Source organism: Lacerta agilis, chromosome 1 (assembly GCF_009819535.1).
Source record: "Lacerta agilis isolate rLacAgi1 chromosome 1, rLacAgi1.pri, whole genome shotgun sequence".
In the NCBI taxonomy this organism is placed as follows: domain Eukaryota; kingdom Metazoa; phylum Chordata; class Lepidosauria; order Squamata; family Lacertidae; genus Lacerta; species Lacerta agilis.
In genome coordinates this window covers 34,977,696-35,049,428 of record NC_046312.1, presented here as the reverse complement: position 1 = coordinate 35,049,428, position 71,733 = coordinate 34,977,696, and the positions used below count along the sequence as shown (strand labels likewise).

Sequence of the window (71,733 nt, the reverse complement as noted above, 5' to 3'; positions counted from 1 at the left end):
GAGAGGAGTCAGATGACAGCAGTGGCTGGGGCTCCCTGTACATGAGCAAGACCTCCTCTCGAGGAGGTTCCCTACCCTGATCCTCCCCACTAGCAAGATCACCTTCCCTGCTCTCCCCGCGAGGAGTACTCCCACCCGGGCTCTCCTCACAAGTGTGACCTCCCCCCGGGCTTTCCTTGCGAGGAGAAGGCAAATCCCTGACAATTCTTTTGGACACATTCCTACCAATGACAATAAGGGATTGGAAAGAGGGGCAGGCAGAAGGGAGTGCAGAACTCTCCATTACGAGTGTGTCAGGGCTTATGATGAACCCCAAATCCCAAGCCCAAAACAAGCTGCTTCTGGGGGATTCGGGGGTTGTCCAAAGTGAAGTGGAATCTGTAAAAGGAACTCCAAATGAAAGCACCTGGCGGCACCTCAATGAGTCAAGACACCAAATGTTGCCAAGGGCCACAAAAAAAGGCCTCAAGGGCCACATGAGGATCTCGAGCCTTGCGTTAGACCACCCTGATCTAAGACATTTTGGTAGCTGGTCACCTGGACCAGTGTGGTGGCAGCTACCATCAGACAGCTACCATATCCATTTTCTTTTCAGCACCTATTGAGGACCTTCCTTCACCAACAAGCCTTTTAAGTAGAGGAGCTGTTTCTCTCCCAGTCTGCGTTGAAATTGTCTTTAAATATGGTTTATTATTGATTATTTCATTGCTATATTGCCTTCAGATGTTTTAGGAGAAGCGATTCATCGTCAACGGAATTAGCACTGTTTCAAATGCCACATAATACCCATTCCACATTTGTAAGAAATCGCTCTTTTCGTGTCGCAGCAGCCACACTTTGAAACTCCCTGCCTATTGATATCAGGCAAATGCCTCGACTGTATTCTTTTCAGCACCCGCTAAGAACATTTTGGGTTTAGACAAACCTACCCAAATATTTAGAAAGTTGGTGTGAGTTTTGATCTGTTTTTAGTCTATTGTTATTTTAACTTTTTGAAAGTTTTAAAATATTGTTAATTTTTCTTCGTGATAATTTTATAGTTTTATCCCTTTTTTGCAAACCTCCTTAAGGTTTTTTACATTTAAGCTGTGAATAAATTACATGAAACGAAAAATAAACAAACAATCAAACAATTAAAAGTGCAGAAAATCTGAAGGGCACCTCACCTTTACACTAAATTAATACAGGGCATAATCTACTGGGGAGCTTTTCGAAATAAATGGGAATTTCTCTTCACAGCTCCCACTCATTCCAACAGAGTTTGTATTATTATTTAATAATATGACCTTTCATAGACATCTGAAGGCAGCCCTGTTTCAGGAGGCTTTTAATGTTTAATGTTTTGTTTTGTCCCTTTATGCTTTGTTGGAAGCCAACCAGAGTGGCTGAGGCAACAGTCAGACGCGGAGTACCGGTACAAGAAATATAGCATTATTGCTACTACTATTATTGCAGGAGAACATTGGGAGTCAACATCTCCCCAAAAAAAATCCCAAATCAGAGGGCCTCCCCCGACTTATGCAGCGGCCATGCACACACGCCATGGGCCATCCACACAATACGTCATGCATGCACACACACCATGGGGCACACTGACATCACGCAGTCCCGGGCCCCCTCAATCAAGGGAGCAAGGTGGCCTGCATGGCTCAGGCCCTTTGCTGCCCTTAATGGCTCCCTCAGGCTCAGGTAGTGGACGTTGAGTGCCATTTAGAGCAGCAGCAGCCACCTTACCTGGCCATACGTTAAGGGTGCCTCTGGCCATGCTTCCATCATATATGCTGGGATGGGGAATCTTTTCTAGCCCAAGAGCTGCATCCCCTTGTGGGCAAACATCTGAAGGCTGCATGCCAATGGTGGGCACGACCAGAGGCCAAAGGGTGGAGCAATGGATGTTACTCTTACCTTTGCTCAGTAGGCTACATTCCAGCCATGCAGAAATCAGAGGTTTCTACACACACACCCCAATGCCCTACACATCTCTCCATCCTGTTAAGCAAGAGACATTATCAGAAGCCAGAGTCACAACCCAGCCAGGAAACAGCACTTCAGGAGCCACTGAGAGGTGTGGCTTGGGGAGAGAGTGTGACCTCAACAGAGTCCCAGAGGCTGGATATAACAGTGGTGGAGCATTCTCTGCAGCAAAGTAATCCCTGCCTTGCGGGGGCAGCGCTGGGCTCTCAAGGAACGTGGGCTGCTCTGTCCTTCTCGAGCACCCTCCAGCTGGAGGACAGCTGAGAAGGACACAGCAGCTGATGACTACCTGCATGCCTCCTCCCAAAACTGTGCCTGGGGCAATGGTCCCCCTATCCCTCCCCCATACTATAGCTCTCCTCTGGATGTAGAAACCTCAAAGGCCTTAGTTGGCATCCAAGCTTGCGGTTCCCCACCTCTCAGAGACGGATTTAGGGGAGCATGACCTGTTTAGTTGTACTGGGCAGGGACCCTCGGGGGCACCATAGGGAGAATGGAAGGTGACAGGTGGGAGCACCTAATTTTGGCATTGCATAGGGTGCCACAGAAATTTTGGCATCGCCTAGGGTGCCAAGGGTGTCACTACATCTCTGATATAGATATTATTTCCTTCTGGAAATGGCTAGGTGTGTTTGCAAGTGCTCTGATCTCAATATGCACATAGACCCCAACCCCAACCCCCATGGCTACCTGTTGTGGAGGAGAAGACATTCAATGGCTTCTAGCCATGATTGCTATGCTCTGCCTCCATGGTTGGAGAATGCTGTTACGCTCAGGTTCTGGATTCAGGTAGGAAGCCGTGTTGGTCTGACGCAGTAGTAGCCCCTTAGAGACCAACCAAGTTTGTTCTTGGTATAAGCTTCTCAGGTTCTGCTTCACAATTGTTCACAGGCATCTGGCTTGCCACTGAGAACAGGATCTGGGACTAGATGGGCCATTCTCCTGATCCCACAGGCTCTCCTTACGATGTCAGGTGTGGGACAGGTAACTATGGTTTATGGATAGCCATAGCCTATGGAAAACCATAGTTTGACTTCACAGGCAAAACTGGGATCTTTGTGGGGCCAAAACTGGCCCCGGGGTTGGAGGTTCTGCAGCCCTTGAACTATGCCAGGGTTCTGTGCTCACAAGTGGCCAGTAAGATGCTTTGAGGAGAAGGCAAGCAGCACGTCTGAGAAACCACAGCTCTGTCCCAATATTTACTTCCAACAGAACTACACAGATTCTGCCCATGGAGGTTATTTAAGACCATAGGGACTTAAGAGATCAGACCAAGGAGACATCTAGGCCAGTATTCTTTTTCTGACTGTGGGCCATCCAGTGCTTTTTGAGAAGCTTGTAAGAGAAGATAAAGGCAACAGTCCTTCTCTGTTGCTCATTTCCAGCACAGAGATAGAGTGCTTCAGAACATGGAGGGTCCATTTAGCTATAAATGACTCCCTGTGGCAGATCCATCATCTGTATAACACCCCTTCTCCCCAGACTAAATGTTCCTAAGGAAAAGACAATGAATCTTTTCCCCCCCTTTGATTTCAGATCAACAACTCCCCCCTCCCCCAATCAAATAATAAAACAGAAGACCGATAGCTTCCATTTTAAGGATGTATTCTTGTGGGAGGGGTTGTTTTCCCTCTTGAGTTAGTTCCCCAGGCTTTACTGCTCTCTCTCTCTCTCTCTTTAAGGAAAAAAAAATAGTAGCAAGGATTTCCCCCCCAAAAAAAAAAATATGTAAAAATAAAAGAGCGGACCGTGCTTTGACTAAGCAAATCACTATTATTAAGGCGCTGGCCTCCAAATATTGTTCCTGATCCACTCATTGATCGAGTTCCTCCTTGTCATTAAGGGCAATGCCGGTTTCCCAGTCGATCCAGGCTCTTTTGGAATTGGAACCAAGAGCAGCAGCGGCAAAAGTCCTAAAACCGAAGGAATGAAAGCGAGTGGGGTTGGAAAGAGGCACTGGCAAGTGGCAGGGCATAATGGCTCCTTTGTGCGTCTCCCTGAGGGATTTGGGCTGGGGAAATGGGCCGACGTCAAATCTGATTGGAAAATTGATAGTCTCCGGAGAATATATTGCCTAAGTCCAAAGGAACCGCTGAGAATGGCTATTCAAGCCCCCTGCTTTGGGATTCCGGTTTTTGGGGGGGTTAATTGGGGGGGAACCTCATTGTTTGCATGTTTTCCTGGAACCTGGCGGGGGGGCGAGCGCCTCTGGAAAGGCAGGACACATTTTTTTAAATGAAGATCAAATGAAGAGACAAACTAGGAAGGTAAAATCTGAGTCAGGGCTCACTCGCGTAGTGGGGCGGGTTGAGGGACTGAAGGGACGAACGCCTCCCCTCCCCCCCCAAAAAAAATGTCCATAGCCACCAGCTCATTCACCCCCATTGATGGGAGCCTCTTTACTGGATGAAAGAGCATTTCTCACACCTTCGCGCCAACTCCAAAATGCATTGTGCTCTCCCCAATTTATAGAGAGAGAGAAAGCAAGACAGTAGTTAGATTCTTTGGGGAATCTCTTTTACAGAGCCGAGACTCAGAAGCCCTCATAAATGTGAAGGGGGAGAATGCCTCGCCACTGTGTAACCTCCACCATCCCCGAGGTGTCCAAGATTAACAGAAAGGGGTGTGTGAGTACTAGTTAGGGGGTGAGAGCCCCGAGGATGTCTCTGAGTCAGAAACCAAGCGCTGCCAAGTGGCTGATGATGGCGATGAACTTTCCTTGGCAGCAGCCAAATAGAGGACGATGGAGATGGAGATGGAGATGAAGATGGAGATGGAGATGGAGATGGAGATGGAGATGGAGATGGAGTTGGAGATGGAGATGATGGAGAGATAGAAGCTCACCGTGTGAAGATTCAGGTTGCAATTCTATACCCACTTACCTGGGAGTGAGTTGCCACTAGACTTAGAATTTAAGAAGAGCTTGTTGGGTCAGGCCCATCTTCTCCAGCACCCTGTACCCACAGTGGCCAACCAGATGCCTGTGGAAAATCCACAAGCAAGACCCAAGCACAAGAACTCTCTCCCCTATGGTGGTTTCCAGCAACTGGCATTCAGAAGCATTGCTGCCTCTTACTGTGGAGGCAGAGCAGAGCCATCATGCTTGGTAGCCACTGATAGCCCTCTCATCTGCGGGATGTGAAACACAAGAGCAGTCAAGTACAACATCCCTAGAGTGTATGTATGATCCAGCCAGTCATAACTTCCTGTTTCTCCTGGGCTAGGAAGACTTGCTCTGCATGGGACTGGAGGTGGGTGTGACCTCACCTGTACAGGTTAAACAAAAGCAAAATGGCCAGACGCCATCTCTCCCTTTTGACTATGCTCTTCAAGCATGCAACATCTGCTTAGTTAAAAGGACAAAAGGAGCTATCTCCCCTGTGGAATAGTCTCCAGCAAGCATGTAACTTTTACTAAGCTAAAATCTGCCTTCTGGGATCCTGTTGTGAACAGATGTGTAAGTAAACTTTTTATACTTTTATAGAAGACTGTGTCGTGTCTTATCTTTTAAGGGGGAATAGGGGGGAATTACCAGGACAGTATTATTATAGAGGTTTTAGCGAACCTGAGCTAGCATCCACTGTGTTTTTAAAAGGGGAATGTAAACTCTGCTGATATTGTTGAACTTGTAAACATAAGTTGGAATAGGATATCTTAAACAATATATCCTCTCCTGCATCCCTGAACATTCTATGAATCTGTCTAATCTTCTTTAAAAGCCATTTTGGTTGGTGGCCATCACTGCCTCCTGTGGACGGGAGTTCCACAGTATAACTATGTGCTGCATGAAAACATACTTCCTTTATCCATTGATTTATCGAATTTTGAGCAGACATATGTAGCGTTCCTCTAGCAATCTATTTCACGGACTGGGAATTAAATTATTCCCAACCTGGTTTGTCATGAAGGGAGAAGAAACAATATTACTGTCCCATAGATGGTCTCTTTGTGACTTAAACCTTCCCCTCTCTCTTAGCGTGGAATGGGCTTTTGCAAAAACACGTTTGTGCCTTACTTAGTGCGTGGCCAAGCAAATCCGACCAACTCAGAGGACCCCTTGCTCCGTCCATCTCAGTATTGTCTACACGGACTTGCAGTGTCTTCTCTCCAGGGTTACAGACAGGATGCTGACGGTCGAACCTGGCACTTGGTGCTCCACCACGGAGCTGGCAGCCTTCCCCAGTAAATCCATAAATTTATTCAGAAGGATGGAAAGAATGGAAGACGCGACTAGAAAGAGGCAGAACATCTACAAACAATTCCTTGGGGCGAGTCACACAATTGCACCCATTTCTGTGTCCATTTGTCTTATTCCGCCCGTGGTGCGCCTCCCTTACTTCCGCGCCAACGCATATGTGTCGCTTTTAATATCAGAGCTGTTGCTTGCCCTCCCGTTCCTATGCACGTCGGAATGTGCACTTGGGTCAGCAGCTCTCAGTGCGCTATTGAGCCTAGTCTGACCAGCTGTTCTGTAGATCAGGATCTGGTTTCTGAAGGCACACCTATGGATCAGGGCACATAAACTGCTCAGAGCAGTGCGACTGAAAAGGGAAATCGGAAATCTAAGGCTGGGTCCTAGTGCTCGCTTAAGGTAAAGGTAAAGGGACCCCTGACCATTAGGTCCAGTCGTGTCCGACTCTGGGGTTGCGGTGCTTATCTCACTTTACTGGCTGAGGGAGCCGGTGTACAGCTTCTGGGTCATGTGGCCAGCATGACAAAGCCGCATCTGGTGAACCAGAGCAGCGCACGGAAACGCCGTTTACCTTCCCGCCAGTGTGGTACCTATTTATCTACTTGCACTTTTGATGTGATTTCGAACGACTAGGTGGGCAGGAGCTGGGACCGAGCAACGGGAGCTCACCCCATCCAGTGGCATAGGAAGGGTGGGGCGTAGGGGGCGGGGTGCCCCGGGTTCCAGGGGAGGTTGTGTGACACTCAGCGGCTCCTCCCCAAACCCCGCCGCCTGGCACCTGTCCGTACTGCTTTACGGATGGACAGGGCAGCCCCATGGATTTCCAGGCATGCCCAGTCCATCCGGGCCGGCACTGCTGCTCCCGTGGTGACCAAACGAGCTGCCGCTACTTTACGTGCTGCTTTACAGACGGGGCAGCCCCACGACCCACCACTCGCTCACCCGCTCGCCCAGTCGTCGTGGGAACAGCAGCACCAGCCCAGATGGACTGGGCATGTGTGGAATTTCTGCACATGCGCAGTCCGTCCGACGTTGTGATGTCACGATGCCCGGGCCCCCAGGGGGGTGCCTCCCACGCTGCCGCCCTGGGCAGCCAAAAGGCTTCCTCCACCGCTGACCCCATCGCGGGGATTTGAACCGCCAACCTTCTGATCAGCAAGCCCTAGACTCTGTGGTTTAACCCACAGCACTACCCGCGTCCCAGAGCTCGCTTACTTGGGATTAAACTCCCTTAAACCCTGGTCTTTAACACAGGTGGGCTCCGGCTAGTGAAAGTCCTGCGGGTGTCTACCCACACACAGTCCGGGTTATTTTAAAGGGTGGAATTGGGCGACAGAATTAAGTGTTCTGTATTTGTTTTATGAGTCTATGGGGCAGACTTCCTGTCGGCGAAATCCTTATTCAACAGACCTCTAAGCAATTAGGACTCTTTGGATTGCTCCAATCAGCATAATGTGCTTTCTCTCTCTCTCTTTCTTTCTCTCGCTCGCTCTCGCTCTCTTTTTTAACAGAAAAAAAAACTGTGATCTAATCCCTATTGAACAAGCTTTGGCCTCGCATCCGATTCCTGATTAGAAACTGGACAGTCCTGATACACTCCTCCCAGCACTTCTCGCATCCAAGGGAAATCGCGCGCCGCTGGGACAAAGGCCGGACTTCGGTGAAACCCAGCCCAGGGTATTTCTTGACTGCCATCCACTTTCACTCCATGTGGAAAGGTGGAGAAGGGGCAAACTGGACCCCTCTCAAGTCTCCAGGGCTTGGGGAATATTCTGAAGTTTTCCAAACACACACACACAAAAGGTGGGCTTAAGAAAGATGCTTGGCATACCAGCTACCCACCTATACCAGCTGATGACAGTCTCTGTGTTTGGCAGCCATCCCTTGGGGATATTGGCTGGTGTCTCTATGAGAACGGCGAGAAAGAGCTGCCCTGTGCACGCGATTGTGTGCAGTCATCACAGTTAGGTAATCTTAGACTCCAGACTTAATGGTCTTAAAGTGGGGGGGGGGCATTCTCTACATGGTACAGTGGTACCTCAGGTTACATACGCTTCAGGTTACAGACTCCGCTAACCCAGAAATAACGCTTCAGGTTAAGAACTTTGCTTCAGGATAAGAACAGGAATCGTGCTCTGGCGGCGCAGCGGCAGCGGGAGGTCCCATTAGCTAAAGTGGTGCTTCAGGTTAAGAACAGTTTCAGGTTAAGAACGGACCACCAGAACGAATTAAGTTCTTAACCCTAGGTACCACTATAATGTGTATTACTTCACTGACTTCCAAGTGTGGTTTGGGGACTCTCCTGCTCATTCTGCCAAGTGAATCGGGCCTGACTGAAAGCCCTCCCCTAGCAGCACAACTTGAGAACCAAGGGCTTCTTGCATGTTTGTGTCTCGAACTTCTCATAAGAACTTTAAAAGATGCTGCTGGATCAGGCAAGCAGCCCACCCAGCACCCTGTGTCTTCACCGTGGCCAACCAGCTGTCTGTAGGAAACCCGCAAGCAGGATTCCTGACCTCTCGCCCTCTCGCAGCTTCCAGCAACTGGGATTCAGAAGCATCGCTGCAGACCAGCTGTGGAGGCAGAGCCCGGCCACCGTGGCTAGTAGCAGCCACCCTAGACTGGCCCGTGCCACTCCCTGAATTTCCTCTTGGATCCTGAGGAAGTTCCCTAGCAAGTCGCTCGTGCGACTGAACCAAGGAAAATCCCACCCAGGGGTGGGGCCAACTTGAATAAAATATGGGGAGGCACAGGCCAGGTAAGCCCCGCCCCCATAATCGACCACATGAGGTGGTGCACACACGCCATTTGAATGGCAAATATTTTATTGGGGGGGTGAAGACTCCTCGGCACCCAGGGGGGAAGCAAGGGGTGGGGCGGGGCGGGGCGGGTACCGCCCTGGGGGGGTGACACTTGGGGCGGCACCCCACCCCCGGGATCGGCGCCGCCGGCATGCAGCAACTTTTAAGGCTGCAGCGTGCGCGAATAGCAGCACACATCTTGGATGGTGGGAGCCAGCAGCCAGCCCCCCTCCTGACCGTGCGATGGCTATTCGCGCGCTGCAGCCTTAAAACTTGCTGAGCCGTCGCACGGTCAGGAGGGATGCCGGCCGCTCGCGCCCGCCATCTTGGGTGGACTAAGCATGTCCGCACATGCGCAGCCCACCCGGCATGCTGTGCACGCGCTGTGACGTCACAGCACATGTGCCATAACGTCAGGGTGAGCACTAGGGAGCAGCGCCCCACCCCCAGGGGGGTGCCCCAGCGTTTGCCGCCCCCCGGCAGCAAAGTGGCTCCCTATGCCCCTGCACCTAGGACTTGGCTCCTATGTCCTACCACCACCTCTGCTTGCAAAAGATGAAATAGGCGGTGGATCCTGGAAATGAGACCCCCAAGAACACTGGATCCCCTCCACCCTTCTCTAGAGGGACCCTGGGACGGCGCTGCCGGGCCATCATCAGCCAACCCTTCCCTCGCGCTGCCGCAGCGCATCTCTTCTGGGAATGAGGGAATGTTTTTGCTCTGCGTCTCTTGTCCCACCCGTCGCACCCGCTTCGCCCGCGTTTTAGCGAAGCCTCGTTAGGCAAGCGTCCATCAGGAGCCTCCTGCGAGACGGCAGCACGTCTGCCAGCGCTGGCCCAGCTCAAATACAGCTGCACGGGCTTTGTCTGGGGCTCGCTGCCTCCTCTCCACACACACCAGCTTTTGTGTGCGCGCGCGTTTCGCTCTCCACCCCTCCGGCCCTAGACAGGCAGCGAGTGAGCGCAGCATGATAATGAGCTCTGTCAATTGCCCAGCCTGGAAGCGGGAGGAGGAGGCGCTGCTCTCTCTCTCGGGCTCAGCGCTCGACTCTGGTTTGCGGTCGACGCGCCCGTCGCAGCTCGCCAACTTCTCTTTCTCTCTGCTGCAGCTCGCTCTCCCGCCGCCCCCCGACTACACACACCGACAAGCGACGGGAGGATAAAGGGGAGCGGGAGAAGATACGCCACCCCTTTAATTGAGAGTTCCCTCCGGGAGGTGGGGCAGCAGCATTGGAGAGGGGAAAGTGATGGTTGTGTTTGCTGCAAGGCACAATCAGGAGCCGGATTCGGATTGGGGGATCCGGACCGAGGCGTTTACACTGTCAGAGTCAACGGGTTGCCCTTACAGAGGAAGCGTTTACACTGCCAGTGGTGTTGGGACGCTCGCGCGCACACTGAATTTTCCTTGGGTTTGGGGAGAGTCCCCGTCTCCATTTCGGGGTGAAGCCCAACTTTCGAGGGCAGAAAGGCAACACTTCCACAGGCCCTTCTGTTTTAGAGCACATGTTGGGAACTGGGCTCATGTCATGACAGAGCCTTCGTCCAGCAATTTACTCCCCCTCCCCACAAAGCAAAGTTGGTAGATCGGTCCGTCAGCCTCGTAGAGTTGCATTTCGCAACGAAGCGGGTGGGAGTGTCTTTCTCTACGAAGTGTTTAAGTTGACCGGCCTAACGGTGCAGCTGCTTTGAGCTGGCCAAGTATAAACTCACCGCCTTAACTAAAAGAGCATTGGCTGAGCTCCGAGACTTTCTAAATGCATCTTGGAACGAAAAGAGAACAAGTTGTTCTGTTTCTAGGCTCCACCAGAAGCCAATCCCGCTCCACGGATGAGAACTGGGATGTGCACAGGAATGGGATGGAATTTCTTCACTGGTTTTCCCTGAGAGTGGGGGCGGGGGACCTGGGCTCTCCTGCAAACTTCTGCCTTCATGATACAATTCAAAACGCCTTTCTTCCACTGAGCCCTTCCCCAAATGCACTACATTTAGGCAGGCTCAAGCCCCTTCCGTTTCAAAATTAAAATTAAGCCTCAGACTACTGATCCTAGCCTGTTACTTCTCCAGCCCATGCATTCTAGCACTAACAAGGCACACACGAGAGACACATACGAAAGTTGTTGAAAATGGACTCGCCTAGGGTGATTCACCACAGCAGCTTCGTTTCCACCGTGTTCCGATGTAGTGAGTGGGTGATCAAGACTGGAGGTGTTCTCCTTTGGAGGTACATTTCGACTCCGGGGACTGGAGAGACAAACACATCAGCTTTCATTTTAGAAAAGACAAAAGACCACGACTTTAGGTCTTTTGATCTCAGGGAAATGATGGTAGCCATCCTTCCTACAGTCTCTTAGATCTACAAGGGGTTTCGCGCTCCTCCTATCATTCCTTCCCCGCCACAACTCTGTGCACCCACATTTCGCAGCCTTGAAACTTTCGCTAAAAACTTTACCCCAAAAAACAAACAAAACAGGAGATAAATGTTGCAGAAGAGTTATTGGGGGTTTTCCTTGTTTTGCCCTATGCGGTTTACTTTGCTGCTTTATTTCTTGCTACAGTACTTGGTTTCTACCTGTGATTCTCAATTAACTTGCTATTGTTCTCCATTCTTTTTTAAGGAATCAGTTGTAAGCCGCCTTGCGACTCGACTGGAGGAAAGGCGGCATATCAACTATCAATTTATTTATTTATTAAGATGAAAGAAATAACCTCCTTCAGCCCCCCACCATAGGCTCCTTCTCTCTTTTGTGTGCCTCCATTTGGAAATGTCTCTTGCCAGGGTGGCCTTTTTCTTCCATTACCTCAATTATTGAACCTGGTTTGGCAGCCACAATTGTAACTAAAGCCTTAGGCGGCCATCCAATCCACATTTAACTGGGATGAAGTCTTACTGAAGCCACTTGTGAGTAGGCACACCTAGCATTGCCCCGGGAGTAGAGTTAACTCGCTGCCTTTGCTCGGGTTCCTCGTTCGTTGGACTGGCGCCCAACCAAGGAAATCTTATTGGAATTATCCTGTGACTTTGAATCGAACGACGAGTTCGTTAATAGATTTAAATCGGATATAAGAGGACGAACAATCTGTCTAAAGACAAACATGTTATTCGTTTTTAGATGCTGTGGAGTTGTGGGGCAGAGGGTACTGTATTGGCTTAGGAGAGACATGCCCCCTGTTTAAGATAGAAGGTGCTCTTACCAATTACACATTTTTATAAGTACCTGAGATTTTCAAAAGTAGCTTTCGTTTGCTAATATCTGCTCAACAGTGCTTTGGCGACCAACATGTGTCGATTAATCTGGACTAAACTAAATCGACCAAACGTTGCAGCCGCGTACCTTAACCTTGCCTGTCCTTTTCCTCCCTCTGCCCTCTTATTCTAATTTGAATTAGAAGAGCTGTTTCTTGCTCCTTGCAGATAAGAAGCAATCAGAGTAAACTGGGAGGGAGGCGTCTTGCCAAATATCTGTACTACCACCACCCATGGGCGTAGCCAGTATTTTTTTGGGGGGCAGGCCTTTTGTTAGGGGGCAGAACCTCAGTTTGCTATATATTTTTTATTGATGGGGGGCAATTGCCCCTCCCCGCCTTGACCAAGCCCATGCCATCACCACCAATCTGATCTTTCCTGCTCCGATCCTCTGTGCTGGCTCTGGTCCCCGGAAGTTCCTGCCGGGCCTTCCATACAGCGCTTTACAAACCAATGTTTAGCGTGTTAGTCTTGGAACCCAACAGATGTGTATTATCTTTTGCTGCTGTTCAATTATTGCAATTGGTGTATTATCAGTTTGCCTTGTATTTCGCCTCAGGGGAAATCGGGGAAAGACAAACGCCTAAATATGAAGAAAATAAACTATAGCTAGTCTAAACTAAAAGTCTCATTCCACCCTATCGGGTTTACAACCCAGGGCCATAGGAGAATTCCAAGAGCGTCGCTGTTATTATCACCAAGGAGCTCAAGTCCGGTCTTTGTCGACCCTCCGGACAAATGAAGTTCCGTTTGGTTACGCGGCAGTCCTTTGTCCCTGTAACTTTTTAGTGGGGAGTGGGGCGTGGAGCGATGCATCCTTTAGGATGCGACAGAGGACAGGAAACCTAGTTTTGTGGGGGAAATTGAACATCTTTAGAAGATAGGGTTCGTTTACATTTCTCTGGGAGGCTAAGCAATATTGCACTGGATTTTGCCCTAAAGTAACCGCACTCCTTGATTGCTCAGCTTTGGGGCCAGGATTGTGTGTGTGTGTGTGTGTGTGTGTGTGAGAGAGAGAGAGAGAGAGAGAGAGAGAGAGAGAGAGACGCGCCCTCTTCAGGTGGTTATGTTAAGGCAGGGGTAGCCAATGTGGTGCCCTTAAGTACCGCCATCATTGACCATCAACCGTGCTTGTTGCAGATGATGGGAACTGTATATAGTCCAACGTCTGGAGAGCATCACCTTACCTACCCCTGAGTTAAGAAGAATATGCGAGCGAGTGTGCAGTGTGCTGTAGAGGTTAGAATGTTGGACACCTGAGGAACCGGAGTTCAAATCCCATCTCAGCCATTAAAGTCATTGGGTGATTTTGGGTCCGTCACTTACTCTCAGCCTAACCTACCTCACAGGGTTGTTGTGAGGATATAATAATAATAATTTCATTATTTATACCCCACCCATCTGTCTGGGTTGCCCCAGCCACTTTGGGGGACTTCCGACACATATAAAAAAATAATAAAACTTCAAACATTAAAAAACTTTCCGATACAGGACTGCCTTCAGGTGTCTTCTAAAAGTTGTGTGGTTATTTATCTCCTTGACATCTGATGGGAGGGCGTTTCACGGGGGGAAAGGAGAACTATGTAACCCACCTTGCGCGCCTTGGAGAAAAGGTGGGCGATATATGGAATTAATATGTAAATATTTCCCCTTGGCCTCAGTCTGGACAAAGCTCCTTGCAGGCGAGTTTTCCTTACTTGTGAGCATAATTCCACATAGAGAACCTTGGGGGGGGGGGGCAACAGCGTCAAGGGAACTAGTGCCGGCCCATCATCAGCGTTCAGATTTTCATGCCTTCCTTCCGACACAGACACGCAGCCATCACCACAAAGGCAATCCTTTTCAAGAAAGCCCATTCACACGTTCAGCCGCCAGTTGTCACGTGCCGAATGTGATCAAAGGACGACGAGGCAGCGGGTCGGCATGAAAATGCGCCAGTTCCTGATGACTTGGGAAAAGCCTCGAGTCTCTGAAGTGACAGAAAAGTTCCTTTCTGCGGGAGTTTGATTTGTGGCAGGTAGGTTCCTGGGCCACACACGCAGTTCCAGACGGGGTCCTTGCTCCCATGATGAATATGCATGTGTGAATGAGCCCACCCCGGGGTGTTGGGAGGGCAGCCTGTGGGAAAACATGCCGGATTTCCCTAATATGTGCACCTAATATCCGAACCGGGGGGGGGGGTGCATTGCCTTACAGGTAAATGGATATGAGCTTTGTCCTCGGTGAATCTCAGGTGGTGAGTCTGGGATGATCCCACGCAGTTGGTGGGTTGATCTTGACTTGACATCCCATTCAGTCTCTCCCATCCCTAGTCGAGCCAGTGGCGCTACTCTAGAGCAAGTGACATTGGGACAGTGAGAAGCTTTCCTTTCTGCTCTTGCGAGGGAGAAAACACGGACGGTCCTTTTTTCTTTCTGGAAAAGGAAGGGGGCGGAGAGCCAGAGCCGGGAGCAGCGAGGTTGACAGGGCCAGAAGCCCCCTGCCAATTTCCTAACCATCTAGGAAACGACATCGTAGGCGAAACAAGGAGCTCGGCGATGGAAAGGCAGAGGACCACTCGCCTCTCAGCCCACCCAATCGACAGGCCGCCACTTCGAACAAGCCAGAAATTAAAATGTCTGGCAAAGTGAATGGCCGCTGTTGCAGCGCGGAGGAACCCAAAGACAAAGTTTTCAGACAGCTGGGTCCTCGTACCTCCTCCTGAAAATTGCCTTAAAATTTCTGGTTGGTCCTGTGTGTTGAGATTGGGACGAGGGCGGTTGTGCCCCCTTTAGAGAGCTATGCGAGGGGCAAAAATAACCCTCCCTCTTTTTAAAAAATGGCAATAGTAGTAGTAGTAATTGTACCCCGTCCATCTGACTGGGTTGCCCCAGCCACTCTGGGGGGGCTTCCAGCAAATATAAAAACATAATAAAACATTAAACTTTTTAAAGAAAAAAACAACCCTTCCCTATACAGGGCTGCCTTCAGATGTGTTATGTCTTCTCATCAACAGAAACACACACACATCCAAGAAAACCCTGTTAGGCAATAATTTAGATTAGCCTCAGTGTCTTTTCCCAAACTTTTTGGCCTGTTTTATGAAATCATTTTGGACTGAGAGAAAGAGAGAGAGAGACGCTGAGGGGGCAACTCTCTAGGCTCTACTCGGAAGAAAGTGACACTAAGTCCAATGGGGCTACTCTCAAGTAAGCGTGCATAGGATCGAAGCCCTTGTTCAGTTTTTCTTGGCTTCGTTATACCAAAGAGCGGCAAGCTGACGGAAAGCTTTTCGGCCACTAGATGTCGCTGGTGCAGTTCAAATGAGCCATGCTTCACCTGCGCTAGCCTGTGTGTTGTTGGGGGGGGGGGAGTTTTTCCAAAGCTTTGCAGAACATAAACATTTGATTTGTAACAGATCGCATTATCGTTTCCTGAAAAGAAACTTTTTTATTTCAGGCTTGCGTGTGTGTGTGGAGGGATGCTTTTCGCGTGTTTTGAAAGAATTAGAATAGTTTCCTCTCTGCTTCTATGGAAGCTTTGGTTCTGGTTGGTATCCGGGGTCTGATCTCCAGCTTCGCTCTCTTACGGCGCAAACCAATACACGTCCAGCACAAGCCACAATGGCGCTTACCGCCAGATAAATGGGTACAGGATTGCAGCCACAAATGAGTAAAATTTAAAAAAACAAAAAAATACCAACCACCATTCGTGGTCTCTTGAAATATTCCCTACCCTGGTAGGCAGAAAAGAACTATACGTACATCCAGGTCCTTTCCAAAGAAACGCGTGCTACTGTGAACGTAAGAAGAAGGCAAAGACTCCAAAGCTATTGAAACATAACAGGCAAAACCTTCTGCATTTCTTCCCTATGTGAATAAATAACTGGGACCGTGGGGAGTGAAGCTGGAGACGGAGAGCTCAGCAAGCTCGATTCTTTGCCCAAATTTCCGAAGCTTGTGGGTGGGTGGGGACAGCGGGTAGGGGACCCGGGCTCCCTCTAGTCCTAGGAAATGAGGGTTGTGGGGAGGGGGGCGCCTGGGAGATCACATGGGCAGGATGGGAGTTCGAAGAGCCAGGGCTCCCTCCCCCGCCCTCCCAAAGTGTCCTCCCACCGCCACCCACGCCCGCTCTGGCTCCCCCGCCCCTCCTTACCTCCCCACGTTGTTTAGCGTGCCTTGGGACCAAAGGCAAACAGCCGCGAGCCGGTCCTGGGAAAGGCTCCAGCGACGATGAACATTTTTTTGTTGTGGTGTTAAGTGCTGGGGCATTAGCAGCCCGAACACGTAGAAAAGGGCTAACATCTGCGGTTTAATAAAATGCCGGCAAGAAATTATAGACCTGTTCGTTAAAAATGAGAGCCAAGGGCTGATCAGACCCATCTAGTACGCACACGCACACGCACACAAAAAGGCAGGTTGTCGTTGTTGTTTGGTGGGGGGGGGGGTGGGGATGCTTGTTAACAAGGATGCAAGCATTCGAAGAGACATAAAAGGAAGATGTGTTAGTTTAATGCAACAACCGCGTGATCTTTTTCCTGATTTCGGTCGATTTGGAACACAGATAAAGTCAAACTGTGATGACATGGCAGGCTTTTAAAACAGGTCTTGGACAAAGTGTTTAAAACTTTGGGGATCGCTTTCAGATTTGCACAGAAATGTTCTACCTTCCTCCGCCCCAGTTCCTCCTCTGTACAGGTTAATCCACTTTGTGTGTCCCCACCATAAAAATTCACCCGCACGCGAATGAAACTTAGCACCATCAGAGGACATGCCAATCAATGGGACTTTTTGCGCGTGTGACTTCAATAAGCCCAGGATCTCAACCGATATGTAAAGAAGTGAAACCCCAGGCCAACCTAAGATGTTTTATTTGGAAACGTCAAAGATATTTTTTTCCCCAGAAGAGAAATAGGAATTTGTGTTTTAAAAACACCAGATACGTTTGCATCCCAGAATTTCGTTAAATTCGCGGGAATCACGCTGAAAGAGCCCATGAAGGAACTTTACCTATAAAACTGTTTAATAATAATAATAATAATAATAATAATAATAATAATAATGCTATTTGGAAACCCTTCAGAGTTCCAACCCTCCTCTTCTTTTCGCTGAGAAAACCTCAGTTCAGACCAACTTCCAAATATTGCAAAATGTGGCTAAAACACTACCTAGTGCTTTTTCTTTCCAAGTTGCAAATAGAACTGAAGGAGCCTCATATGGCACCAAGCGAAATAAAATAATTTTCAAGCTGCATTTGTTTTTGTTAAATTCTGCTCCTATACTATTTTAGTTCTGTGTTCTTGTGCTTCAGAATCCCGGGAAATTAAACCGAGTTGCCGTTTTTACGGCCAAACATCTCACACAATGAACTATGGGAACTGTAGTTTTTACAAAGACTCTAGAAAAGACAGACCTGCCTAAGAATCTTCCCCGAGTTCACCAGCTGAACTATAATTCCCATAGCTCCTTGAGCGGAATCGTGCCCATCTAAGCGGTAGCGTGGATGCGGCTTACGTGCATGTGCATGTGTATGCGGCTTACGTGCATGTGCACGTGTATGCTAGGGGTAACAGGGCTTTGCTAACTGCCCTATGAAATCTGTATTCGGCCGCCTTTTAAAAATGGGTAAGAACGTCAAGTGCCTGTGTGCGCGTAAAAGAGTGTGATGGCGTGATTTAAAGCATCGACACTCTGGGTCTAACCTCCCTTCCTACCCAGCAGTCCTACGAGTCGTTAGAACTCCTGAATAAGACCAGAATATCTTTCTCTCCCCCTTCCACCCAAGCAAGTGTTGTTGCTGTCGCTGTTGTTATTAAACTTCGCAGATCCATGCCACAGAAATGGGAGGGGCTTCGTTCAATCAGATCTGTAGATCACGTCAAGTGTTAACAAACCAAGGCAACTCCAAAGCAAATATTGTGATCATTGTTATTTAGGAGCCCAATTTAAGGAGGAATATTAACATGGATGTGGGGTCCTTCTCGGTGATTGGCTGCAAGGGGGAAAGGATAGGGACCTTTCCCTGTAGGTGGCGTCCTTTAGGTAGTGACTAGACGAAAGGCGCAGAGGTGTAGTAGTCAAATCATTTCCCTTCCATACACACCAGAGAGAGAGGGAGAGAGAGAGGGAGAGAGAGGAAGAGATTTAGTTGTTACATGAAGGGCGGAAGGGTGGGTGAAAGTCATCGATCGCTCCCCAGCAAAAGTATGTTTCCCCCTCACGTGGTTACAAATAAAAACTGTTTGAATAAATAAGGTTTTTACCCCCTTCTTCATCCTGAACATTTTGTTGTCAAAGTGTTAAATGTTCCCGTCATTTTTATTCAAACACTAACATGATTACGGCCAATTATATATTCACCAGTGTTCCTTAGTTTAGAGTAATTGTACTTGTCACTAATAAAACAGACATAATGGATCGCTCCTGCTCTGGATTTTCAAGCAATTTTCTGTAATTTGATTTGAATTATACTTTGTAGCTTTTTAAAAAAATATATATTTTCTAATCCTATTCGCTGGGAAATTGCCGCTCCGTTCCTTTGGGGGAGGAGGTGGAAAGGAACGTACACGTCCCTAACATTTATAAATAGAATTCAGCCGGGGGGGGGGGATGGGGGGTTAATGCCCCCCCTCAAAAAAAAAAACCCTCTCCACCTCACAGGCTGAGATTTCGAAATCCGAAAGAGAAGCGCACGAACAGGTTTGTTTTTGTTGGGTTCATGAAAGGAGAGCGAGTAAAAGGCGCAAACAGAAAATATTACATGCCTAATCATATGGGGTGACTATTGTAATGGGTTTGTTGTTCCTCATATTCTTCAAAACATAAGAACATGTCGAGACAGGCAGTTGAGGGCTTCTTTTTAAATATATATTTATCAAGGGAGAAGGGGTATACACACACACTGCTACAGGAAAATATAACGCCAATTACGTTCCTCGAAGCAATTAAGCTAATTATCTACATACTGTTCCTATGTTCTTTTTGGAGTCGATTACACAGGTAACGACCAACAGTGACTTAACTCTCTGGAGGCGCAGAGGCTCGATCCAGAGATCCCAGCCCTATGGCTTTGTCGTGGGCATCCGACGTGCCAACAAACCAATCCAATGGACAAGTAGGGCATTGTTCCAAGTGGCCTGTGCACTTCAATGGGACTTGCGCGCCCGCCCCCTTTGGCTTGGTCCACTTACAACTTTGGACTCTTTATGTCATGGATTGAGCTAACTATTGCTATAATTTCCCCCCCAAAAAAAAAAAATCAGATTTATTTGGTGCCGTGTCCATCCGCTTTGCCCAGCCCTAGGGAGACGAGACGCATGAATAGGGCTGCGATCCTATGCACACTTACCTGGGAGTAAGCACCTTTGGACTCTATGCGACTTACTTCTGAAAGGACTCGTGCAGATTTGGATCTCTTTGCATTACAAAAACACACAAACACACACACACACACGCCCCTGGGTTTTCCCGAAGGCTGGTAAAGGAGAATGTAAGAACCGCCTTTGGAGGACTACCCTGAGGACTCTCGTCTAGGTCCTGGATTCTGAGACTCACAGCTTCCAGCCTTCTTGAAGAAGCCTTCTAGAAGTAGGCCAGGGCACCGAGGGCATTTCTTTATTGTTTGTGCCCAGGACCTGGGATTCAGAGGTAGACTTCCTCTGCAACTAGAGGTGCCCTTCCGCGCCCATAAACCATGGCTAGGCCCTTCCGCCACAGATTTCTCCAACCCTTTGTTCAAGCCATCCAAGCTTTTGCCCGCTGTATCTTTGTTATACACGCGAATGGACATTTTACTGTTATGGTCCCTAACATCCACCGTTTTCAGGCAGGGAGGGGGGTGGCAGCGGGAGAGAGGTGTCTTCGTGGCAAAGTTTGTATTTTACTACTAAACCATCAGTCTCAGCAGATGGGAAAGCCCTTCTTTTCCCCCTCTCCAACTGCGGAAGGATAGAGGCATACAGGCAATTTTTTTCTGCCTCTAGCCCTATGCACACTGACGTGGACGTCATTAGACACACTGGGCCTTAATGCTGACTGAGGTTGCTTCCCATTCTTTACTCAACAGAGAAGTGATGATCTGGGATCGAAACCGATTTCGTACCAACCGAGAGGAGGCCGTCGAATTCGACGGCGCACCGACGCTGCCTGTGTCGGCGTTCTGGCTACTCTTTTTAGGAAAGAGACGGAGGTTTCCGCATCGGAAACAGAAACGCGCGTGTGAACGAAGGGTCCATATTAACCCCAAGTTAACGTCTGAGCAAGGGTGAGGTGGAGTTAGAACCATGAGAACAACTCATTCGCTTCGAGTTTTCACTCTTAAATTCCTTCCCTACCAACCATTAGGTTCTAAGTCGTCATTTATGAGCTGTGGAGTCAAAAAGTGGCTGGAATAATCTTTCCCCCTTGCTGCTCTGTCCTAGACGCGCCTATACAAAATTCAATCCTTCTGAATTAATAAAGACCGACTCCCGACTAAATGCAGACTTAATCGGCGTTCGAACGAATGGGAATAAAAACACAGCGCTTTGCAAAGCGTAGCGGCGATGCTTCCAGCCTGGGTCACAACTCCCATCTCCGACGCTTTTGGTCCTCAGCCAATTTAATTTAGAATAGCATGTAAGTTAGGAGTTGGTTACGCTGAGGATCGGGTGCAAGTTCTCGTGATGAGGTTTCAACACTTAGAACTAATCAGGCTGTCTCAGAGTTTTGACATCTACAGCTAACGCACCATTTCTCAAAACAAAGGGAGTCAACGAGGAGGACTCCCCACGCCACACATACACTCATTATTATATATTTCAGTAGGGAAAGCTAAGTACATGCGAGCAGCCTCACTGGAAACAACACTTCTTACTTCCGAGTAAACATGCACAAGATTGCAATGCGCAATCCTTTTTAAAGTCTTCAGTCATACACCGCCCAACCTTTCTTAGTCCAAAGTTGTGCTAGAACCAGGGAGGCTTATTAAAAAAAAAAGTTTTAAGGGTGAGAAATGAGCGAAATGTAAATCATGATTTAAATGATTTATAGACACAACGCAGAAAGAGAAAGAGGGAGGGAGAGGGAGAAGAAATATCAATACCCCCCAAGGATCGCTTTGTTTTACTTGGGTTTCCTGGGTTACAGGGTAATGTCGTCCTGGAGTTGCACTTTGTAGGACTATCTCGAAAATAATAATCAATAATGTGTTTCCCATCCTTAGTGTTTGTGTTGATGTGCGTGAGAGAAACTGTTGTTATAATTGGCACGCTAAAGAAATCCAAATACACAAAGGATTCTGGAGAACTCTGGATCTCTCTTCTCACGCGTCAGTGCCCGGAAGGAAGGGCAGACTACAGGGACTTTATCCACCACTAGACGTAATGTGTGGCAAAAGAGGGAGGAAAGAAAGTGGAACGTGGGTGGCGGAGGTGGCGGGGGAGTCTGCAAACTTTCCGTTCTCATCCGTAGGAGGGCAGAAGAACTTATAGGGCAGACCTTTCCTTTCCTCCCTCCCGCCCGTTCTTGTAATTTAAGATTTTTTTTCCCCTTGCAAATTCCAAAGCAAAACAAATCGCATTTCTCCCACTGAGAGGGCGCGAGAGTAGTATTTTTTAAAATTCCATTTTTAAAGTCACATTCAGAAAAGATCAAGCCTTGTGTGTAGAAGTTTTGCGGGAGCCGTCCAAGGAAGGAAAAAAGAAAGACAAAAAAAATAAATACTACCTGAACGCCCTCTTTGTTCTAAAGTGCCCTGAACAAGTTCGTTTAACTCCTTGGCTTCCTCGCCTACCCGAGGGTGTTCCCACCCGAGGGCAGCCCAGGCCACCCCGAGGCAGGCCTCCAAGCAAACGCCCCTGGACGGCTTCAGCCTCCCTCCGTCCATCTCCTGAGGCATGCAAATCGCCTCCTTCCTCTCTTGGCGTCGCCAACCTAGGGAGCCCAAAGAGGGCTTCAATGAAAGAAAGGAAAGCTGGACGAGCGTTGTGTTGTCTTGTTTATCTGCAAGCATCGCGACACTCCCTTGCTTCGGGGCCCGGAGCAGCCACAAGCTCGAGGAAAATGGGATCTCCTCTGCCCAGTTTTCAAAGCAAGATCAAAGCAGGTTCTTTAATTCGGAGTTACTGCACTCCGGAGAGGCGAGGAAAGAACGCTTCGCTCTCGAGGTTCTGCTACTTGGCATGGAGAGGCTTAACCCGCTCCAGGAGAGGTCCCTAATGGAGCTGTGCGTCCGCCCCGCCATTTTCGCAACAACTTTTCCTGTACAGTACTAGTGCTTCGTCACCATCCTCGGCTCCTGACAACGGAAATTCTGCGGAGCAATAGAACCGACACCAGAGACAAATGTTTAGAACTGGGCCCCAGTGATTTCCATAAAATTAAATCGGTTTTGGTTATGGATGGGGAAGAAAATAGCCACACCTTATGAGTTGTTGTTGTTGTTGTTGTTTTGAAAAGGGAGGCGTCAGTGTTTGCCAACGATGGAAAATTAAAACTTCGTATTTCTCATGCTGCAGAAAAGACGGTTTTTAAAAAGATTGGGCGAATGCAACCCAATCAGAGATGCCTCCAGATTTGATGCCTTAAAATTATTGTTGTCGTTTTCATTATTATTATCATGAGAAACGGTCATCTAATATTTTGGTCATTTTGGATACCAGAGATTTAAAAGGAAACTTGAAAAACTTTTCCCTGAGTAGGTGTGCATTTGCTGACTAGCCAAGGTTTGAAGTGCAGACTGAACTTCTTCTCTTTTTTTGGAATAGTCCTCCTTTGTTACGTATATTGCCTCCGGAATCACTTGGAGGACTTTTTAAAGGGGGGGGGGGCGCTGTGGTTTTTATTTAGGGTTTTCATAGTGATATCTACCGACCAAAAGTTTGACTAAATATATTCCATAGAATTCATTTATGGAAAACATTTTATACGATCTATATGACTCCTAGGAGGTGGATGGCACAGTCCCAAAGCAATAAGTCGCACACATGGGTTTGCCATGTACTTTTACTGTTCACAGAACAAAAAAATAATAATCTTAAAATGAAAGGGATACAGTTGATCGCCTAATCCTGCCATCTGCTCCAAAACAGGATTTGCCGCGCATTCCCCAGAAATCCTCTAGAAGACGCAGAACTGTACACCAGAGATCCGTGATTCCCATGCCCACAAAACACTTGGCAAAAGAACGCTCGCCCTGGAGGGCAGATTTGGCTAGATCTGTTGGCATTAAATAAATACACACACAGGAATACGCACACCCGTACATTTGTGTGTGTGTGTATAAATATTTCCTGTTTCTCCTACAAATCTACAAGGGTCTTTCCCAACCAGGCACTACAGTTACTTGTTTTTTAGGTTTCTTAAAAAAAAAAAAAAGCAAATAGGAAGCTTCGACCAAAAAACGAATGCTTTAATATTCACACCCTTCGACGTAAATGTTGCGACACCGTGGCGCCCCTCCAGGCAGAGCATTAGCGCGTTGACGCCGTTCTTCGTGGGTAGTAGCTCCAGCCTTACATTCCCTCGCTGCCTCGTTAGAATTGCAAGGGAGTTTGCGGAATGCCCTCGTAGTTTCTGGAGCGCGCCTGCCGTGGGAAAGTTTGATCACCCCGTCTCTGTCGCCGCCTTCTCTCCCCACCGCACCCTCCGTCTCCCCCACCCCTTCCCTTAACCCTCACAACATCAAGAAACGCGTGTTGAACGTACACACATGCACTTTGACTGCCCCAGTTTTGGGGTGTTCTGTTTTACTACCGATCCAGACACTTCGAACTCTGCGGCTGTGAGGTTGGAATGGAAGCAACCGGATTGACGGTCGACCCCGGAGCGCGTCTCTCTTTTGGAGAGAGAGAGAGAGAGAGAGAGAGAGAGAGAGAGAGAGAGAGAGAGAGCTCTGCGTGACTCGGCAGCTTGCGACGTTCCAATGGATCCGAGAGACCCAAGCGATGACGCCAGCCAAAGGCATCCTACCCGCCCGCCCCCGCCCTTCTGGAGTCCACGGCTGCAATATTTGCTCGATTCCTTGGGAGTAAGCCAAGGAGTGGCGTCGCGGGGGGACTTACTTCCAAGGCAGCGTGCAGAGGACCGGACTCCCAGGCGAACCCAGACCCCATCCCCCTGGTTCGGGATTGCTTCTCCAGAACTGACTCTAGAAACCTCAGCATTTGCGCCTGGCCGGGACTCAGTGTTTAACAGCCAAAAACGGGCGGGGGGGGGGGGAGAGAAGCAGAGATGGGTACTTAGTAGCCAGTGAAGTCAAGTGGTCGGGAAAGGAGTAGGAAGGCTGTAGAGCTGAATCCGTTCCCCAGTTTCGCTCCCAAGAGGGCCGCTCGCGAAGTCTTGGGCACCGCGTGCGACGCCGCCACCTCCTTCTCCATGCCAATGAGCATTAGTCATCCGGTGAGAACTTGGTGTTCCATACAGCGCTAGCATTAGGGGGAGTTTCCCTGAAGCCTGCTGAAGAGAAAGTCTGTCTGGTGGGCTACCCACCCCCCACCCCGCCAAAAAAAGGGGAAAAAACCACACACCCTAGAATCGATTTAGAATCTATTCATTCTCAACTCCCACCCCACCCGCCATCGGTTCCCAGTGCCCACTTACCTGCTTGGAGAGAGATGTACAAAGAGTTTCCACGGTCTCTGGAGGTCCCTGGGATCTTGCCAGCGTCTCCTCTCCCTCCTCTGTAGAAGACAATCCGGAGCAAACAGTTCTCAAGCTCCAAGCATCCTCTTTCTTTCTTTCTTTCTTTCTTTCTTTCTTTCTTTCTTTCTTTCTTTCTTTCTTTCTTTCCCTGTCAGCCTAGGCTCTCTCTTCCACCGATTTTTTTTAAAAAATATGATATATATATACATTAAAAAATTTTTGCTAAGGGTTTCTACCAAATTTCCTCGTGCCACAATGTTATGATGGAAGGGATGCTGAAATGACAGGCCCCGTAGACGCTTGTCTTCTTAATCATGTGCTTCTCTTAATTTAGTTTCAGCGCTGGGGCTTTGGGGTGTGTGTGTGTGTGTGTGTGTGTGTGTGTGTGTGTGTGAACGCGCGCACCCGTGTGCGCGCCACGAAAGGAGAAGCCGCTGACAACCTGCGGCTTCCTAATGAGTGACGAGGCAGGGCTGCGGCGGCAAAGTAACACTTCCCTGGTGTGAAGACCTCTTACTGGGAAGTTTAGTTCACTACTGTTCTCGCCAACCTAATCGTAGAACCTGTAACCAAAACCCGCAGAAGAAGCCTACAACACGCTAAAGAGGGAAACTTCTAATCACTAGATGTTCGCGCCGTTCCCAGCTGCTAAGGGTGACGCCAGAGTCGGCGAGGGAGGCAGGAGACCTCTCTGACAGCAGAGATGGGGGAGACTTTTTTTGGAGGGTGGCGGCACAGTCATCACTCTATGTGTGCATCTTGCCGTCGAGAAATCATTATTTCTTCTCTGTCTAGGTTAATATCTAACTAACGTCCCCCACCACACTTGGGGCTCCAATTATCCAACTATCTCCTTTGAATTTCCTTTTTCTTTCTACCTCGCTGGCATCTGCCTCTCTCATTCTCGGTGCGCGCAACCACCCTTCCCCGTCCACCTCATCCCCTCTAGTCCCTACGTTTCTCGGTGTAGCCAAGAGCAAGTAGGGGCGCGAGCTAGCCGGGGCAGAGCGAGGGGTCTCTCCACCTAGGACCACGTCTAAGGACTAGAAAGCATCTGTTTTGCGTCCAGCAAGTCCCAGGTTCAATCCCCGGCATCTGTGTCTGAACTGGAGATACTGAGCTGGGTTTGACTTTGTAGAGGGACGTTTCCTATGTTTACTGTAGTCTCATACTTGGCTCTTGGGGTCACCCCAGTGACACCGCAGCTTAGGCTGCTCAGTGCCTTTAGCAGTGAGTTTAAGAAGCCTTCATTGTCTTCCCAATTTAAGGGCAATGGAATCCCATCGTCTAAGGTCTATCTTGACCTAGGGCAGTCTCCGCCACCCTTTGCCCCCCCCCCACACTAACAGTTTGCAAAGCTGGCTGCTTACACATTGTACATTTTAAAAATACAGTTGTCCCCAAAGAATTTTGGGAACTGTAGTTTGTTAAGGGTTTGGGTCAGGGCTTCTTTTTCATCCGGAACTTGCCAGAACTCAGTTTTAGCACCTCTCAGTTGGGCGCCATTGCCATTATAAGAGAACAAGAGAGGCATTCATGGTGAGTTCCGGCACCTCTTTTTTCCCTAGAAAAATAGCACTGGTTTAGGGAATTGTTAGTCTGTTATGGGTAAGCTACAGTTCCCAGGATTATTGAGGGGAAACAAGGAACTTTAAGTGCATGGCGTACAAGGCCCACTGAATTCCATAGGACTTGCTTCTGAGTTCTGTATAGGATCGCGCTGTCAAGCAGAGCAATGAGCTATCTCCTCATACTTTCGAATCAATTTAGTGTAAATAGGGTGATGGGTTTTCTGAAGACTTGGTCCTCCAGATTCATTTTTATTTCACCAAGATCGTGTGTGAAGAACCCTTGAAGTCAATAGAGGGGGTTGGGAGAACTGTGTGGGGATTTAAACCCGTGACCTAAAACCTCCTAATTGCAAAGTGGGTTTTGCTTCCCTTTGGAGTTTGGACCATAATAAGCAGGCGCACGGAGTTGTCTCCAGTTCCAGAAAATCAATAAGGGCAGCTGAAGGGGCGAATCCGCGTCTCCAAGAGTTAAGGGCGGGGGCAGTTGTTGCCTTTTCTATTGCTTTCTTCTTCCCGCCATGTTCGTTTGCTTCGGATCAAGCATCTGCTATGTCGTTCTTCTTCACAGGCACATTCTCAGGCTTGACGGGAAAGTCTCTTTTCTAGACTACCCCAAAGAGGCTGCAGATTCTAGAGCTGCACTCTGCAGATCTCATCTAGAGAGAAGAGCCATACAACCTCCAGACGTCTTAAACCAGGAAGGATGAATCTGTGGCCTTCCAGTTGCTGTTAGACTACAACTCCAACCATCCCTGAGCATTGGCCTCGCAGGCCAGGGCTTAATGGGAGATGGAGTCCAGCAACATCAGGAGGCCCATCGGTTCCCCAATACCTGATACCAAAACCTCCACAGCCTTCCATCGCTGTGGGACACAGATGCACTTCTGGTTGGCTTGGGTTAGGTTGGAGGACTCACACAAATGCCGTATTTGGTGGGAAATTTGTTGTTGTTCCTCTTAGTTCTTTGCAATGAAAGAGGGCGCGCAAAATAGCAGGCAAGGAGCATAGCAACCAATCTTAGGGCTTCATTGCTTTTAAATGAGAAAGATTTAAAGGGCCGGTTCGAGTCGTTCATTGAAATCGATGTGACTTTAAAAACTCAGTCATGTAAGAAGTAAGCCCCATTGAGTTCAATGCTTAAGTAAGTTACAGGCTTGCAGCGCCAGGGTGCTTGACTTTGTCTCCCATCGCCTCCCAAGATAATGCGAATTAATAATTCCTGCTGCATGTTAACCTTTCTGAGCGATGAAAGGAGGAGGGGTGTCTTTGTACCTTTTTGACTCATGTATAATAAGACCAAAATTGGGGCGGGGGAAGGAGTCCTGATCATTCCTGGTGTTTGCGACTGGGCAGCAGCCAGAGGAGTGATCCTTGGTTTAGCCCAGATTTATCAACCCCTGCACCTGTGACGCGAGGCTTTCCCATTTAGTTGGTGGGTGAGTCTTGGCGTCACAGCCATTCGCCTGTGACTGGCGTGCGTGATCAGTGGGAAATAAAACAGGCATAGTAGCATCGCAACCTCAGAGTCGTGGCTGGGGAGGGGACCTTTGGGAAAGGGCTCCTACTCTCTTTTCGGAAAGAGAGATACGCTGGGCTGGCCACTAGGCTAAGCTGACGAGATAGTGTTGGGGTTTTTTTTTTTTGGGTGGGGAGGTGGCATTGGACCCGAATTGAAATCCGACCTCTTGACTTCCATTTTTTCGTGCTGGGGAGATGGGAGACAGTTGATAGGTCATGTCCATAATGTCCATAATTTTGGAAGAAAAGGGATTTAACTTGTCAAACTTTGACCAAGGAATAACTACTGTGGGCCGGCGGGGGCGTTCTGCTACTTGTCTTCGTTTGTTTGCTTTTCTTTTGTGTGCTTTCCCTGCTTCATTTTCACGCTGGATCCCAAGGCTGTGTAAACGCAGCTCTGACCTAAGGAACACCTCGGAGCATTAATTTTTCATCAGACGATGTAGTGTTACAATAAACAAACTTTCTCCTTCCGTTCTGCTGCAGAGAAGGGGCTTTGTTGGGGGGGGACCATTCCATGTTAACAAACAATGGCCACGTCGGGCACTTTGTGTATTAAAATGGATCAAAGAGCTTTGATAAGGCACAATGGCCCCGATTGTCAAGACCTGATTGAGTTAATATCATATCAGCAAATTCGACAGCCAAAGGAATCGGTTGCTCCTCTTTGTGTTCCACAACCAGCGCAGATTACAAATTTTAATGATCCGAAAATGTTTGGTATACAAAATCATGCTTATTTCAGTATTAGCAAAAACACAAGAATTTTTGCAACACAAACACCCAGCTGTGTCTATTTTAAAAGCAGTTCAATGACAGCTTGCACTTATGAGCATGCAATCAGCTAATTTCGCTTTTTTCCCCCTTCTGTGTTAATCAACACTTTCCTTCCTGCATATCATATAGTATCGTTGCTCCACATCAGTAAATGTTCACCTAAGCTGTCCTTTCTCCAGAATTCGATTTCAGAAGGGAAAAGGCGATTCAGGGGGAAACCGTAGTTTAAAAAAGAACAAACAAACAAAAAATGGTGCACCAACTACTATAGAGGGGTGGTAATAATAATAATAATAATAATAATAATAATAATAATAATAATAATAATAATATACATTATCTAACTTTAAGACAGTCCTGCAAGAAATAGTTGGTTCAATCGTAGTGCTGTAGGCTATGTTATTGAGCAAATAATATATTATATTTTGGAAAATGCAATCCCTTACTCCTTTTGGGAGGTTGTTTGGGTTGTTTATAATCCCTTTCATCTTTCCCACACCTCCCCCAGCCCACTAACAACTGCCTTTTGCGAGGTAGTGTATATAAATGCCAGTGAGGCAAGGTCATTCGAGGTTACCCCAATCCACAAAGGTCACGGCATCTCCCAATTGATAGGGTTGTTCCTACTCCCCCTCCCTCTTAAAGTTGGGATCGACCACCACCACCCCTTTTAAGATATTCTGTGGTATGTATGATGGTGTGATGTGGATTAAACACAAACTAAAGGCACAACTTTGCTTTAAATTTGATCCGGATATTCCCCGCAACGCCCACCCGGTTACATTTTTCTTTCTGATTTTTGGTCGCCCCCCCCCCCCCACAACTCATACAGCAAAAGGCCGTATGTCTCGCGCCTGTAGAATGGAGAGGATTTATTATGGATGAGTAACAATGAATTATCGTCCCCAGGAAATCCTCGCCGAAAGCTCTCCTCTTTCCGTTTCTATTAACTAAAAAAAAGGGGGGGACCAAATCGCGGGACAAAAGTAGCCCGTTTATCTCCCACCCCCATCACCTAGCTGGTCTCCTTTTTTCCTCCCCTCCCCCCCAGAAACCCACTCTCACAAAGAATAAAAACAGCAAGCCCCATATATAAGATGCAAAATAAAAGAGAGAGCAGGAAGATCCCAGAAAAATTAAAAACAAAAACCGATGCACGGCATTTGGAATATATTCGTTTCCGTTTCCACTGCGGAAGACAGATCATTCATAGTTAGAATTATGTTTCTGGCTTAAATTGTAACGCATTCTGTGCGCCTGAGAGGTTCCCAAACTGGTTCCTAGCTCGTATTTTAAAAAGAAACACCTGAGGTTCTGCTCACTTCTCGTGAAGCAAACCCCCGTTGCACAAAGCGGATCTTAGTCCAGGGTAAACCTGCACAGGACCCGTCCGCGATGGGGGGAGCTGAGGTTAAGTCGGTCCAATTCCCCCGGTGGGAAGAAAGCGGCCCTGGAAAGCGGCCCGAGAGCCGAGGCCGCAAAGCCTTATCAGCCGGTCGCCCCAACTGGCACCTTCCCTCCGAGGAAACATGCACAGGACCCGGGTGCGAGAGGATCCGCGGGTGAGAAATCACAGCACAGCAGAGGCAAGATTCGCGGGTGGGGAGGCGGGCGGAGAGGGTTGTGGGAGCGCGGGGGGGGGGGGGGAAGGAAACGAAGATCGATTACCTTGGGTGCATTTGCTATTATTATTTTTATTTATGGCCTTTTGACCCCATCACTGCGGAAATTACACAAAAAAGCCCAAGAAAATTCCGAAACGCCCGCCGTTCTCTCTGGACGCCGTTCATCCTCTTTCCCCGGCTGTCCGTCCGTCCGTCCGTCCTCAGTTCCGCTTCCGAGACAGGCCGACGCCAGGAGGAGCGCAGAGCCTTCCCCGCGCCCTCACAAGTCCACTCTCCCTCCGGAGCCGCCGCCAAGACAGCCGCCTTTGCCCTCGCCCGCCCTGGCCGGCCCTCCCTCTTCCGGTATTTCAGGCGCAAAACAAGCCAAGGAGACCCAACTCGAAACGAATCCCTCTTGGAATCAGGTGGCCTTTCCCGCTTCTGCCGCCGCCCTCCCCTCCCCTCCCTCCACAATCCCAACACCCCACAAATCGGCTCCCCCGTGAGGAAGAAAATACCACGGCGAGCCACTGAAGAAGCCAGAGACGGAGAGAGAGAGAGGCCTACAAAATTCTGCCTCAGCCAAGGCACCACGGCGATGGGCTTGCGCAAAGTAGTGCCTCTTTCCCCCTCAGCCACCATTTCCTCTTCCCTCCTTTCTCCCTCTCTCTCTGCTCTCCTGACAGGAAATAAAAATAAATAAATATTTTAAAAAAGAAAGCGTGTGAGAATAGGTATCTATCACACCCATCCATACATAGACACCACACACACACACACACACACACACACGCACACACATGTATATACATATACACACACATATATGGAGAGAGTGGTTGTTATGAGGAAACTGGTGTGTGGGGTTTTTGGGGTGGGGTGTTGCCATGCCAAGGAAAAGGAGGGGCGAATTCAGAACAGGGGAAAACGTAACCTGCCGCGGTGATGCGCCTGCCCCTTTTGGTATCCCTGCGCTGCCGTCAGGGCTGCGAAAGGGTGAAAGGAAGGCGGCGAAGGAGAGAAAGCGCGAGGGGAAGAGGAGGAGAAAGCGCGCCGCCGATTGGCCGGCCGCAGGGGAGACGTTCCTGTACGCCGCGCGCTCTGATTGGGCGGCCGGTGGGAAAGGTTAAACCAAAAATTTTTTTTACAGCCCTAGTGTGTGTCTGTAGCTCTGAAATTAATTGTAGCTAAAGCTGTCTCGGCTGCTCTGATCTACAGCCCCGGCTGCCGGTTCCCCCCCCTTGCTCGGGTGGACTAGGGGGGCTTCAGGCACCATGAAGTAGTTTTGGACAGAGGGGACTCGGGGTTCCGTTTTTTCAAGGGGGGCGACCATCTTTTCCTCCCCTTTGGAAAGCCCCCCTTTTACCCTTTATTTTTCCTCGAGGGGGGGAACCTTTCCGCGCCCCCCTTTCCTCCCCCACCCGCACGTTGCCTTGGCTTTCCTTGCCTGGCTGCTGGGTCCCTCTTCTCTTTTTTCCTTCCTTTTCCCCGGCTGCTCCTGCGTCCTTGCTACATGCCTTGCCAAGCTCGGGAGCTGGTGGTGCAAGTGCCTGGCTGCTGCTGCTCCCGCTGCCTCGCTCCTCCTCCTCCTCCTGCTGCCCATCGCTGCTCCTCAGCAGCCTCCAGCCTTCCTGGACGGACCGAGGAGCGCCCCCCATCACGACCACCGCCTGCGGCCACCACCTCTTTCTGCCGGCTGTGCAACTTTCCCCCACCGCCTAGAGTGTGATGTTGGACATGGGCGATAGGAAGGAAGTGAAAATGCTGCCCAAGTCGTCCTTCAGCATCAACAGCTTGGTCCCCGAAGCCGTCCAGAGCGACAACAACCACAGCCACCACCACCACAACAACCACCACCCGCACCACCACCACCATCACCACCACCACCACCACCATCACGGCCAGCAGCAGCAGCAGCCGCCCCAGAGGGCGACCCCGGATGAGGACGACGACGAGGAAGAGAAGAACCAGCTCCTGCTGCAGCCTCCCGGGGTGGGGGTCGGTGTGGCGGCGACCACCGCCGCCGCCTCTGGCGCCGCCGCCACCTCTGGCCCCATGGAAGTGTCCAAGGGGGACCTCTTGGGCGGCAAAGGGGAGCCCGGCTCGGCAGGCGAGCTGGACGACAACAAGGAGAAAGGTCCGGCGTCCGAGGAGAAAAAGGGCCCGTCGGAAGGGACCAAGGACGGCGGCAGCGACGGCGGGGGCAAGGAAGGCGAGAAGAAGAACGGCAAATACGAGAAGCCACCGTTCAGCTATAACGCGCTTATCATGATGGCTATCCGGCAGAGCCCCGAGAAGCGCCTGACCCTCAACGGCATCTACGAGTTCATCATGAAGAACTTCCCTTACTACCGGGAGAACAAACAGGGCTGGCAGAACTCCATCCGCCACAACCTCTCACTCAATAAGTGCTTCGTCAAGGTGCCCCGGCACTACGACGACCCGGGCAAAGGCAACTACTGGATGTTGGACCCTTCCAGCGACGACGTCTTCATTGGAGGCACCACGGGCAAGCTCCGACGGCGCTCCACCACCTCGCGGGCCAAGCTGGCCTTCAAGCGGGGTGCCCGCCTCACCTCCACCGGCCTGACCTTCATGGACAGGGCGGGCTCCTTGTACTGGCCCATGTCGCCTTTCCTGTCCCTCCACCACCCGCGGGCCAGCAGCACTTTGAGCTACAACGGGACCACGTCGGCTTACCCCAGCCACCCCATGCCCTACAGCTCCGTCTTGACTCAGAACTCCTTGGGAAACAACCACTCCTTTTCCACGTCCAACGGCCTGAGCGTGGATAGACTCGTCAACGGCGAGATCCCCTACGCCACGCACCACCTCACGGCTGCCGCGCTGGCCGCCTCGGTGCCCTGCGGCTTGTCCGTGCCCTGCTCCGGCACCTATTCCCTCAACCCCTGCTCCGTCAACCTTCTGGCGGCGGGACAGACCAGTTACTTTTTCCCCCACGTCCCGCACCCGTCCATGACTTCGCAGAGCAGCACCTCGATGACGGGGCGGGCCGCCTCATCGTCCACTTCGCCGCAGGCGCCCTCCACTCTCCCCTGCGAGTCCCTCAGACCGTCCTTGCCCAGTTTTACCACGGGACTGTCGGGTGGACTTTCTGATTATTTCACACATCAAAATCAGGGTTCTTCCTCCAACCCGTTAATACATTAACCTCCAAGGGGAAGTCAAGAGACTGTAAGTGAACATTTTACACACCTTTACCTTGTAAATGCTAATGGAGCGAGAGAGCGAGAGCGAGAGAACGAGCGAGAGAGCGAGCGAGAGACTTTTAAAAAATGAGCAAAACAGAAAGGAGGAAAAAAAATACTCACCCAGGAAAAAAAAAAAAGTCCAGGTATTTTTTATTAAGTTTCTTCCCCCTATCCTCTAACCCCCATTTTCTGTACGTTTGTTCAAGTCTTTAGGGTCGTTTCTTATTCCAACCAAGCGAGGCGAGTCAGCAAATGTGCAAAAATAACAATAATAATAATAAAATCAGAAGGATACATTGTAGACGATGCAGTTTTGGGAAGGGTTTAAATAAATAAATAATATTAATAATAAGATAGTAGAAGGTATATCTAAACTAGTGACTGCTTTTTTGGCCGTTTGGACTTCGCTTTGACACCGGTGTGTTGGGGTTGTTGTTGTTTTTTCCCTCCTCACGCCGACCCACCAGATTTTCCATGTTTGCAGTATTATAAGTTATCATGGATGTGATGGTGGGTGCAGACCATGAGAGTAAAATTAAAATTTAATCATGATAATAATAAATTGATGAACGCCGCGATGCAAAGTGTCATTTGCGTGGTGGAAGCAGAACAATTAGGCAGAGAAACTCAATAATTGCATTTTGGCCCTGGATTCTTTTGTTCTCTACTCCCTCCCCTTTTAAAAAAGAGCTAATCCCCCCCTTTTTTGTTTTCCTTTTGTTTACTTTTAGACCAAAGATTGGGTTTTTAGAAAATGCACTCAGTGTACGAAATGGGTTTTTTAATAAAATAAAATACAGCAAATCAGAACAAGAAGGATATCATTTCAGTTTTGCAGCACTGCCCGTTCAAATGAATCCGAGGGGACAAAAATTCATGAATTGCCTTCAGTTTGTGTTGTGTATATTTTGATGTATGTGGTCACTAACAGGTCACCTTTATTTTTTTTTAATGTAGTGAAATGTTAATACCTATTGTACTTATAGGTAAACCTTGCAAATATGTAACCTGTGTTGCGCAAATGCCGCATAAATTTGAGTGATTGTTAATGTCGTCTTAAAAAAAAAATCTTGATTGTGATACTGTGGTCATATGCCCGTGTTTGTCACTTACAAAAAAAATGTTTACTATGAACACACAGAAATAAAAAATAGGCTAAATTCATATATACTCGATAGTTTTTTTTGTCTTTTTTAAATCAAGAAGTTTTAGCATCCAAAGGACTTTTTAAACAATAGGAAACTGAAGCTGACCCATAATGTTAGGCCCCACCTCTCAATTGCTCCATCTGCCACAATACCCGAGAGCAAATCTGGAGTTTAATGTTTAAGAGAACTGAAGAACTTCCCATTTAGTTCCGCTTTCAGAATCTGACCCAATAAGATACTCGTAGGTGTGTGAGAGTGGTGTTTTGTTTTGTTTTAAATGGAAAATTTGGCACATGTTGCCTTGAAAACATACTTGATTGCTGTTCTATGAGGGAGGGTTTTCGATAGTCTGTGTGGTGCTCTTTTGCGTTTGACTTATTCTTGGAAGGGCTAGTGGTGTAGCAATGCTGGGTTATTATTTAACAACAACCTTTACATGGTCATTTGAATGCATACAAGCTTGCATTCCACTCCTGGCCGCTTGCATTTTTATTTTAAAGAGTCCAACAAGCCGCTCCAAAGCACGTTGCCTTGGAAGCCCTTGACTTTTAAGAGCCTCATTCCTAAACGTATTTGCCCCAAAGTAAGTGCAACGGCCAGGCCTACATCCGAGTAAACGTGTTTCGGATGGGGCTGTGAGTTTCAGGAGTGGGATGGCGCGTAGGAATACGGCCTTCCCTCCCCCTTTCTTTTCTATATGCCTGTGAATGTGTGCTTAAGTTACGGGTGTTCTGTGTGTGCGTAGCTCCACAAACAGCTCTCACTGCTTCATTTTCTTGTGTTTTCAAAAGCGGGAGGCTTATTTCCTGAAAATATATATAATCTATATATATAATAAATATAATATATATGAAAATATATATAATCTAAGTCCTGAAAAAGTATATTTGTCGTCCCGTCCCCCCTTCCATTTAAAAATGAACTGCACTCGCGCGCGCACAAGTTTTGATGGAAGGAGTCACTGGATGAAATGAAGGGTAGGGAAGGAATACAGCAATGATGTCACGGGTTCTGAGGTGATGTGCAGAATTTGCCCTTTGACGAAGGGCACTGCACTGGAATATATATATGATAGAAGGATAGATAAATAGAGATAGAGTTCTACTGAAGCCCCATAGTCTGTTTGACGTAAGGAGCTTAAGTTTTCTTACTGCCTGGCCGTTCCGTTTGCTTTTCGCTTTGGGCTGAAGGGGTGGCGTGGCAGCGAGGGCTGGTTTTTTTGTGGTTTTTTAAGGCATCCGGTTTGGGGAAGTATTTCGGGAGAAGGAGGGCAGCGATTCTAGCCAATCGCTTCAGAAAACCCGGTGCAGAGGGTTTCTCGGCTAATTGGATCCCGCAGCGAGTCCTTAGAGGACAAGTTGTTCATTTGTTACAATTGTGTAGTCGGCAAGGGGTTCGGCAGTAATGCAATAAGCCGGCTCCCTGCTCACAATGGGGGGATGAAAAATAATCTCTTTGCTGGAGATGCTATCACCAAACGCTTTAAAGAGGATCTCTCTCTCTCTCTCTCTCTCTCTCAGAAAGGAGTTCTCCTCCCCCCAGAAGGAAAAAAGAGAGAGAGAGAGAGAGGAACCAGGGGATACTTTAGGCGACGGATAGGAGAAAATGTTGATATTGCTGGGAAACAAGGGGGAGGTAGGGGGTTGCTGAAGAGTTGATGTTCTTCAGGAAGGAAAGAGGAATGGAGTGATTAAGGAGTAGAATTGGGGGTGTATGTGAGTGTAGGGGAAACCTGGCCACCCTCCAAGTTCTCCTAACTCTGTAAAGAAAGTGGCTGGGGTGGAAATCGCAAAGGACGCTCTCTTGACGTGCCTGATTCCAGCCTCGGGTTATGGGCAATCGTTTGGAAAGCCGGAAATCACAGAAATGTTGGGCGACAATTTAAAAATCCCAAACATCCTGAGGTTAAAAAAAGAAATTGGGGGGGGGTTGCATAAGACTTCCGGTAATAATAATAATAATAATAATAATAATAATAATAATAGTAATAATAATAATAATATGTGCCGATTCCAACATGGAGTCTCACTTCTGTATCCTTTGCCAAAGCCGAGCAAACGAGGAGAGGCGTCTGGTGGTGCAGCTGACAAAGGGGCCGATGTATTATTTAACACTTGCCATGGGTTGCATATTGTGGGGAATCCAGCAGCATGAATTAAACCTGCTATTTGCAGTGGCACTGGCAAAAAAAAAAAAAGACGGGCGGGGGAGGAATCCAAACTCTGACCCGATCCTGCATTGGAAGTGTGTAGAAGTGGGGACTGCAGGGGGCTTGGTGATGGCATATGGTAGGTTCCAGATTTGCAGGCCTAATAGAAGGTATAGGGGTTCCCCACACCCCCTCAATAAACCTTAACTAGCTAAATCTGATGCATGATCATTCCTGATGGAAAATATGTTGTGTGTGTCTCTCTGTGTGAAAGTGTGTGTCTGCGTAAGTTCCCCCTTGAAGGTGTAAACAGGCACTTGGCGTTTTCAACTCTGTCACGGGCTGGCTGCACCTTGAGGCGCTCAGGTGATTCCTCCTCACTTTTTTTTTTTTTTTTACTCCAGGTGGAGGAAGGGAGGGTCACGGCAGAAGAGAAGAGGCGTCTCCTCTGATCTGCCAGCTCGCGAGATTGCCTTTTGTTTTGATTACGGGGTTGTAGACCGCTTCGGGTGCCAACGCGAGACCTGGGGTGTGTGTATGTGTGCGTGCTGTATATAAATCGGAAAGAGAGCAAAGCAGAGAAATAGCTCTCCTGGAGTTATATTATCCAGGCGTTCATTTATTTACTTTTACCTGGAAGGGCGGCGCTTCTTTTTGTTCTGTTTTTTTCCGGATCATTCTCTACAATAACCATCCAGGTCCTCCTGTACATATGTTAGTGTGTGCGTGCGCGTTTGTATCCCAAGGCCATCAATACTATGGCCCTCAACTTTTCATTTCATTTACTTCTGTCTCTCAGCAGATGGGCCACACAATTTTGCTTTCTCTAGATGCAGGTCACACACCCACTTCTCCTGGTTTGCCAAGGAACTGAATGCTTGATGGTCACCACTTCAAGGTCTGGACATTACTTCCTTAAAGTTTTCACTTGTGAAATCCTGACGGATTGATTACTATCACTCCACCATCATGTCCGAATAATAATAATATATCCAACAATGTCATACTTAGAGTAGACCGACTGAAATCAACCGACTTAAGTTACTTTGAGTATAGCTAACGTTGGATATCACCCAGTAATAAAATCCTGGCGCTCTAGGCAACTTTTGAATTTAGCGTTTCTATATCCTTCAAGGCATGTTGGTAGAATATACACTCCCCACGACACCCCCCAGCTGTATGTTTGGTTTAAAAAAACAAAACAAAACAAAACATTTATTCGTCGGTGGTTATTTGGTTTAAATTTTGGGACTGTTTAAACTCCGAAAGGGAATGAGGGATGGTAACAAATACGCTAGCCTATAAAGGAAATAGTGGATCGTTAAAAAACTCAGTAACAATACATTTCACGGACATATTTAATTTATTGGAAGCCGCCCAGAGTGGCTGGGGTAACCCAGTCAGATGGGCGGAATAATAATAATAATAATAATAATAATAATAATAATAATAATAATAATAATAATAATAATAATATGTCAAACGCCGTTCATACCAAAAATTCTCCCTAGAAAGTTCTTTTAAGGACATTTTTACTTGCTAAGAAGTTGGCACCGAGAACAGAGAGGCTCTCTTCTCACTATCAAAATAATAATAATAACAAAAATCAGGCTTGGCCTGTCAGAAAGAGATCTGATTTGGCCCTAGAGAAAGAAGGGTGCCGCAGAGCGGCGTTCTGAAGCCTTGGGACTCCCGCGAGCACGCTTTTCCTGGGGCTGAACGCATCGCTCTGTCTGCATCAAACACGGGGGAGCTCAAAGCTGTCCATGAGAGACTGATATAGATTTTCGAGGAACCCTCCCATTTTGTTTTAGTCTGAGAATCTGTGCTCTTGTTCAACCTTTATGGGATTGTAATTGCCGAAATTGACCTTCAGATGCCCCCTTTCCTCCTCCCTCTTTTTTGTTGTTGTTGTTGTTAATACTCCTGAGCTTCGGTAACTTTAATCCACTCCTTTGTCAAACAGAACTCACCTGGCGTTTACACTGGAGCTATCTGAGTAGGGAGGAAGTTTAGGACAGCAAATTCCACGCTATGTCACACCAGCCCTGTCGTCTGTGCCAGGACGGGAATATAACTAGGATTCCCCTTTCTTTCCCTTCATTTTTTCTAAAATGATGAACTTCTCATATTCGTGGATCTATTTGCATGTGAATGAAGGCATTTCCCCCGCTGTATATTTCTGCAGTGGCTCTTGGGGCAGGTTCCCGTGCCTTAAGCTCAGCTCCTCTAGGTTGGAGGCTGTGGTGTTCTCGTATGGTGAAGGCGACTTTGTGCGGAAGCCATGGAAGATCCAGCGCTATGTTCTCCAGCCAGAGGCCCGTTCGGTGGTTATGGGGGTGGGGAAGAGGGTCTAGTGCAGGAGGCCTCTGCGGTGGGATCCCTGCGTCAAAAAAGTGGAGGAGCTCTTGGGTTAGCCAGAGGTGAAGGTGAAGATCATTAGAGGGTGTTTTTTAAGGGTTGGATGGCTGTGGCTCTTTTGGCTGGCTTTGGGTGATCGTGCCCAGAGGGCGGAGTTGCTGCGATTTCCTACCTCTCAGCGGAGAACCTGCCCTCTCGACTCCACGGCAGAAGGACGGGACCTTCTGAGAGGGAAAACAGCTGGACGAAGGATCTCAGCGAGCCATCCTGGCAGCAGAAGCAGGAGCAGCAGGGTAGGTGAAGTTCAAGCCAGCCAGCCCCCGTCCGCCTTCTCCCTGGGGGGGGGGGGTGAGGGGTTCAGGAGAAGAGAGATGGGGAAGCTTCTGTCTATATCCATTCTTCAGCCTTCACCCGGGAAAAATAAATAAATAAAATATTATGAATTCTCCCTCCCTATCTACCTCCATTTCGATCTGTAAATTTGGACGGGCCAAGAATTGGATCGTCTTTTCTACACCGCACAATCCCCCACAATAGCAACCCCCCCCTTCTCTATTCGTTCTTCTTTAGTTTTATTTATTTGTTATTTTAAGAGTCATGACCTGGATAAAATATATCCTGCTTTCTTCCATTGAATCACTTGTAGACCTTTGACAACTGGCGAGGAGAAGGAAGACTTTGCCTGCTTTTCAAAGGGGGAGACTCGAGCGACAAAGAGCCAAGGTGACGAAAAGCCAAGACGATTGCGCCGCTGAGAGAGCCTTTGTTTGCCTTTTGAAGCGGGTGGGAAGAATTACCTGCGGCGGAAAGGAAAAAGGAGCCCAAGGAATCCGACCGTGTTGGTCGCCGCCGCCGCCTTCTTCCTTCCGCCCTTCTCGAATTGGTGAGTGCACCTTTGCTTTCTCCTGAACTTCACAGATTCATGATTTAGAAAGAGGTTTTTTTTTAAGGAGTTTTTTTTTTGCAATTTCTGTTTCTCCCCCCCACACATCTTTTTGCTCTAATTTTAATGCGATACCGTGTTCGGGTGTCACATGTGCCTAAATAATTGTGGGTTTCCTAAATACATATGGATAGGACCCAACCAAACTTAAGAACCTTTTAAGGCCCATTGATCGCTCCAGCATGAATGCTTCCGCTTCCCATTGAAAACAATGATATATTAAGCTCCTACGTTTGGTTTGAAAGCGCCTGTGGTCTCTCTCTCTCTCTCTCTCTCTCTCTCTCTCTCTCTCTCTCTCTCTCTCTCTGTCTATCTATCTGTGTGTATCTATCTGTGCAGATATTTTTTTAAATTATTATTATTTTAATGAGCTTTTCTCAAGACAGCTTCCTTATCTGCACCGCTTTCATTATGCAAAACGCTTTACTATCAGTGCAATCCTATGCAGATTTACTCATAAATAAATTGAACTTCAGTACGTCAGTCGCTCTCCTTAGAAAGAGTGCTCAGAATTGTCCAGTGGCTCCCTATTTCATATTTAAGATAAAGTGTCGCCAACAACATTTAAGAAAGGAAAAGCGATTTATATAAAGGTTGAAAAAAAATATGGAAAGGGATTATTATTCCTGGATATTGTACTGAGATGAGAAATTAACTGGAGTACTACAAGATAAACTTTTGAAACGGCTCTGGTGTCAAATTTCGGCGTGCTCCTCTTTAAGTGATTCCATGCAGTTTCAGGACTTATTTGTGCTAGAAACTTTTCAGTCTTCCACAGGAGCCCAATGCAGCCAAAGTGAAGCATCCCGAAATCGTTTGGCTGTCGGTTCGGGAGACTCGTTCGGGTGCTTTCAATTCTTTCCCAAGCGGAATCACTGAGCTTTAAGCTTAATTTTAGCTGGATCGCGCGGCCCATATTTTCTTTGAAGGAGGCCATCATAAGTCGATGGAGTGAACGTCCAGTAAAGGCTGTCATCCCAAGTCTTTAACTCCCAGGGACAGATATGAGACTTCTGTGTCTCTCGTACTGGGAGGAACGAAGGGACGCTAGAGACGCAGTTTCCCTACGCATGCTTATTTGAGAACAGGATCCATTGGGGAATGGGCCTAAGGCTGAAATCTTACGCACACTTTCCTGGGCGTAAGTCCCGCTAGACATGGTGGAGATTTCAAGCTTCCATGTTAAAAGAATTGCAGTGGGCGAGATATCTGTATTTGCCTACATTTAGTTCAGTGAGGCTTACTCCCACATAAATTGGTACAACGCTGCAGCCTTAACTGGATGTGGATCATGAAATCAACTTATCTTTTGATCCCCTCCCAGGTTTTATCTTTTTTTAAATAGTGATGTGATGCTCTATGCTGGACTGTTATGTTCAGTGCTGGCTTTTGGGGGTAGGGTTTTTCTTTTCTTTTTAAATCTTCTTAATGGTTAAAGTTGACCCGCTGGGAAGGGGGAACAGAAGAACAATGCAGCGTGCGCCACACTGTAAATTATCTTTCCCCCTAATTCCCCTGTTCCTGTAATTTGTAATCTCAAGAAAATAATTAATTGTTAATACACCAATTTGAGTTACCCAAACGCAGGGAAGATAAAAACACCTGCTGAACGCAATCAGAGCCAACGGTAATGAAGTACTGAGAGGTTTATCTCCCCTTGCAGGAAATGGAAAGAGGGTGAGGTTCATCCCCCCCCCTTCCAAAGGCAATTTATATACAATGAAATTAGTAGTCAGGAGAGAGAATGGATCTACTGGTGACAGTTTTAAAGAAACCTGCCTATGGGATAAATGGGTCAATTTAGATTTTGAAGCGACTAAGAAAGAAAGAAAGAAAGAAAGAAAGAAAGAAAGAAAGAAAGAAAGAAAGAAAGAGTCTGAAATGCTGTTTTGGTTACTTAATTTTTCCCCATGGATACGGCACTGTTTCACCCTCCGCCTCTGTCGTGTAATGCTTGCTTACAGCTGATTGACAGAAATAGTCCCCAAGTTTAGGGAGATGAACTGGAGGTTGCTCTGGTTTGAGGAACGCGTGGAATGTGGGCATATGGGCAACGTTAAGGTTTATTAAGTGTGTTTATGCAATAGGATTTATGCCTCTGCTGTTCTTTAAACTGCAGGGCGAGGGCGCTGTTGCCAAGCGCAAGAAACCAAGAGCTCAGTGTTCCCTCCTCTGGTACACATGTTCGAATTTCAGGTGCCTAGAAAATTTGACTGCCATATAGATACATAAGCTTCACCTTCAGTGTGTGTGAGTGGATGGGTGGCTGGATAGATAGATAGATAGATAGATACACAGACAGACAGACAGATAGACACTGATTCGGATCTCTTAGTGTTATTCTTCTACTGGTAAATTTAAAAATTCTTTCCTCCCTTGTCATTACTGCAAAAGGGAATCTGATTCAGGCCATCTGCCCCAGCCCGAGGCTCCATAGCTTAAGGTGCGGAAGGAAAGAACATTAAAACCCCATGGAAATCTCTCCCCCCCCCATCCGAATGTACTGAAGCAAAGAGCTGGGGAGCTTCACCTCTGACCTTCAATTGACAGTCTTGCCTACACGCTATACGTTTAAAGCACATTCGAAGCACCTTTCCCCCGCAAAGAATTCTGGGCACCGTAGTTTGTTGAAGGTTGTCGGGAACTGTAAGTCTGTGAGAGGCGAGCTACAGTTCCCAGGATTCTCCGAGGGCGAGGACGTGCTTCAGATGTGCCTTAAAGGTACAGTGTCGGTGTCGCTGAGCTAAGGCGAGACACTTTGTGGCAAACCACCATCCGGCACGTCGACAGCAGGACAGAGGCTCTTATATTGAGAAGCACCGGCATCTAAGCAAGCCCCCTTCCCTGCTACTGTCGCTGCCGCCGCCGCTTGTTGATGCTGTTTTTGTTTATCCCCAACCACTTCGGTTTCACCGCGGATCACCCTGTAAGACAGTTTGGGCCTCCGTGCCCTCCCACAGCAAAGGCGATCTAAAGCTTTGTGGGAGGTTTGTGTGGCGTTTCCATGACAACAACGTGAGAACAGGTTACACAAACTCCGCCGCCGCCGCCACCACCTTCCGGTGGGGAGCAAAGAGCAGCCAACCAGAGGCGGGGAGGGAAAGCAATAATGAGAATTTAAAAAAAAAGTTACTGTAATTTATCGCATGGTGCAAATCAATTCACATCCCCTAATTTTAGTTTAAGCTGCTTTCCAAAGCACCGATCACCAGTAGTAACCTATTTGCAAATATTACGGGGAAAGATTGCCTCCATATCAAATAAGGCACATTTCTACCACAGCTCTTAGATGCGTTTCTCGATTGTCTCGAATCTGGTTTTAATTGGCATTCCAACCCCAGTTTGGAACAGATTTCCTTGGAAGGAAGTCTCAATAAACGAGTTTCTTTCAGTTGCAAGCCGTGGGCACCACCAGGCCAAAGTTAACTTTATTTTTATTTTTTTAAGTCCAATTTATTTCAGAGAGAGTTGGGATCGCTTCCTTAACTTGCTTAACTTTCTGCGGATCCTACCGATGACTTGGGCATGAGTCAAACCGGCCTTAGTTGGCTTTCATTCAGACGTTTAAAGATGGTGGTGTGTGAGGATTTAAAAGTTTTATGCTCTTGCTTCGCGCGTTGCTTTATCTTCGTTTATTATGTAGGCTACAGAAAGCCAAGAGAAACGCCGAAAAGCATTTTCTATATTATTCTGTTATGCCAGATCTGAGAACCCTCTCAGGTTGATCCATATGATTCTAGCCAACCTAAGCTGACTCCTTGAACCCAAGGGGGATTTGGGCAGGCGCGAAGAAGGAAGCAGGCGGGCCTGTGGGGCGCGCACACGTGTGTGAGGAGGGCCCATCTTCTCCCAACCTCGTGGGAAGCGCTTGAATGTTTCGGATCTGTTCTTGGTACAGATCTCGATCTCTCTCTGTTTTTTTGCGAATTAGGATTTTAGTGTTGTTTTGTGTGTGTGTGTGTGTGTGTGTGTGTGTGTGTTTTAAAAAAAATAGATTAGTTTAGATACTTTCCATGTTCCTCGAGCTTCCCTTATAATCTCAAGAGGTAGGCAGAAGGAAAGGAGTGTTATACTTTTGACTTTCTTTGCGGAGTCACTTTCCCTTCTCACGGGTGATCGAGCAGAAATAATTTCAGATCGTTGGATTGATTATATGGGATGGGAGAGTGACGTGTAGGGCTAGGGGAGAAGAGGAGGCTCACAGTCCGACAGAACCCTTCAGAAATCACTAAGGTTTTCAGACAGGCAGTATAACAAACAACGAAGGCGAAGGGAAAATGTACTTATTTGTGTGGGTGTTGCTTCTTTTTAAAAATCGCAGCTCTATGTAATGAAAGAGTTTTGCATTCCACAAGAGGCTGCAATAATCTTGTTTAAAGTGGGTGAGGGTGGGGACGACCCAAAAGGCCCCTAAATGTTCTTTTGGGAGAGAGAGAAAATGTGTATATACATACTAGAAGAGAATTTCTTCTCTTTTTGGCATCCTTAGGCTCAATATATCTAAAAATTTGGGGGCAGCGAGGATTTGTATGAGAATTATAGGGAAGGGAGTTTACTGCAAGGTTGGTGTCCATTTCAAGAAGCTATCACCCGATTCCAATGTTTACATTTTAAAGAGAGAGGGAGAGAGTGACGAAAGAAAGAAAGAAAGAAAGAAAGAAAGAAAGAAAGAAAGAAAGAAAGAAAGAAACCGTTTTATTAAGGATTATGTTTCTTCTAAGACACATTTTTTTCGCCGTCGTGGTTGAAAGAATACTCACCATTTGTTTTACTACTGTAAAAGTTTTGCAGTTGGGAGTGGTGGGTAATGGCAATAAAACTAAACCCACACTCCCACGGTGGACGTTTTCCCTCTTCTAATAGAATAAAATTCCATCCCGGTTAAAATGGAAGCATTTAAATTATTTTATTTTTTGCTGATTAAAATCCGTGGCTTTCAAATCCTAATAATTACCTATAGAGTAAGTATAGTTCGGAGTCTTGGTTGGCAGGGAGAGGGGGGTGGGATCGATTGTGTCCCCATCAATAGAACAAGCGCTGGCTACTTTGCTATCGATTGGTGTGTTTATTTGCGCCCGGTTTTTAAGTATTTATGTACAGATTTTCGGTCTTCTTTTCTTCTTCTTTTTTTGCCTTGCTCTTATCTTAGCGGCTTGGTGCTGAGCAAAAGGCGGAGGAGATGCAGGCTAGGAAGAGTCCTTCTTAACAGCGCACCTGATTGTGGATTATTATATATCTAACAATCAACTCACACATGCTCTCTTCACCTTGCGAGAAATTAAGAAATCGCTTAGATCTCGCGTCTTTGCTCTCCGTTTTCTTTTAATTAAAATAATATACTTTATGTTGCGGAAAGTTTAAAAACCTTGAGAAATAATACATACATATATATACATTATATACGCATTTTATCTCTCTCTCTCACTCTCACTCTCTCTCTCTCTCTCTCTCACACACACACACACGCACACACGTGAGAGAGAAAGAGTGAGAGCGGGAGATATTACATAGGAGAATCGAGTAGTACCCTTAGTAAACAGACATAATATCAGAGGTTGGATGGACGGGATTTGAGCCCAGCGCTTTCTGAACAGCAGTGGCGCAATTTCCGTCCTGCAACCCGAATCTTAACTGGGCTCGGAATCTGACTGCGCGTTTGTTCCTTATAAAAATCCCTCCCAGCGCTCCCTCCCGAAGGTTTCCAAAAGATTTGGCCAGCAAGAACCTTTCGGAAATGCATGATTCTCTATACTAGCAGCGCATCGCGGATTCGTTTCATTTCCGCTGTATTGAGTAAATGGGCGTCAGGATAGCGGCCTTACGGCGATCTGCCTTTCTCAATGGAAACCACAATATTCTATCTCACTGTGACGGGCGATATGTGATCTGTCCCTGTTAAACCACGAAGGTGGTTTGGCCAGAATTATAAACTCCTCCGGGCTTTTGACAATCGTTGGAAGCGCTTTTGTATGAACTTCTTCCGCTAAAACCCCCGAAGCCTTCATTAGCAGGCCGGGCATTCCAATCCTACTCTTATCGATCTAGAAGTGTGATGAGTCTTGCAGGCACCTTAAAATTTATTATGCCACAATAAATTGGTGAAGTCTTGAAGGCTGCCGGCAAGATTCTTTGCAGTTTTGGCTGCAACTGACTAGTGGGGCAACTTTTCTGGTTGTTGAGTTTTCTGTCCATGTGCCACAATTGTCACAATTCTGGCATTCTAAAATCAAGATTGCTTTCTTCATAAATTCTCATTCGTCCATTTTCTTGGGGGGAAGCGGAGGCCAGCCCCTGCTTCAGATAAAATTCCTGTAGAATAGAAATGCCAGTTGACTGGTGCATTTATTTATTTATTTATTTATTTATTTATTTATTTATTTATTTATTTATCCATCCATCCATCCTAGGGATCCCCTCCTCATTTTTCTACTTCAACCTCTCCAACCCAACTGTTGGAAAATAGAGTTATCCCGGGCCGTTTGTTTATGATCCTGCCGAGCTGTCAAAAGCTATCTTTAAAAGGTACTGTTTGTCCCTAGGTCAGTTCTGTTGGAGTCACTGGGGCAGATTTCCAAGAAATCCCAAACAACGGCATTTTGAGGTTAAACCCCACTGACGTCCATGTGCCTTACTTCCGAGTAAACCGCGTCAGCATTGGCCTGCGGATTTATTTGGCATAAGAGAGCTAGACACCCGATCCTAAAACATTTACCTGGGAAGTTATTCCCTTGTTTTTGAATGCAACTTTGAGAGTCTAATGAGTTAAGGATCATTCCCCCCCCCCCGTCTCACGTTAAGCCTATGAACTCTGCACTTCAGTTTCTTGGAAGGAACCTGTGGATCTTACTTTCAGACAAACTGCGTTTAGGACTGAGGTGTCAGAAATATTATTATAGTTATTGTTGTTATTAGGACATCCGTTCTTTTACAAGTTGTAGAAGCTAGATACCAGCGCAGCAGACGCAGATTTGAGGACGGTCTATGCTTGGATCCTATGGCGCTAAGTCTTTCCTGTGAATGAACTAGAAAACACTCGACAGGTCGTGAATAATCGTTTTAATGAGTGTGTAAAGCGTGCGACGGGGTGCACGGAGCTGTCGGGTTAAACAAACAACTTGTACCCTGACGAAATCCGATTGTTAAAGTGCAAAGTGGTGTCAGTCCAATTTTCATCCTAGCCCTAAAAACCACAGATCTAACTCGCGGGAGTCCAAATTTTCCCCATTAAAGAAAAATAACAATATTTTCCGAGCGTAAGTGTGATCTTCTTGAACGTTACTGAAGACCAAAAAAGCATCAATTGCAAGCCAAACAGGTATCTTAAGTATTTTTAATGGGTTTCCTCCTCTTAGGGTGTGGACCAGAACTCTGACCCTGAACACATTTTGTTGGAAGAAAGTGCTATTAATTTTATGGACACTAACTCCCCACCAAATGTAAATGTGTTTGAAATTGAGGCGGAAGCTTTATTTTGAATACCCGAAGCCTTATCTTAAACAGATTTACGTGGAATAAAAACATCATTGAAAGTACCGGTAAGTTTCACTGAAATAATTGGAGCTAGAATGCGTAAATATGTTGACTTGTTTTTTAATACGTTCATGCTATACTCTAAGCACAGGCTCAGTGTTCCCCAAAGCGCTTGTTTGCAATCCGTTAGCCACTTTCCTGGGAGTAAGGCCCATTGGACTCAATTGGACTTACTTCTGAGTAGACACTTCCTGTATTCCTCTGTCAGGTTGCTTCTTTACATAGGAATCAACTGTAGCTGAACAGGGGGACTCCCTTTTGAATATACAGGAATGGTGTTGCCCTGTGTAAGTAATTTTGGAAATAGTTGTCTGTATTTTCACACAAAACAGTATGGCGTAATCCCCCTCCAATCTTTTTTTTTTTTAATATATACCGGTAATGTTGATGAGGGACACCGTAAAGCGCGAGTTCCTATGGATCTCTGTAGCGCCTGCGTGCTTCGTTTTCGTCCCGATCCGAAGTTGCATCGAGTCCATTTTCTCGTGCGCTGCGCAGGGAAGGCGCCAGTCAGAAAGACCATTTTCTTCCCAACGAAGAAAATGTGTGCCCACAACTTAACTGAAAGAAAATAGAACTTGAAAGGTGTTTAAGGAGATGGCTTGTAAATCAGGCGTTGTCCTTCGATTTCTTCTGATTCCAGAGCTATTTCCTGTTGGCACCGAGCATCTGACGGATGCGACACTTCTCACTCGCTGGGAAGAGGCCTGTAATGCATCACGTGAGGCTTTGTAGTAGGTAAAGAAAATAGATGGAGGCCCTCCCCCTCCCTGCCACGTATCAAAACAGCCGGATGCAAGTCTGGAAATGGATTGAAACATGATGGGGGAGGGAAGTAACAATGCGTTCCTAGCATGCAGTTCCAAGCAGGTCTTCTCAGAAGCAAGTACCATTGATTTCAATGGCACTTATTTCCAAGAATACAACCTAAGGTCAATTCAGGGTGGGAAAGAAACGGCCTCTGATTCCAAAGTTGCCGTTATTCCATTTCTTCCGTGCACGGGGTGTGCGAGGCGAGGTAGTGAGCCCACCTCCGCCCCAAGCCTTCTGCAAAACGCCAAGATCCCAATGAAATCGGCAGCAGCCGCATCCACAATAAGGTTAAGAATCTGGCTCAGGAGCGCGCACTGGAGTCTCATAGAAACAAATTGGGGCATGACTCCAGCATGGTAGTATCCAGAGTGTTGCTAGCAGGGGTGCCAACTTGAATGAAATATTGGGGGGGGGGCAGGTAAGCCCCTCCCAGCATAATCGATCACATGACATGGTGAATGGCATTTGAATGGCAACGCCCATGGGTTTTTGTTGGGGGGGGGCAGGACTTTTGTTGGGGGGGCAGATTGGTCAGTTAGTTAAGTATTTCTATTGTTTTACTTGATGGGGGCAGTTGCCCCCTTCCCCCCTCTTGGCTATGCCCATGGCAATGCCCCTCAACTTTGCGGGGCCCCAGCCCCCTCAAATATTTTATTGCAGAGCGGAAGCCCCCACGGCCCCTAGGGGTTGGCTGCTATGGTTGCTAGACCAGGCGGCCTGGAGTTCGAATTGGACCTAAGCCCTGAATCTTTGCATGATCTAGGACCAATCGCCATCTTTCGGTCTAAACAGGAACAAAATGGGGAAGACTATGTATGCACGCCCCCCCCCCCCGAGTTTCCTTGAAAAGAGCGAATTAAAATTACAAAAAATAGATAAATCCGTCTGAAGGGGAGAGAGAGGGGCTATAGAGAAAATCATTTTAAAGACTCATGCGTGTAGGGGGTGGCGGGATGGATGCACCAATGGGACTACTTTCAGAAGTCTCATGAGTTTCAGATTTGAATCTGACGCGCAAGACTATCTGGAACGGGGCCCATATACAGTACTTAGATCTGGGTGGGCAATACGTGAGCTGCTTACGGAACGGTGCAGGAGGGAACGAATTCTGCACAACTGGATCCCTCCAGTTTTCACGCCACCAAGAACTTCCAGAACCTCCAAGTGTCAGTTTAAGCAGATTATCATGGAAAGAATGAAGCAACGCTCAAAGAGCGAGTGTTTATTAGGTAGCCGCCTAAGGTCGCAAGCAGCTATACACTTCCCTGTGTATAAGCCCCATTGACCTCAATGGGACTTACTTCTAAATAAACGTGCATGGGATTGCTCTGTGAAGCTGAAAGGTATGCACGGAAGGCCGTGGAGGAGTGAAAGCCACTGCTGGATTCAGCATACTCTAGATCACTAAATCTACACTAGGATGAGCAGTCCTTGGATCCGAGTCTCTCCCTGGATAATGATAATGATGATTCAATGGGGCTTACTTCCAAGTAACAAGGAATAGGATTTCAACCTCAGTATTCACCAGGTTCGTAATTCTCAAAGGGGCATTAATTTTATTTCACCGCCAGCATTTTGCCTTAGGGTCTATGATTGGGAAAGCAGGTCGTTTGGTGCGCCGGAAAACCAAAGTTGATTCCTGTCTGCTGCTCTCATGAAACGCCTAAACAAACAAACAAACAACAGCCCCCTCGAGGTTTCTGTTTTGTTTTGCCTTCCTCCCTCTCGCAACAATAGCGCGCCTTTCCACTGAGCTCCTATGGATTTCAAGAGAACTTCCCCCCACAGGGGTGCTGGCTGGGCCCCGGCTTCCTAATAGAACAGTGTAAATACTCCAAGATTGCATCTGGATCCCCCTCCCCTCCCTCTCTTCCCTGTTTCCATTTAAGGAAAGGAAGGCAACGCGGGTAACCATCTTCCCTGTTTCCCTACGCGATTATCACTCTATCTCATCACAAAGGAGTCTGTCTGCGACCTGTTCCCCGCCCCCCTTTTAATGTTTCAGGAAGCGGGGAGATGGGACGATCTTGTTCCAGCTTAAGTCCATGTTAAAAAATGTTTAAACCCCGAACACCTCTAACGCCCCGAGGAGTTCCTCCAAGAATTGCCCCAGAAGTCAATGCTTCACATCTTTAAACGAAAGTAGCCTGGGCTGAACTCGGCGGTTCTCTGATTCGCACGTGAGGGTTGCAATCCCAGCATAGATAGGAGCCAACTCCTAGAGGCCGAGGTCCCTTCACCCCTCCCCCAGTAAAATGTTTGAGGGGTCTACGCCCCCCCCCCCCAAGTTTATGGTCATTGCCATTCAAATGGTGTGCTTGCGCCGTGTCTTGTGATTAATTATGTGGGGTGGAACTTACTTGCCCCCCCATATTTTATTCAAGTTGGCACCCCTGAATCCCGTTATCACAACCGTCTAAGATCAGCTCGTCGTCTAAATGCGTGTTCTGTAACGGGCCAGCAAACCCGCATCTCATCCGCAACGTCCGCCGAATGTTCCGGCTCGATGCTTTCTTCTGAGGCAAGAGGTTGTGAGTGTGAGGGTCTCTTGGACCCGTGTCTCTGCAAGGATACTGGATACAGCCTCCCCTTCCCGCAAAAATCTTTGTTTTTGTTTTAAAGAAAAAAGAGCAGAAGTTGTGTCCCCGCTATTTTTGGGTCTTCAATGTATAGTCCCCGCGAAACCCTCGTCTAAAAAAAAAAAAAAGCAAAAAGCGAAGAGGGTGAAAATTGTAGGTGTAACTTCAACGTGGTCCGCTGAAAACGCCGGGAAACGGAGCTGCGTTGGAGGTGGGAGATTAGCCCGTGGGGCCTTTGAGACACATCTGAGGCACGGCGGTGCTTAAAGGAATGTCCAAATCGGCAGAAGAGTGTAAAACCTCAGAGGTTAAGAACATAAGCTCTTTGCCCCTTGACAACAAAAGCATCAACGTCTCCCTCACCCCACTCCCTCCCTCCCCTCTTTCCTGCAAACACCAAAAAAGACCGCAGAGGCTCGGATCCTTCTTAGCTATTCGGTATTTAGCCTCTTGACGTAAGTGGGACGGGCAGCAGGATTCAAAATTCGGTTAAAGGAGGCCTTTAGAGCGATTTGAGTCGCACTGAAGTCAACTGCGTCTTCGCAGGGCTTGAAATCAGTTCATTCGGTCTAAAGTGGTTGATGGGTAATAGAGTCACATAATCATTAGCTAAAAATGTTCCACGGGACGGCCGATCTGACTTGCGATCTCTCTCTCTCTCTCTCTCTCTCTCTCTCTCTCTCTCTCTCTCTCCTCTCTCTCTCTCTCTCTCTCTCTCTCTCTCCCTCTGTGTGTGTGTGTGTGTGTGTGAGAGAGAGAGAGAGAGAGAGAGAGAGAGAGAGAGTCGTTCAACACGTGAGAATACGAACGCCTCTTTCGAAAGCGTCATTCCCATTTTCCCAAATAATGCTTAAGGTTGCCATCCTTCTCGAATTTACCTGGGAACAAACCCCATTGAATTCCGGTGGGACTTTCTTTTGAGTAGATTGGTCTTTTTTTATTTAGCCTTTGCTTTCAATGGGATGAAAAGCGTGGAATGGGTTAGGTGAGGGCGCTTTTAGAAGGGATGCTTCAGAAAGCTTTTAATACGCACCGGGAAATATTATTCAAGTAGGACTGGTAAAGAATAGGAGGACCATTTGGAAAATGAGTTCGGTATCAGCCAATGTTTGCTAGTCTGATTCTATTTCCGAAAAGTGCTGCTTGCGGAACAATCCTATGTATATGTCCGCTCAGAAATGAATTCTGTGGAATTCAACGGGGAGGCCTTAATTCCACAGGTAAATGTGTTTAGGGCTGCCGCATCATTTTATAAACTCCCACTCGGAGGCTCGCCAAAGTCCTAACCTGAGCATCTTTGGAGAACGTTGAGAGACATATTTGTACTAGTATTCGTTGGTCAGGGCTGCCAGGTAAAGGTGGGCCTATCTCAGTGAACTCGGTGAAATTTTATACTGTTTTCATGAGCAGAAGAGGTAGTAAGGATCATGGCTGACCCTTCTGAAAATATTTTAAATAAGCATAATAATATTCACCAATCCCAGTTTTCTGTATAAACTCTGAAATGGCCAGCATATATTTTCAATTCTTAAAAAATTGTGTTGTTTTTTTACGACTTTATTTCTCATTAACACATTCAGAGCATTTTCTCGGATTGTAGTTTACCGGTACACTCAGTGCATTGCATGTACACAAGTTGTTGTTTTTGTAAAGTGTCCTCGCAATGTGTTTATTTTTGTTCACGATAGTAGACTTGAATGTGATGTTTTAGTGCGAGAATGTTTTGTAAGCCGCTTTGAGGTATTTGTAATAAATAATCACACCAGTTACATCATTGGCCAATGTGCATGTCAATTCCAGGGGAGCCTGCCAGGATTGGCCAGTGTTCCCCACCTCTTGTGACAAATATCTGTTTCCGACTTTTATCAGTCGCACCTGTGACACAAGGTATACGCCCCTGTCTGAGTCTTAAATCCGTTTTACCTTAAATTGCTCTGTAAACCAAATGTAAGACCACCCCACCATAGCCACTCAGAGCTGTTTTTAAAACGGCTCTATGCTTCCTTAGCCTACGTTAACACAATTCACACTAGTGAGGCAAAAATAGATTTGAGTGGAAGAACAACCAAATGCACTTTTGTGTCAGGTGTGAAAGCTCCCTTAAAAAGCCCGGGGCATTCTAAAAACTAGCGAGGACGTTCGCACATGCGCCTTGAAAGGTGCTTGCGGGGTCACGTGGAAGCGCTCTTCCAGGAGTTTGCATCCCCTCCCCACCACACTTTAGGATGCCGATTTAAACTTAGAGCTCTCTTTTTGCTGTGAGTGCTTAAACATCCGAGAGCGATTAAAATCAGCGCCGCTTACTGAACACCAATTGACTTGACCCAAGTATTGGGCTCTAGGGTGCATTTCTGCCGCCTTCCCTTTGGATCTCCACATATATATATATTTTCTGTTTCTCGGTCTCTACTTGGAAATTTATTGACTGATTTCCGGGAAGCGGCTCGTACTTTCCCTTTGTGGTTCATTCCTCGATCTGCATCCACATTTCTTTAGAGGAAACGCTGAGAAAGCGTGACCGAGTCGGCGCCCCGCTCCCTCACTTTCCCCCGAAACAGCGCGCTCAGTCTAGGGCAGGCGTTTGCGGCACTTTTGGCCCCTCCAGGAGTTGCGGAACTACAACTCCCATCATCCATGGGCATTAGCCAGTTTTGCAGGGGCTGATGGGAGGGAGCTGTAGTTCAGTAACATCTGGCGGACCGAAAGTGCCGCACGCCTGCTCTAGGGAATATTGCGAGGTGCCTGTTATTGGGATATGTCCTCTCTCCTCTTTTCAGGTAACGCGGAGGAAGAAGCGACCGTGTTGATGAGCAAAAAGACTGATGATGAGCCCAAAGCGGAGGGACTGTCGGTGGGAAGGAAAAACGGAACGAAATGAATGTCTTTAGCACGAGAGGGCAGAAAAAAACAGAATTATTCAGAAGAGCGGGAAAGGCACCCAACGGCAAAAAAACAACAAACACAACGGACACAATTTCTCCTGTTAGGATTAGCGTGGAAGAATCTTGAGAGCGAATATAAATGAAAACATACAAACAGACGAGTGTTTTTCCTCTTCTTTCGGAGGGAGGTTTTGTTTCTTTATCTCTTAGCTTCCTTAAGTGTTCAGATGAAAGTCTTAAAGGGGACTGATTCCTAGTTTGTTTGTCTACTCTATTGTATTTCTATCCCACCTCAAGGAGCTCAAGGTGGCTTGCGCGGTTCTCCTCCTTTTCATTTAATCCTCACAACAACCCTGTGGTGTAGGTCGGGCTGAGAGCACGTGACTGGCCCAAGGCATGGGCGTAGCCAGGGAAGTGCGGGAGGCAGCTGCCTCACTAAACCAAGTAAATAAATAAAAATACTTAACTAACTGAACAATTGTGTCGCAGATAACTTGGTTCTGCTTCCAAGATAAAGCCTGCCCCCCCCCATAAATCCTGGCTATGCCCATGGCCCAAGGTCTCCCAGTGAGCTTCATGGCTAAGTGAGGGTTTTGAACCCTGATCTCCCAGGTCCTAACCCGATACAGTACTCTGCAGTATTTCCCAAACTTGGGTCTCCAGCTGTTTTCCGACTACAATTTCCACCATCCCTGACACTGGTCTTGCTAACTAGGAATGATGGGAGTTGTAGTTCAAAAACAACTGGAGACCCAAGTTTGGGAAACACTGCAACTCTCACAGTACACTGACTCTTTGTCCCCTCCCACAATTGCCAAATGAGTAAAAGGCAAAATAAAAAAAATAAAAAATAAAAAGGACGGCTGGAAAGCAAGCTAGAATCATAAAACAAAGCGAAGCGCTCCAGGAGAGTCCGTATGTCTCATTGATTTCAGGCCCAGTGGCTGAGTGCTGCACTCACGCTCCAGAGCCCCTTGCCCCTCCGCCATCAGTTCGGACTTGCTTTAGGGGAGCTCAGCTCTGACGGGGAGGCTCTCAAATGGCGTTTGTGAGTGGTGTTTCCTCAGGACTCTCCATACTGGTCTTATAAATGCAGGAGAACGCGGTGGGGAAGTCGGAGGTGGAGCCTTCCTGAGATAGTAGAGCGGAGGGCGTCTAACTTCAAGTTGCAGGTGGGATACCAAGTGTTAGTGTTCTCCCACATGAAACTCTCCCTGCAAGTGAATCTTGAGAATAAGGATGGGCTAAAACCTTTCTCCACCGTGTGTAAGTAAGGCGTGGATGTCCATCCCCTTAAGACACCTCGAGGCTTTACCCCTTCGTTCTGCCGCGGGGGAAATCTCAAGTCAACCGAGCCCCCAGCAGCCTCTTTCCTTATCTCCAGAACAGAGTAGGATTGACCACGACCAATGCTTCGCCCAAAGAAAGAGTAAGGACGCTTGCTATTAACTTGCAGCGTCAGATAACAAGAGAGAACAGAATAAAAGCCCTGTTGCATCAGGCCAGTGGCCCACTTTGTCCAGCATCCCGTTCTCACAGTTGACAGCCTGGTGCCTATGGGAAACCAGCTAGCCGACCCGAGCGCAGCAGCCCTCTGGCCACTTGTGAATCCCAGCAACTACTACAGTACATCCAGAGGCATACGGTCTCTGACAGCGGAAGTAGAAGATAGCCCCTTTGGCTACGAGCTATTGACAGCCAGAAAAAGATAGGTGTAGGGGTGGGTTTTGCATTTGCTTCTCCAGGATGCTATTAAGAGATGCTGGCATCATCACCACACGTTTCAGGAGTATTCTGAGCACCCCAAAAATGTCTGACCATTTATAAGTTGATAAATAGTATAAAAAGAAGTCTTTAAAACTGCATGTTCAACTTCAGCAGGTTTCCCATTTAGAAAACTCTCTTTCATCCTTTACCCACCAATGAAATGTGCTCTAGACTCCAATGGCATCAGGACTCTTAGGTTAGGTAAAGGTAAAGGTAAATGGACCCCTGACCATTAAGTCCGACTCTGGGGTTGCGGTGCTCATCTCGTGTTACTGGCCGAGGGAGCCGGTGTACAGCTTCCGGGTCATGTGGCCAGCATGACTAAGCTGCTTCTGGTGAACCAGAGCAGCACACGGAAACGCCATTTACCTTTCCGCTGGAGCGGTACCTATTTATCTACTTGCACTTTGACATGCTTTCCAACTGCTAGGTTGGCAGGAGCTGGGACCGAGCAACGGGAGCTTACCCCTTTGTGGGATTCCAACCGCCGACCTTCCGATCGGCAAACCCTAGGCGCCACCAGCGTCCCTTAGGTTAGAGAGGAGTGGTTTAGGGAGAGGTTGTATGGCCATCTGCCATGCACGATTTAGTTGAGATTCCAGTACTGCAGGTAGTTGGGCTAGATGACCCTCGGATTCCTTTCCAACTCTACAATTCTACAGGTATGATTCCATGACTCTCCTTTCAATGCGATTAATGATTCGGGAACCTGGTGGTGGATTCTTCAAACTGGACACACCTACGAGATGAGGAAAGCAAATCCGCCAGCTCCTGCAGTTCTTCGCAGGCAGCTGTTTTGTCCTCTTCTGCTTTCTCTGTTGACCTCACTTTTTAAAATTCCTTTACCTCCCCGCTAGGTGTGTGATGTTAAAGCGAAACTGTATTCCCGCAACTCCCCGCCCCCCTGTCTGGCATCTTAATGCCAAGTGAGGGTCTCATTTAGGCAACACGCGTCCGTTTCAAATTCTAAGACTGCCATACAATATACATGGTTTACCCTTGAGGGGGGAAAATGGGACTGACTCCTAAGACTTACGTGGACTCTAACATCATGTCTAGGATTATACTGTGAGGTTGCAATCCTGTGCACGCTGTAACTGAGGAGAGACAAAGAGCCATGCTTGCCCTTTGTTCTCAGCAGGAGACATACACAAAGCTGTCTCCTCTCCCAAGGTGGGGATGAAGAGAAGAAGACAAAGTAGGACATGAGGCCAGCAATCACAAGAGTATCAGGAAGGAAGATCAATAGGTCATCACAAGGAGGAGAGTCTATAAAGATTGGAGGTTCCTCTACCTATCCTTCGCATGCAGCCACGTCAGCCTACAGTAAAACCTGAGTTACAACCTAACACCCAACTGGGAAAGTATGAGGAACAGTGGTGGGGGAAACTCAGGGTCAGGGCCAAATGGAGCCCTCCCGGCTTCCTTATTTGGCCTTCGAGTTTTCCTAGGCCACACCTCTTTCCGATCCACAATCCCTTCTGGTGCTTTTGCCTGTCTGGAATGTGACCCTGAGGTGTGATGAGGCCAAGCTGCTTGCCTGGATGAGATGTGTGTGTGTGTGTCTGTATGTGGAAAACAAAGGTGAGAGTCATACCTGTGGCTCCTCTGTACTTCTGACAATGCCCACAAGGGCCACGTTGCCCCGGGACAGTTTGCTCTGAAAAAAGTTCCTTCCCCTGCCCTGGTGTTGAAGATCCTCCCAATGTACTGTATCCACTTTACACTTCTGAAGTAAGCTGAGCATATTTTCAACGGGTATGAGATTGCAGGTCCCCAATAGAACTTCCGAAAGAACAAATCCCATTCATGTCGCGGGAAGTGCTTCTGAATTACTATGCATGATTTCAATGGAATGGCCAAAGTCGAACAAAGAATTTGGAAATTCGATACACACTTACTTGGCAGCAAGTACCATTGAACTCAACGGGATTTACTTCTCAGTAGACACGAATAGGCTTGTGCTATATGGAACATGAACGATGCACTGGATGGTGGCCATTGCGGTTTCTAATTGGAGAATTAGTAGGCAGAGTTGCTCTGCTCACTTCCCTTACACTTGTGATGTTTTGTTGACTTTTTTTTTCATTGATGGGGCTATTTCTGTTTTAAGTATTTATCTACTGGGCTCCAAAAGCCAAAGGAGCCGAGGAAATAAAGAAGCGTCAAATATCCCGCGTTGTAAACACAAGGAAAGGGGAGCGGATCAGACAACGCGAGGACTGGAGGCATCTTCTCTGACGGTTCTGTACATATAGGTGTTCTTTCATGAGAGGAGCAGGTTTCTGCCTACATTATGTAATCATGAAAGCACAGAAGTAGAATAATACTTGTCATAGCTGGCAAAATAAATAGGTTTATTTAAAGCGTCTAAAAGACTTCACCGACGCGATCTCATCCCTTCTCCACGGCAACCTGCCAAGCACTTCAGGATTGCAGGTGTGGTGCTGACTGAGACAGAGATGCTGGCACCAGCATGGCAGCCCCTTGTGCATGTTTACTCAGAAGTAAGTCCCATGGTGTTTGGGGCTTCCTCTCAGACAAGTGTGCACAGGATTGCAACTTTACACTGCAATCCTATGAGTTTACTGGGGCTTACTCCCAGATAAACGTGCTCCGGTGCAGCCTTAGCCGGAAGAAGACTTCCAAGCTTGCAGCACGCCGTGCATGCAAAGGAAATCTTAACACTTACATCCTTAGGCGTTGCGGCTTGAATTCTATGCAGGTAGTGGAACTTTCTTCTCTGTAAAAATGGGCATTTCTTCCTGTACCCCAGTGGAGCGAGGGAACCTCTCCCTTGCTGGAAGGCTTCAGAGCAGAAGTTGGACTGTTTGTGGATATTGTAGCTCTGAACGTCCTTCATGGAGCAGGGTGGTTGCGCCCCCCTCCAATGCTAAAACCCTTTCATCCTGTGTTATAGGACCAATGAACACTTGCGCCTCCACCCTCAGTAGACCAGAATGGGAGTAGCTCCCTCCTGGATTTCAAAAGGATTCATTTTGAGGGTGCCGCCTCTGCACCCATGTGGAAATATACTATTAGAGCACCAGGTGCTAAGAAGGAGAACTCTCGGCAAAGAACTCTGCTCCAAACCGATTTTTTTTTTTTAAAAAAATATTCCTATTAATGAGCTATAATTGCCTGGCGTGCTCTGGTCCATGGGGTCACGAAGAGTCGGACACGACTAAACGACTAAACAACAACAATTGGTCATTTATTCCGGTCCCTGGCAACAAAGGGAAAGCGATGAGAAAGGAAAGGATTTCGGGCCCCTCGTTTTTGCATGGAGAGGAAAATCTTTCCCTCGGCCTTTTCTTCCCTGCTGGCAGTGGGTGCAAACTGACCGCGCCGAGCTATTTTGCCCGCAGTTCGCACATTTTGCAGGCTGACTTCTAAACAAACAAGGATCAACCTGCTAATAGCAGAGAGAGAGGCGAGATGTGAGGCCAGAAGAGGCTACTCTGTTTGCCCGGCAATCCGGAATTAGTGGAAGCAGCCGGTGTAAACGAAAGGATAAATGAACCTCAACAGAAGAGGCGCACACCTTCCAGTTGGCCATCAATAGCGAGGCCGGCTTCACAAACAGACACGGGCTGCAAACAGCAACATGAAATCGATTTCCTAGTTTGAGGGTGGTGGCGGCGCGGCGGGGTTGCGTGCGGAGGAGGGTCAGCCAGCTCTTTTTGGGTCTCTGCTGTGCTTTGTTGATTTCATCCACGCTGGGGTCCCGGTCACCTTCCTTTGCACGACCCCGGCGGCTCCTCTAGCAGTTCTGGGGGGGCAAATGAAAGGACAGGTCGTTTACACGAGCCTCAGTTATTTATTTATTTATTTATTTATTTATTTATTTATTTATTTATCTATCTATCTATCTATCTATCTATCTATCTATCTATCTATCTATCTATCAATCTATTGGATTTATACCTAGCCCTTTCTCCACAAGAAGGTCCAGGGCGGCCAATGTAAAAAATAAAACAAAAATAAAAATAAAACAAAACATTCTAAAACGGATTAAAGCGTTCCAGAAACAATTACAATTCGAAACATCCAAAAGCAGTTACTGTTAAAAGCGTTCCAACAGCTATTGCAATGAAAAACATCCTTCCATCCAGTGATCTCGAGGTTGCCAATAACAGTGTGCGTGCATGCATGCATGCATGTATTTATTGCACCTATAATTCATCTTGTTCTCCAAGGAGCTCAAGGTAGTGTACTTGGTTCGCCCCCTCTTCATTTAAACCCCACAACAACCATGTGAGGTAGGCTAGGCTGAAAGGCAGTGGTTGGCTCAACGTCACCCAGTGAGCTTCATGGCCCAGTGGGGATTTGACTTCCAGGTCCTTTCCCGTCACTAACCACTACATTACACCATACTGGCTCTCTAAGTGTATTTTTCAGCCACCAAATGTCTGGGTAGATGCATCGGAACAGCGTCACTGGACCTCTTTGACTTGCCCTCAGCTATTAGTAGAAGAGCGTGGATTTCGACGGGATTTCTTGCCAAATAGTGGTGTTCACGATCACTTAAAACGAACAGGAGCATGGTACTGTATTTCTCTACTAAGTTTGTTCAGGCTTGGAGACGGAACAATTTGAGCTATTGCCCTGGAAAGCGAAGGCTAGATACACCATCCTGATCCTATCTACGCTGTGTTTTAACTGTTGTAACCCGCCCTGGGACCTTTGGGTGAAAGGCGGGATAATAAGAATAAGAACAAGTGTTTACTCGGAAGCATGTTGAGTTAAGAAACATATATTCAGAAAGCAAATGCTTGCAATAAGTGGACTGGATATGTGTGTCCAATTTTATTCGTCCTACAAAGGAGTGATAGCAGATCAAAAAACATAACAAAGGAAAACAGGGAGGGTTGATTCAATATTGTTTTGATCAAGTCCCCCACTGGAGTTCATCAGGGCCCCGGTATTTCCAGGTATTGCCCATAGTCACTTTGGCCAAAGAAGCAATTAGCTCTAAACCTTTTTCAAAGGTAATATAAGGCTTTGAGTTGATTTCAAAGCCTTGAAGAACAGTTAGGAAGGAACAGAAAACACGAACCAGTAAGCCTAGTAGAACTGTCTAGTTTTCGTGAGGAACGTGTCATATGCAGATAAATGCAGTCACCGACCAAGATTTCTTTGAACAGAGTGACACCAGAAATTTCAGCGGAACACAGGGGAATTAATTGCGCCTACAGGAGCCCTAACAATACTTACAGTCCTATCCTACGAAGCCAATAGAAAGCAATTGGTTTAGGGCCGGACTGCCTAACTTTACGGAGGATCGAGCTCTGACTTGACAGGGATGATCCCCAGAAATTAATGGGGCTTACTACCAGCGAGGTTTAAATGCAGGAGCTCTGATTTAAACCGATGGGCCGCCAGACTGTTTCCTGAACCTTCCTAACTTCCTCCAACTGCGAGTGTAGAAGCGTAGGGTCGATTCGATTTAGTTTAGACCGGTGCGCTTGCTGGCTTGCTTAGTTTAGTAGTTGTCCTCTGAAAAGGCTCTCAGAGGGGCCTGTTACCCCCAACCCTTTCCTCAGTCCAGCAGCAAGTCATGCTTCATCTTGACTGGCTTGAAGGTCACAGCTGCTAAAGTCACCCGGACGAGTCGCTTCATTCCGACCAGGGCTGTTTTCCCGCAGCTTTTCCCACCGCCTCACCTTCCATTTATCTACCCACCCCGTCACTCCCAATCGAAAGAACAGGGAAGGCCATGCCAAAGAAATCAAAAATAAATCGGGAAAGAGGGTTGTTTGGATTAAAAGTTGGTTTTCTGAAAGAAGAATGCTGCGTGAAGTTTCTGACACTTTCCCAAATATTTCAGAACAGTGTATTATTTTTATTTTTGAGGGGTGGTGGTGAAGCTGCCCTGAAAAACAGGCAGTGAAGATTTATTCGCTATGTATTCCGAGCCAGAACTTTGCTTCTCCCACGCCGTTTTCATTTGTCCTGAGAGGAGAAGGTTTCTTAAGCGAAGCGCTGGAGAGAAAGGGGCCTCGGAACGTCGCATTGGTAGCCTGGGCACCAGAAACCACGAGGGCCTCTGCGTGGAACTGCAAAATTTATCCAGGCTATGGCGGGTCATTGCTGGTAAAGAGCTCAACTGACGCCCGTGCTTTCAGTTCAACTGTGTTCTAAAAAAAAAAAGGGGGGGAAGCAACATCAACCAAACGCTTGTCCTTCCTCACTTGACCTGTCAATAGATTTCCCCAGACCAGAAACAGAGTATAATTGATTAATCATCTGCTATTTAATCAATTTGGACACATTATCCAAGCCTCAATAGAGATGCGTTTTCTGAGATAAGGTTGGTTCCCTTGCTCCAAGAATAGTCTCCATCCTCAGCTGTTCTACCTGGCTGTTTTCAGAAGGAGAGGTGAGTGTGACAGTTTCTCTCATGGTCCTAGGCTTAGTTCTTGGCGGTACAAGACACCTGCCCCAAACCATGCAGAACCATTGCCAGACACTGTAGAGTCTACATTGGAGACAATGCTGAGTTAAGCATACCAAAGACCTGACTCAAGTTCTTATCTTTGTCTCTTCTTCTCCCAGAACTCCTGCAGTGATCATGGCTGTCTTTCCCCCTCCACCTTCTTTCTCCCTTCAGTACATTTCAGTGCTTTTTATATGATAAGCAATGATTTTAAACAAGGAATTGGTCTGTGTGCAAGGTGATACATAAAAGGAAAAAATAAATCAGCTTTGTCTCAAATGGTAGGACTTGACAGGCTTTCTTTTCCCATATAAATCTGCCCATTCTCAATGTCTGCTCCAGCTATCCCCACCCTTCCCAGAGAGGTCCAATTGGCACCACTACTTTTTATTCTTCCTGGCCTTTCTAGGAATGCTGCTGAATCCTTCACTTTACTGCTGGTTGTTTATATTTGTTGTTTGCTGGATTTTAATTGTTCTGGGTTGGATTCAGAATACATGACTGCACATCATACTGAAATCAATGGGACTTACCTCTTAGGAGACATGCATAGGCTTCAACTTTTAGTCTAGAGCCAGCCCATCTTATTCAGCTTTTTAAAGCCTAAACCTATGTATATTTACTCAGAAGAAAAGCTCCTTTAGTTTCCTGGGGCTTATTCCCAGGAGAGTGGACATACGTTTATGGCGTTAATGGTTTTTATTAATGAAAACCACCTTCCTTGGAAATGCAGGCAGGAATATTTTAAATAAATAAGCTAAAGGAGAGCTATGGTACAGCCACTTCTTAGGCACGTTACCCGTTTAATCTTTGCCCAGTTTTTTCAAGTTCATGTACTTGTGATTATTCAAACAGCTATGGATTTTTTAATGCTAAAACTTTGATACAGGCAGATGCGAAGCATAAGAACAGAAGAAATATAAGAACATAGGAAGTGCCTATTTGATCAGGCCAATGGCCCATCTAGTTCAGCATCCTGTTATCACACTGGCCAACCAGATCCTAGTAGGAAACCAAAGGGCATGGCCGCCTGAGCACAAGAGCACACTTCCCTGGCCTCAGTGGTCTCCAGCAATTGATATCCAGAAGTATTGCTGCTTCTGATTGTATAGGTAAAGCATAGCCATCATGGCCAATGGCCATTGAAGGCCTTCTCTTCCATGAAAGGAAGCATAGGTGTCAGTTATGTCAAATGAAATCCAGATTTTTTCTGGGATGTGCGGGGGAAGGGGAAGCTTGCTATTGAAACTACTTTAAATGAACTTCAATATCAGGGAGTTAAAATTTATGCTGAAACTGAGAATTCTAAGTCTGAATACTTGAAACCTCAAAATAATACACACACCTCCATTGTTTTGTGGAGTTTTGTGCAGCAGTGATTTGAATTTCAAATATATTGTAAAAGATTTGTGTCAAGTCTAATTCTTGGAAACTCTGTATTGAGCTTTTCTGAGCTCTGTAGTTTGAAACTAACATTCCCCCGCTCCCAAATGTTGGTTGGCTAATTTGTATTTTGAAATCATTACCTCCAAAAAGCAGGGCCCCTCAGTCTAATAAAGAATTGTGTTAAAAGTTGCTAAGCAACTTAAAAGGACGTTTGCTTTCAAGAAGCTCACTTGTTTGTTTAAATCCCGAGTATGTTGCATATTATTAGCTGCATTACATAAATCAACAAAGAAATCTATATTGGCAAGGGATGAGGACATTCCTACCCTTGGCCTTTTTGCATTATGCAATTAAAATCACTTGAATTGCATGTTGAAGTTTCAACAAATATTCAACAAACATTATTTATCTCGAAAAATTCTCCAGATTATTAAGTACATAAAAGCACCAGAGGGGAGAAATAATTAAGCAGGTTTGTCATATAGTATGTGTTTATTTTAACCTTTCTTTTTTAAAAATATTATCTACTAAGTACTTTTACAAGACACTAATTATATTCTTTCTGAAAAGAATTCTCCAACACCCTTCAGTGCTTACACCCTTTAATCATATCTCATTACATCTACCTAATCCATCTTTTTTCACATTGCCAGTGCTCATTAACAGTTTTAAAAGCCAGTCCTGGACATTATCATCTTTGATTTCAGAATCACAACTGGTACCAATAATATTTAATGCTTAAAAAAAGGAAACAAGAGATGATTCTGGTTTGGAGATCACTTTCCCCTTACCCTCCTCCTTTTCTGCTTTCCCTTTTTAAAACAAGATGCTATGAGTGATAATACAAGAGAACTGTGTAGCGTTCTTTCCCCCAAGAAGAAGTTAATTTTATAAGCTGCTTCGATGGTGGATCAACAATTCCTTTGAAGGTAAATGATCCTTGACTAACATTTAGCAGATATTGTGCTTCACAGATGTTTGATTGGCAATTCATGTGACATCTAGTAAACAGCATGGGTAATTCATTGGCTCTCTGCATGTGTGCAAGAGGGGTGGGTTGGGGTGATATAGAGCACTGGCTAGCAAATGGCCCTCTCTCATTCCCATGCTAAGTGTATGCTTCATAGGGCTGAGAAATTCACAGAAAATACTGTAGCGCCAACATTTCTTAACCAGAACTGATTGAATAATTGATCACCATTCTTTCTTTCTTTGTTCTTTCTCTTTTTAACATGATAGGAGAATGTGTATACATTCTCAAAGACTGCAGAATCACTTTTGCACCAAGAGATATACCTATTGTGCATGTGTGTGTTTGTATAGTAAGGTTGTTGTCACGCTGCAGTTTGCATGGTCACCAAAAGGCGGCAATGTGAACTGCAGTATGATGGCAGAACTGCAGGTGGGTGGCCCAGGCAGGCAGGCAGAGCAAGTGGAGTGACAGGCAGACATGGGCAGGCTTTATGTGGGGGGGGGAGAACCTCAGTTGGTTAAGTATTTTGTATTGATTTACTTGATTTAGGGGGATAGCTGCTCCTCCCTGCCCCCTGGCTATGCCCATGTGGGCAGAGCAAGCAAACTGCAGAGGAAAGTGCAGGACAGGCCCCACTTTGGCCTCTGATGCCTCCACTGGTGCGAAGGAGGTGAACAGAAAGGTGAAAGTCTCCCCTTCGCCACGCCCAATGCTGATGCGCTCACATTCTGCCTGCAACCACTGCCACTGGTGGAGTTTCCCCATTTCCCCCTCAAATGCTGCCGCCAGGTCTCCTTATTTTGAAATGCAGGTGTTTCTTTCTCTGCAGCAGCAACTGTGCTCCCCCTGTAGTTACCACCACTGCTCTGTGTGTCAGTGTGAAGTTTCTCCCCATTTGTCCCCCACACCAGTGCTGGAAATGAGAGATAAAAGTCTGTGGCCCAGGTGAAGTCAGAGAGGGTGTTGAAGAGATGGGTGGGTGGGTCTGGCTAGGCGCAAAGAGTTTGGTGAAGTGCGGAAGGGGTGTGGCTGGTGTGAGGTTTGCAAGATAAAAGAGGGTTGGCAAGGGGGTAGCAGGTAGGTGGGGTTTGTGGGCCATGTGAGCAGGGGTGCAGCCGTGTGTGTGTGTGTGTGTGTGTGTGTGAAGTTCTTCTGCAATGCTTTCAGTTATACACCATGCTAGCTACCGGTAATTACATACACCATGCAGTAATGTTTCTGCTTACTTCTTGCAAAATTCTCTCGCACGTATATGACTTGTGGATGCTCTATATGTCACTTAAAGGCAGTGTAGGAACAGTCTCTCTGGGAATGAACCCCAAAGACTTCCTCTACAGCCTGATTCAAAGCGCAAATAAGTCAGTGACTTGAATGGAATCAAATTTAGCCCCACTGATGAGTGTCTGGCACCTTGAGCTTGTTGATATATGAAGCTACAGCAGTGCAGAGAGCAGCTGATTTGGGTTTATTTATAATGCTATGCAAGTATTTCCACACCACCTAGAAAGCTAAGTTTGGCCCTGTTGTGCTGCTGTTTTCCATTTGCAGTTCTGATGTAACAGCTTACCACAATATATCAAACATGGACGGTTGTGTAGATGATGCTCAGCCTTCCCCAACTGGGTGGCTTCCACATGTGTTGGACTGCAGCTCTCCACATCCCTAACCATTGTTCATTCTGGCTGGGGCTGATGGGAGTTGCAGTTCAAAAATCCAGAGGACACCAATTTGGGGAAAGCTGTGAGGCTGATCCATCATAGCCCAAAGACCTTTGGGATGACCCATATCTGTGTCATTATCAGTTCTGCCACGTGATGATAGGTTACCTTGATCTCTGAAACACCCTTTATTTTAAGTACAATTAGATGTATTCTATTATTTAATCTCTAGGTACACTGGGACATGCTTCACTGTACTTAGTCTCTTGGCATTATTTGAAACATTGTACACTGTATTGTAGTGGCTTTTGAAAAGAAGATAGATTGGATACATTTAAGAATATAGTACGTCCGAGAGTAGTTTACTCCTTTTTGTTGAAATCAGCAAGTGGTCAAGCCCCTGTAGATGGCAAAGCAAGAGAACACAACAGCCCAATCCTCATCCCTTTTAAGATGAAGTATTTGGAATGAAGCCATCATTGGCTTGTATCCAGGTACATCGGGTGAACTAGGCAGCAGCGTTGACTGCCTATAAGGAGCCAAAGGAACCTCAGATGCCATGGATTCAGCTGTGCCCATAGCCAGCTAGCTAGGCAAATGGTCAGCTAATAGTGGCTTGCATCTGCCCCCTGAAGGATCCTGTGGGAGTCGATGCTAAGAAAGGAAAGCAAGAGGAAGGGAAAGGGAGAAAGAGAGCGAGACCAAGCAACCAATTCTGGAACGTGAAAGGGTACGTTCAGTTATTTTAGCTTATTTTTGTTAATAAGATGTTGAGTTCTGAATAGAGAGATCATGGGGAACTTTATTTATTCAGTTGAATATTTATAAACCAAGCTTGCATAAAAATACAACAAGGTGGTGTACATTAGACACCATTACAATAAGTGCAATTAAAATATCAATGAAGACATTAGTAAATACAGGTTGAATAAAAAGAAATTCAGATTTGAAAGGCCTGCCTGAATAACACTGTTTTTAAGAGATGTCTAAAAAAAGGCAATAGTATTCTTGCTGAAACTCTACTAGCAGAGGGTCCCACCCCCCCAGGAAACATGTGTAGGAGAGTTGATGCAAGTTTATTTGGCAAAGAGCAACAGCTGTTAGGCAAGAGACCAAGGTGACACAGGCTTATATAGAGATATTTCTTTTCCTTAGTTTTACACAAACATAGAAGCTGAGTCAGGTACACAGCGAGAGATGAAGAACGAGATGTCTGTCTTATCAGGGCCGGATGCCAAGTTCATCATGACTATACCCAAGGCTGAGCCCTATCTCTCCCCTGCATTCCACATCCTTAACCCTCCAATGGGCATGGGGAAAATAAAATCATAAGAAGAGCCTGTTGGATCAGGCCCATGGCCCATCTAGTCCAGCAGCCTGTTCTTGAAGTGGCTGCACAGATGCCTGTTTAGCCCACAAGCAGGACTCAAGCACAAGAGCACTCTTTCCTCCTGTGGTTTTCAGCAACTGGTATTCACAAGCATTGCTTGTGGAGGCAGAGCATAGCCATCATGGCTAGAAGCCTTCAACAGCTCTTTCCTCTATGAATTTGCCCAATCCTCTTTTATAGCCATCCAAGTTGGTGGCCATCTATATGCTGTGTGGAGAAGTTCCAGGCTTAGACCTTCCCCTGCCTACAGGGCCTGCCACACGAAAGGCTCAGTCTTTAGTAAAGACCGACTGAACCTCAGAGGTGTGGGGAACCACAAGAAGTGCCCCATCAGAGGATCTCTGTGATCAAGGTGGAGCATAAAGTATCAGTTTGAGGCTTGGCACCATCATGAAGCATGCAAAAAATGCATTACTTTACACGTATTATGGCAACACAGAGTTAAGCACACATATCCACATGGATGCCATTGAGCCTTAACTCTATAATTCATCAACAAACTCCTTCAGAAACATTTGGCTACTTTGAAACAGATGTCTGAGCCGTGAAGATACGAAGTCTTGTCTAAGCATTTGGAGAGGACACATTTCATTAAACAAAGCATCCATTTCTGATGTTCAGGCTTGTGTGCCATTGCTTACGTAGTCAAAGTAGCACTACCATAGCACAGGAGGGAACTAACATTGTGGAGTCTGAATGAAAACAATGCTAAGGCAGAGGGAGACTAAAAATTACTTGTGGGTGGGACTGCATGTGCTCAGTGGTTATGGAATGGTGACTCCTTGTTTGGGGCAGGGAAGAATGGTATGCCAGATGAGAGGAAGAATGGGATGGAGAAATGTGGAAGGAGTTTGGATTTGGAATTGATATCCCACTTTATCTCTACCCGAAGGTGTCTCAAAGCGGCTAACAATCTCCTTTCCCTTCCTCCCTCACAACAAACACTCTGTGAGGTGAGTGGGACTGAAAGACTTCAAAGAAGTGTGACTAGCCCAAGGTCACCCAGCAGCTGCATGTGGAGGAGCGGAGACGCAAACTCGGTTCACCAGATTACGAGTCTACCACTCTTAACATGACAGGACTATTATGCTCTCCAACATTTTGGTTCATATCCCACTTGTTGGGATTACTGATTTGTCATTCTGGAACAATGCAATGTATTTGAGCATTTGTGGTACAGCTCACTTCCTGCTAACAGAGACCTGTTACAGGCTGGCACTGGAACCCTTCAGTTCCCATCCCAATGACTATTAAAACCCGTGAAAGGATAGAATGTTGCAATATGCAATATAGTGTGTCTGCTTTTTCAAATATCCATATCTGGACACTGTTGAGCCATGTGTGTTTGCCTTGCAACATGTAGCTTTGCCATTACAGTAAGGCTGGCTTAATAGAGATCAGTAGGACTTATTTAGGAGCAGAGCATAAAAGCCATAAAATATGTATTTCTCTCTCTCTCTCTCTCTCTCTCTCTCTCTCTCTCTCTCTCTCTCTCTCTCACACACACACACACACACACAGATCTAGAAATTGTTTTGCTTCTGTTATCTGTTCTGCTGCTAAATTGTGGTTGTTGTTCAGTCGTTCAGTCGTGTCCGACTCTTCGTGACCCCATGGACCAGAGCACGCCAGGCACGCCTATCCTTCACTGCCTCCCGTAGTTTGGTCAGACTCATGTTAGTAGCTTCGAGAACACTGTCCAACCATCTCATCCTCTGTCGTCCCCTTCTCCTTGTGCCCTCCATCTTTCCCAACATCAGGGTCTTTTCTTGGTCATGATGTCATCTTTTGTTAGCGAATCATTTCAGATTTCCAGGAGCTTGGTTTAAAGACAATTCCCTTTTAAAAATCATTCTAGTTTTCCTCCATGCTGCTATATGGTGGGTTTAGTGTTTAGCATCTGACATGTTTTCTAAACTACTGGTTTATAATGAAACTGCAAACATGAACATACTCAGGGGAATGTGATAAAAGCAACAACAACAAGAACAGCATCCCATGATCTCTGCAAAGTAAATGGCAGCTCTAAAATTGTCACATCTGGATCAAAAATATTTCATCTGCTCACCTAAATAAACAAAAATAAACAGAGATAATTAGGATCAAAACTCAATGAATGTTTATTTTAACAGCTTCTTGTTTCTCATTAATTATTGGAATGGGACATGAAGACCTAAATTCTTAATGTTTGCTTTGCATGGTGTAAAAACAAGAGCAACATAAAACAGATAAGACAGATTGGTAGCTTTCTTAGCAGGTAATTTATGATTAAGTTCTCTTTGTGAAAAACGAGCATCTTCCACACTTCTGCAATGATGAGTGTAACTCCATAAATCCAACAGATTGTACATGGGGCTGCTGTGATTGAGGTTCTGTGCATGGAGTTCAATGTGATTGGTTGTGTTCATGTTAAAATAAAGAAAACCCATTGCCATTTTAAAAATATAGCTCATGATAAGCACAGCAGTGTGTTCAATACAGTGCACATAGATAGGATTTATCCATCCGTCTGCCCATCTAAGCTCGCTATCATACATCCGAAGGAAACAAAGATCAGAAAAGTTAAACAGTGAGCACATGAAATGTATTTACCCAAATGTGTTTCTCTAAAAGAGGAATGGGGTGGAAGAACATTTTAGGAAGAGATGAGTCATGATGAAAGCTGGTCATACAGGAGGTGGGACCAGTGACAACTCCCATCACCTCTGACTATTGGCTATGCTGGCTGTGGCTGATGGGGTTTGGAGACCAGCAACACCTGCAGGGCCACAAATTCACCATCTGATATAAAGGGACTCAGATTTAGCATTCTAGAGGCATGATCAAGCCAGTCTCCCTCCCTTTTCCTCCCAAACACTCTCTCTGGCAAAGGAGTTATGCCTTTGGAAGGTGACCACTGATCAAGATGGTCCACAGAAGCTAATCATGTGCAATGTTGAGTGGGAGTTGCCACAATACTCAAACTGGGAGGCCTGGTCTGTGGTGCATCCCTGTTCCACTGGCTGCTCCTCATATTGCTTTTCAATTTTGTTAACTTTTTTTTAATAAAAAAACACCACACACCATATGCTATGTAAACTAGTCTCAGTGGGACTCTAGAAGAAGCATGTAATATAAATCCGTAATTCAATAAACCATTTACAAGTTCAACTAATACAGAAACCTGAAACCAAACCCTCATGCAAGCAACATTGTGACATAAACCATCAAGGTACTCCTATTTATTTTGCTGTTGTGTATCATGAAGCATCCCGTAATTTACATGGGGATTACGTTCCTGGCCCCACAAGTGACATTGTGTGAAGTGGGGAACACCCTCTAAACGCCCACTTTGCTGATCTCTCTCTAATCCCTACAAAAAAAATACTGTATACAAAAATATCCACAACTAGAACTGAGGCTCTCAGGCTGGTTGGAGGCTGGAGGATGAACTGGAAAGCGGCTGCTGTTAGGTGGGGAAGCTGAGCAGTGTAAACAAAGCCCTGCTGTGCCTCTCATCTCTTCGGGGCTTCCTCCACCCTCACTGACATATACTTCAGGCTCCAGGGAGCATCTCCTCGCAAGCCACAAGGATTCTCTCCAGCTCTTTTCTGCCATTTTGGCATTCGGATTGAATTATTTATGAGTTTCCCAGCACTGTGTGGGGTTGTAGGTAAGTGGGATGGGTGACACCTGTATCTCTCGGGGCACCATGTTCCAAAGAGTAGAATTAGGCACCCATCCTTTCCAAAAGGCAATCAGTTCATCCAGAGCAGAAGTATCAGCCATCAATTGGATGGCTGGATATGTACACAGCAGTGACAGAGCAGTGCACAGATTCATGGACATCTTCCTAAATTGTGGTCTATGCACTCTTGCATACAGCAGCATGTTGAGTAGCTTTTGATGCTCCTCAGGGTTCCCTGGGTCTATCTAGGACTGTGATACCAATCAAAAAAGCCACAGTCTCATTGGCCAACCTCTCATCACTTTTAGACAGCGGGCTATTGCTATGATTGTGTGCACTGAGATTGGTCTGTGAAAGTAACAAAAAACAAAACAAAAAACCAAAAAACAACAACCCAACAACCACTAGACATTTGAAAATCTCTACTGCATGCATTGTGCTTTTTAAATAATGTCTGTTGGACCTGTTTTTACTATTGGTTGAAAAGGTTTTACGCTGATTTTATGGCTATTTATGCAACATGTCAGCCACCATTCGTCTTTTCAAGCATCTACTGT

At 46.8% G+C, this 71,733-nt stretch overlaps 1 protein-coding gene and 1 long non-coding RNA gene across 2 annotated transcripts; both read left to right on the top strand.

Annotated features, from left to right (window-relative positions):
• The first annotated feature begins 31,954 nt into the window (after window positions 1-31,954).
• Window positions 31,955-34,661, top strand: FOXG1 (forkhead box G1). The gene has a single exon (XM_033144339.1). It carries the CDS (start codon window positions 32,008-32,010, stop codon window positions 33,448-33,450), a length of 1,443 nt encoding a protein of 480 aa, XP_033000230.1. The 5' UTR covers window positions 31,955-32,007; the 3' UTR covers window positions 33,451-34,661.
• A 4,459-nt stretch (window positions 34,662-39,120) lies between these two features.
• On the top strand, window positions 39,121-54,052 carry LOC117044011. The gene is made up of 3 exons (XR_004426261.1): window positions 39,121-39,442; window positions 39,796-40,032; window positions 53,792-54,052. It is a non-coding gene; the product is annotated as an uncharacterized LOC117044011 (long non-coding RNA).
• The last annotated feature ends 17,681 nt before the right edge of the window (window positions 54,053-71,733 follow it).

Bases quoted from the DNA above. Each gene is read 5' to 3' on its own strand.
- FOXG1 (XM_033144339.1), top strand. From the start codon at position 32,008: ATGTTGGACATGGGCGATAGGAAGGAAGTGAAAATGCTGCCCAAGTCG.